This window comes from Triturus cristatus, chromosome 11, assembly GCF_964204655.1.
Source record: "Triturus cristatus chromosome 11, aTriCri1.1, whole genome shotgun sequence".
NCBI classification, from domain to species: Eukaryota; Metazoa; Chordata; class Amphibia; order Caudata; family Salamandridae; genus Triturus; species Triturus cristatus.
The window spans coordinates 1,042,694,710-1,042,766,798 of NC_140594.1; positions in this window are offsets into that span (position 1 = coordinate 1,042,694,710).

Sequence of the window (72,089 nt, forward strand, 5' to 3'; positions counted from 1 at the left end):
TTTGTACTTAGTGACACTGGTGCACAGTGGCTCCTTGACCACTTTAAGACCTTGTTGTGGGCAATCTTGACAATATCATTGTGTCTGTGTCTGCAATGGTTTAAGCCACACTACTAGGAAAATAAATAGCTTCTCTACCACTGGTGTCATCCCCTCTGCTGAGCCTTACAATATCCAGTGGTCAGGTTTACGGTAATGGTCTGCAATGCGCTAAGAGGTCAGGACATAAGATTGTTTTTGGATCAAGATGTTCTCTGGAACTTCTTACCCTGCAGCGTGAATGAGAGCATCAGTGTGGAGAAAGGGCTAAAACGTCCACAGGAGAGTTGGCACTTCCATTAGTAGCCAACCTAAGGGTGCCATCTACCGGTGTGGTCAAATTATTGTACAAGATCCAAAAACTGCCCCTTGCCAGTGCTTGAGGAGAGCTTCAGCTGGCAGAAGCCTTTGTTGGTTGTAGCGCTGGAAATCCTTCTACCTTTCCTGGTCCCACAACATTGACCACCGGAACGATTCAAGCCCCTTCTATGTTTTTAGTACAAACATAGGGCTAAGGTAACCTGGTCACTACAAGGACTTTTAGCACTTGCCTTATGTCACTCTACGTAGTCACTGACGCCTCTGTTGGGTGATAAAGGCAGATGAGCGTCGCCCCACTGCCAGGAAGCAGCAAAAGAAAGAAAAAAATTAAATGATAATAACGCCATGTTATTATCATTTTATTTTGTCCTCCTGCTGCGGCAGTGTGCGTGAGGGGCTGGGGCTGAAGAGCCGGGGAGGAGTGGTAGACCACTACTAAGTGCGCAATGACTGTTTGGTCGACCCTCTCGGGTCGCCAACAGTCATGCAAACTTTCCCGGTTCTCCATGCAGCCTGCATTACAGCCTGAATGGAGAACATTCCCACCCCTCCAGCCCCTGGCTGAGCGCCGTGCAGACCTATCACAACACTGCATTGCAGCGTTGCCATTGGCTGCGGCGATTGTGGGAGCCCTGATGCTTCCTGCTTCCTCACAAGAAGCCAGGAAGAGGACGGGACAGGACACAGGAGAGGCAGTGGCGGTCAGCCAGCCGGCCGGGAGGTAAGTGATTTTTATTTACCCGATTCCCCCCCACCCCTACGCCCCCATCCGCCCCACTGCTCCTTCTAGGCAGCAGCCACGACTGGATAATGGCCTGGTCCACGTCATATACTCTTGTGAAGAGGCCTCTTGCTGCCTCGGCGATATACGCAAACTCTTATAACACAGCCAACTCTTTAACTCCACGATCTATGATGAATGAATGAATGAATAGGAGATGTATAAAGTATCCCAGCACAGCACAACAAAGTACAACCTTTCAGAAGTGCTTAAGGGACTGGTCAGGGGTATGAGGCGCTATTCCTCTTTCCTCATTCTCAACCACTGACTTGATTGGACTCAAATCAGCTGTCTTGATTCTACCTGTGTATATTGTGAACATGCACCGCAGTAAAGCGCTCTGATACCCTCGGGTCTTGCCAGCGCTATATAAAACTCTTAAATAAATAAATAAATAAATATACAAATGCTAGTGTACATAACAATTATTTGTAACTTAAAAATGTGAAGTGACCAAAATATTGCCCTTAAACTTCCATCCACAATTCAGCGACGCTCCCTTTTTTAGAGGACAAGTCAACTTTGGTTTGTGGCATTTAAATGTACAGCACTAGCTTTAAACAGAGAAATTAAAGTTTAAGCTTTGCATGGATGAATGCCAGGGAAGCTCTCTCATAAATAGACAATGCAGCAGTGATAAATGCTCAGTTTATTCACTTCATCATTTTTATCGCGGTGTCCTCCTGCACTGACCTTCGAGGGAAACGATTCTGTCCTGTTTGGTAGGGCTAGGTGATGAGGAGGAAAGTGTGATTTTCCCAAGCTGGTGGCTTGCCCATTTTTGACAAAACAAAAGGTCATGTGAGCTTCATCAGTCGTAATCACGTGACTTAAGAAGCTGGAAGGGAGCAGGGTTAGAATGTTGAGCAGGCAAAGCATTCCAAAAAAGCGTTATCCCATGGATTGAATCAATTAGTTATGGTGACGCCAGGGTTCTCCGGATACTTACTAATGTATTAGGGGACATATTATCAAGGACGGCGTAAAATTATGGCCAGTTTAGCGGCAGAAAACATGTTCACACCAGAACCTGGGCTTCTATTCGAATTGAAAGCAACAGAAAGAGATGATTGGGCTGTTCCTTAGGAAAGGAAAGAGGAAAGGATCACTAGGAAAAAATGGGGTTAGTGCTCAATGGAGGACAACCCCTGGGTATCCAATTTGTTGGATATAATGGCCTCACACACCCTTGCGAGTGTCATGCTTCATCATCGGCAATGCTCCACGTTGGGCAGGCGGTGCAATGCCCAACGGGCTCACCTCTAAGAGGGGCTCTTTATCGGAGATCTTTTATCCAACTGCCTATGGGTGAAGTGGGGGTGAGGGGCCAGGACAGAGTAGATAGTGTGGGTGAGGATAAAATGTGGCCTAAGGTACCGGAAAGCAATTTTTATTCTGGTGGTCCTCTGCCACAAGTAAAATCAAGGATAGCCGGTGCTCATGGGGACTATGGTTTCCCGGAATGGACCAGGGCTAGAGTGCAAATGATGTGGTCAACATGTTTCTCGCTTCTAGTACATTGACTGCGATTCTTCAGGACCTAGTAAAAAACTACAATCTACAAAACATGACCTAATGATTAGTATCAGTTTAAATACAGCACATAAGTTGTACTACCTGTATGACACTGCTCCTACCTAGAAGGTGAAGATAAAGGAGAACATTACCACAGGTAAGTAACAACATGTGACCCTGTAGTGACCGTGAACACACTGTGAAGAAGTGACATACTAGTGCAGATAGTGACTAGTATATGATTAAAACCAAGTTAAAAACTGGTAGCATCAGTATCCATTTGAACTACTTCACGCACCCATGGAATCGGTGATACTGTTACTCACCTAAGCGTTAGAGTTATAGGGTGTCAACAGTACCCGGTGGATCTGACATCAAGGGAGAAGCCATAAAGTTTCAGGCTGGGAAGAAAAGGACAAAAGTGGGATGGTATTGAGATAAGTGGTAAACTCAAATGTTGGGCGCATATGTATCCTGGTGCCTCAGTGCAGACGTTCTGTCTACGGGGTAGAAAGCCAAATGGTGGAATATTGGCTAAGTAGTATGTATTTGAGGCGCTATACGGCACTACGTGGGAGTAAGCTAAATTTCCTCTATCCAGCCAGTAATAACCCGTTAATAGATGGTGGACTGGGCTAGGTTTTTGGACATGTTAGGTAGCTAACAATGGGGAGACGCTCCCATTGTAGTTGTATTATAAAGATATTGCAAAGATAGAGTAAAAATATAGTAAAATTAGACCCGAGTCATGGGACACTAATGTGCCGCAGTGAGTACTGGTCAAAAACGGATATTAATTCCTGGTCGCTGTAAAAGCGCACAATTCAAACTGCTGTTTGTTCCTCCCAGGGCCGCTATAAGAATAACAGGAAAATAGTTAAAAAATAGTCAGGCAATAGGACCCTGCAGCGCGGTAAAGAGGTTTTAGTCATAATGGGTTGGAAATCCCTGCTGGTGTAGAAGGCGGTACACTTACTAAGGCAATTTTGGATGCAGACGCCGTTATGGTGAAGTGGAGGTATTCGTTCAGCGTGTTAAGCCAGCTGAAGAACTCCTTGTATAGGGTTTCAGTGCCTGTCCAGAGTACCAGGATATCATCAATGAACCTCCTCCATAGTTTGATGTTCAGATGGTAGGGGTTCTCTGGTCCATTGATGTGTCTTTCTTCGAAGTCTGACATGTAGAGGCAGGCTACCGAGGGGGCAAAAATACTGCCACCAGCAGGAATTTCCAACCCATTATGACTAAAACCTCTTTACCGCGCTGCAGGTTCCTATTGCCTGACTATTTTTTAACTATTTTCCTGTTATTCTTAAAGCGGCCCTGGGAGGAACAAACAGCAGTTTTGAATTGTGCGCTTTTACAGCGACCAGGAATTAATATCCGTTTTTGACCAGTACTCACTGCGGCACATTAGTGTCCCATGACTCGGGTCTAATTTTACGATATTTTTACTCTATCTTTGCAATATCTTTATAATACAATTACAATGGGAGCGTCTCCCCATTGTTAGCTACCTAACATGTCCAAAAACCTAGCCCAGTCCACCATCTATTAACGGGTTATTACTGGCTGGATAGAGGAAATTTAGCTTACTCCCACGTAGTGCCGTGTAGCGCCTCAAATACATACTACTTAGCCAATATTCCACCATTTGGCTTTCTACCCCGTAGACAGAACGTCTGCACCGAGGCAGCAGGATACATATGCGCCCAACATTTGAGTTTACCACTTATCTCAATACCATCCCACTTTTGTCCTTTTCTTCCCAGCCTGAAACTTTATGGCTTCTCCCTTGATGTCAGATCCACCGGGTACTGTTGACACCCTATAACTCTAACCCTTAGGTGAGTAACAGTATCACCGATTCCATGGGTGCGTGAAGTAGTTCAAATGGATACTGATGCTACCAGTTTTTAACTTGGTTTTAATCATATACTAGTCACTATCTGCACTAGTATGTCACTTCTTCACAGTGTGTTCACGGTCACTACAGGGTCACATGTTGTTACTTACCTGTGGTAATGTTCTCCTTTATCTTCACTTTCTAGGTAGGAGCAGTGTCATACAGGTAGTACAACTTATGTGCTGTATTTAAACTGATACTAATCATTAGGTCATGTTTTGTAGATTGTAGTTTTTTACTAGGTCCTGAAGAATCGCAGTCAATGTACTAGAAGCGAGAAACATGTTGACCACATCATTTGCACTCTAGCCCTGGTCCATTCCGGGAAACCATAGTCCCCATGAGCACCGGCTATCCTTGATTTTACTTGTGGCAGAGGACCACCAGAATAAAAATTGCTTTCCGGTACCTTAGGCCACATTTTATCCTCACCCACACTATCTACTCTGTCCTGGCCCCTCACCCCCACTTCACCCATAGGCAGTTGGATAAAAGATCTCCGATAAAGAGCCCCTCTTAGAGGTGAGCCCGTTGGGCATTGCACCGCCTGCCCAACATGGAGCATTGCCGATGATGAAGCATGACACTCGCAAGGGTGTGTGAGGCCATTATATCCAACAAATTGGATACCCAGGGGTTGTCCTCCATTGAGCACTAACCCCATTTTTTCCTAGTGATCCTTTCCTCTTTCCTTTCCTAAGGAACAGCCCAGTCATCTCTTTCTGTTGCTTTCATATCTGGGGCTACGACTGTGGCCGGACCTTCCATTCCCTTCTCTTGTGAATGGTAATTAATGCCCTACTGGATCACAATTGATCCTTGTCTTCCCCTACCTATTGTTACATTCTCTGCACGGCTAACCACCGTGGGGACTCACTCTCAGGCGGGTAAGATTAGTTCATTCCCCCAACTTTTTATCCTCAGCCAATAACTGAGTGACCTAAGGGCCCGTTTTAAATAAAAAAAATTCGGGGCCCCCCTATTTCTTCTTCTTTAATTTACATCTCCATCTCACCTCTCTATACCTGTATCACCACAAGATGGATGGACAAGGATTGAGTTTCGGTGACGATGATGCGGCAGCTATCCATAGACTACCATCCATTCTTGGCATCGATACAGAAACAGCCACTGGGAGTAACTCAGCGTATTAGAAATCACTCTCCGATATGAAGAGAGAGTGGGTTAGAATTACCCTACATGGAGCACTCATGGCTGAGTATTTTAAGGCAAAAATAGCACCAAATGGCCTTATCGTTAAGAACTTCCCCAGGATATTCTGGGAGGATGGCCATTTTAAGATCAAATGGTCACTAATCTCTTGGAAGTGTACACATGACCTCCTTATTTTACTGGTCAATACAGCCAAACGATTAGCGGATGAGCTGCTCACCAAGATTCAGGCCGCAGAAAGTGCACTAAAGAGTGCCGGACAGAATCCAGGCTTCAAAACCAAGATGGCTGAATTGAACAAAGAAATATCTGAACATAAAGAATTTCTGATGAAGCAGAAGGTAACTAAGTTACAGAAAGATATCCAGCGTTTCTCTAAAGAAAAGGTATATCCGTATCTCAAAGACGACTACGTCCCCCCTGGGACGGGATACCTTTCAGACTCCAGTGCCAATTCCTCCAGGAGAGGATCAAATAGTGACAGCAACTCGAGCGGTGACGATTGGCAATCACAACCCCCGGAGGGGTAAGAGAGGAGGGAGACGTGGACAATAATTTTATCCACACCCTCCTCTCCAGGGCCCACCGTTTTGGCAATACCCCCATTTTCCACCCCCTATGCCACCGTATGCACCCCAATATCCACCTCAATTTGCCCCCATGGCACCAACCAGCAGCCTTTTTTAGACAAAGGTTGGGGCAGAGGGCGCGGGCGCAAGCGAGGAAACGGGCCAGACAAGAGGGTACAATGGGAGGACACTCAAGGTCAAGGGATGGACACCCGGAGCAAGACAGCACGAAAATAAGCTTAGTAGTGAATCTCTCTTCACGCCAACTCACTGCAGGCGAAGAAGAAGTGCTTCAAAAGGGACTCGGGTTCGTCCCCACACCCAAGATTGACCATTTCGGAGGAGCCTAGCGCGCAACCAAGATGGCCGCGTAGGTGCGAGGCTCCCGAGGACCTCCGCGACCTCCTACAACTATCCTGAAATTATCCTGTCCCAGATGAGGGGACTGTGTTGGTGAGCCTGAGCTGAGGTGGCACCCGTTTTCCGCTTCCAAATCGGACCTCGGACACCGGCGTGAGCACCGATCGAGGTTTGCGGCCTTCTCCTCGCCGAACCCCGGATTTGAGCTGTGGGGCGATCCGGAGACAAAGTGAACAACAGCGGCGGGCAGGGCTTGGCGACTCGCGTACCCCGCACTTTCACTTTCGCTTTCGCACCCCCCTTGCTGTCTCTGCGAGGTTGGGTCGCGGGGCTTTGTGTGTTGGTGTGGCCTTGCTGGGAGATCCTGCCTGCCCGCCGGCTGTGATCCACCCCGCAGATCTGAGGTGGCCCCCCCCCCGGAGCCCGTGAACCGGCTTGCCTGCCCTTCACGACGTGGCTGCTGCGACCAGGAGACTGGGACCATGGCCACGAAACAAGATGGTGACCGGGCAAAGATAAAATCGACCCGGCGTGGCGCAGCCCATCAGTCAAACAGCATGGACCGCTATACCCTCCAGAAGGGATCTCCCGAGGTGCCACGCAGATCCCCTGAGGGCCCTACTGATGCTCCTGATCTGCCCACGGATCTGACTCTGCGGGATGTCATGGGCGCCATCGCCGAGATGAAGGCCTCGGTTGGCCAGCGTTTTGATACACTGGCGCGGAAGATCGACTCGGTCCTCGTGGATGTTGGCCTGGTAAGGGCCGATCTTTCCAAAACCAACGACCGAGTCGATTCTTTGGCCCACACCGCATTGGGCCTTACGACAGATGTGGCGGCCCTACAAACGGAGGTGCGCCGGCTTGGTCGGGCGAGTGCGCTGATGGATCGCCGCCTGGAGGACTCCGGGAGTCGGGTCCGGAGGAACAACATCCGCATCATCGGGGTGCCTGAGGGACGGGAGGAGGCGGCGGCGGACCTCTTCGTGGAGGACCTGATTGTTACCCATCTCCAGCCGCGGGGGCTGAGTAAATTTTTCGCGGTGGAGAGGGCCCACAGGGTTCCCGGGGGAAGGCCTAAGGTCGGAGCCCCTCCGAGACCTCTCATTGCCCGGATTTTCAATTTTCGGGACAGAGACGCTATCCTGCAATCCTCCAGACTACAGGGACCGGTTAGACTTGAAAATATGGACGTTAATTTTTATCCTGACTTCACCCCAGCGGTCCAGAAGCAGAGACTGAGCTTCCTCAGGGTCAAACGCCGTCTTCGGGATCTAAACCTCAGATACGCCATGCTTTTCCCAGCTAAGCTGCGAGTGGAGGTGGATGGTCGCACGCACTTTTTTGATCGTCCCGAAGCGGCCGGGGACTTGCTGGACACTCTGTCTGGGGATCGGGGGGGCGGGGGGGAGCGGTGGGGGGAGAGGACTCGCCGGATCAGATCTGAGGGATTAATATTAGGCCTCGCTCGGGACGAACTTGATGCCACTTTTGACCATGCGTCTGTTCGTGTAAGTTCCCCTCCTATGGAGGTTGTGTGGGGTCTCTTGGGGGTTCTCCCTCCTCCTCTGGGGGTCTAGTTAGTGCAACTATCTATGGGGCGACAGGCACACTGCACGTTGGGGGGGCTGTTTGGGCTCATGCAGGGGTGCAGGGAGGGGGGAGTTTTGTTGGGGTGGGTGGGCAGGGATGGGGTGTTGTTCGTTTTTATCACAAGGCAAACTTATTTTTGTGTTGGTTCTAAGGTGCTCTCGGGGGGACGAATGATGGCTTTTGTGTATGATGGGGGGTAGGGAACTAACTTTGTTGTCTTGGAACGTTAATGGGCTGGGGGACAGGATTAAACGAGGTGTGGTCCTGCAGTTTTTGAAGCGACTCTCGCCCGATATAGTTTTTCTGCAGGAGACACACCTTATTGGCAATTCCTTCTGTGCCATGAATCGGCGTGGCTACCGCCTAGTGGCCCACTCGGGCTTCACGTCAGGCTCAAGGGGTGTGGGCATCATGGTAAAGAACTCGCTCCCAGTGGAAATTGATGAGGTGCTCCACGATGATAGGGGACGTTACACTGTCCTGGTGGGGAGATTGGAAGGCAAAGTGATTGTCTTGGTGTCAGTATACGTCCCACCGGGGCTGCAGTCGACCACCTTTGCAGACCTGGGGCGCCTCCTCCTTGGCCTTCCGGGGGGGCTTCTGGTGGTGGGGGGGGATTTCAATGCGGTGGTTTCTGGGACTGTGGACCGTCACCCCCCTAGGGACCTCCCCCGGGCACAGGCGTGGCTATCCGGCCTCTTGGATACCCTGGGATTGGTGGACTGCTGGCGCTTAAAACATCCCACGCAGCTGCAGTACACTTTCCACTCGGGGGCCCATGGTAGTCTCTCACGGCTTGATTATGTCCTTGTCCCGGCGGCCTATGTCGGGAGGGTGGGAGAGGTGCGCCATTTGGCACGGGGTATCTCGGATCACTCCCCGCTCCTGTTACATCTCGCCGTCTTTCCGAGGGGTGAGGGTAGGGTAGTCCCAATCAATTCCTGGTACCTGCGCGACCCCACCATTCGCGCTGACTTGATTAAATCCCTGCAGCGATATTTTGATGAGAATGTGGGGTCCGTGCCTTCGGCTATCTCCCTGTGGGAGGCCTTCAAGACAGTTCTTAGAGGGGAGGCCCTATCCCTTATTTCCCACGCCCGGAGGCGCGAGCGGGAGGAGGTGACCCGGGTGGAGGCTGAAATAGCCGAACTGGAGGGTAATCTAGAAGGTGGGGTGACGGATGCTGCACTACATGTCCTCCAACTCAAGCAGGCGGCCTATAGGGCCCTCGTCGCGGAGGCGGCCAGGGGCCTCAGTAGAGAGCAACAGGGGCGACTGTATGATGTGGGTGATAAGGCTGGTAAACTGATAGCGTGGTTGGACAAAAAGGAGAGAGCGAATCGTGTGGTCCCGCTGATTGCGAAAACGGATGGTGTGTGTGTAACTGAGCCAGAAGAAATTGTCTCCTGTTTCGCGGATTATTTCCGCGAGGTGTATTCCCCGGTCTCTTCCTGCTCTGAAGAGGATTCCCGTGCCCTGCTCAGGGATATCGTGCTGCCTTCCCTTTCGGAGGAGGACAGGGTGTCGCTGGATGCCGCCCCCACCTCCGACGAAATCGCCCTCGCCATACGTTCGGTCGCTTCTGGCAAGGCCATGGGCCCGAATGGTATCCCTATCGAGTTGTACAAGTTGCGACCGGATACCCTGGCGCCCCACCTCCGCGCAATGTTCCTGGCGGCCCACTCGCTGGGCTCCCTCCCGCTGGACCAGCGTCTGGCTACAATCGTGGTGATCCACAAGGAAGGGAGACCTCGGGACCGGGTTACATCCTATCGGCCTATCTCGCTACTGAATGCGGAGCCCAAAATTCTCGCCAAGGTACTGGCCAATCGGCTGGTCGGCGTGGTGGGCGATCTGGTTCATCAGGACCAGTCTGGCTTTATTCCCCATCGCAACACGGCCCTTAATCTGCAGCGTTTGCATGGGGTGCTCGCACGTGTCCCATTCATACGTGAACCGGCCATCTTGGCGTCCTTAGACGCCACCATGGCGTTTGATACGCTTGAGTGGCAATACGTTTGGGCGATGCTTGCGGAGTTTGGATTTGGCCCAGGGTTCATCAGCTGGGTCAAATTGTTGTATTCGGGCCCATTGGCGCAGGTGGTGGTGAACGGAAGGGTATCGGCCCCGTTCGAGCTGGGCCGGGGCACGCGACAGGGCTGCCCCTTGTCGCCGCTCCTGTTTGCGCTTGCCTTGGAGCCCCTGGCGGAGTGGCTGCGGTGGCATCCCTCTATCCGTGGTCTCCGCTGGACCCCTGAGTATGAGGACCGCGTGTCCCTATACGCTGATGACATCCTCTTGTACCTAGCCTCCCCACGTAAATCACTGATAGTACTGGTTGATGTTTTACATTCATTCGGTCGCAACTCCGGCCTTGTCATCAACTGGGCGAAATCCTGTGTGTATGTGCTCTCTGGGGAGGCTCCCATCCTCCCGCGGGGCTGTCCGATCCAGATCGCCTCGCGGGGGTTCAGGTACCTAGGTGTCTTCATTACTCTGGACCCGGAGGCCCGCTACGAACGGAGCTTGCTTCCCCCCCTCCAGCGCCTGAAGGAGGACGTCGTGCGTTGGCGGCGCCTGCCGCTTTCGCCGCTCGGCCGGGCGGCATTGTTCAAGAGGATGTCGTTGCCACGCTTCCTGTACGCTTTGCAGAACACTATGGACTTAGTCCCGGCGCGCTACTTCCGTGAGGTGGAGAGTCTGCAGCGCCGCCTGTTCTGGGACGGGAGGCCGCGTATTGCCCTGGCGAAGTTGACGCTCCCATGGTATGACGGGGGGATTGCCCTCCCTGATATTAAACGGTACTATTGGGCCTCCCAGCTAGCTGCAATTAACCATGGCCTATACGGGCCCGCCTTAAACCCGGCGTTTGAAATGGACAAGATGCTATTGCCAGGTGGCGACTATAATCGAGCGCTCTATTCTAGCGCGCCCGACGCTCGTCTGACGGGCCCCACGCGTGTCATGGTACAAGTGTGGCACACGGCCAATGCAGCTATGGGGTGGAAGGACCGTTTGACCCGGGCGTCACCACTATACGCGTCTGAGCGGTTGGGCTCCCTGTGGACCTCTAAGGGCTTCGAGAAGTGGGACATAATCGGCATTAGTAAAGTGGGGGATCTCTGGACGAGGGGAGGATTTAAAACATTCGAGATGCTGCAGACGGAATTTCAGTTGCAGGGCAGTGAATACTTTCGGTATTTGCAGGTCCGTCATGCGCTGGGCTCCGTCTTTTCGGACGTCGCCTCCATCCCGGAATATTCCCCCCTGGAGGACAGAATGCTGGATGGGCACGTCCCGGACAGCACGATCTCATTGATATACAAAAAGCTGATTAACGACCGCTCGGGCCTGTTAACCGCCCTTCGTGCGGCTTGGGTTGCCGACGGGCTGGAGTTGGACGAAGAGGACTGGACCTTTGCGGTGGCCTCCCCGAAGGAGGTGGCCATACCGGCTCGCCTTCGCTTCGTCCAGCTCAAGATACTCCACCGGGTCTACATGACGGGGCCAAAGCTTCTGCGTATGGGCTATGCTGAAGATGGGTTGTGTAAGCGTGGGTGTGGTGCTTTGGGGACCTTTCTGCATATCTTGTGGGAATGCCCGGAGGTGGAGCGATTCTGGCGTGGTGTGCATGAGGTCTTGCGAGTGGTTACGCATGTGGCGCTGCTGCCTGAAGCGAGGAGATGCCTGTTGAATGTGTGGGAACCAACTGATTACTCGGCGCCGCAGACGTGGTGGGTGACTCTGGGATATATGATAGCCAAGCGTGACATTGCTCAGCTGTGGGGATCCCAGAGGCCCCCGACGGTATCGGCCTGGAAAGAACACATGGACTGGTGCATGTTTCGAGAAAAGGTGGTGTATGTGGCGAGGGGTAAGCCTGGGACATGGGTGAAAGTATGGGGCCCCTGGAACGCCTACCGCGGGGGTATCTGTGCACCACCCTTGCTGCCTGATACCTCTCCAGCCCCGTCCCCTTAGCCGACTCCTTTCCCCGGTACCGGGCATTGGGTTCCCCCAGTCCTCGCTCTGTTCTCTTCCCCCTCTTTAGACTCCTGTGGATAGTTGGGATCCCCCCTCTAGGGGAGCACGTGCTTCTATTTCCGATTGTGGGTTGCCTTGTGGGTGTGGTTTTTCTTGTTGTTTTCAATTTAAAATGAAACCGTATAGTGAGGTCCGGCTGCTGTGGCTTTTGACGTTGTTACCTCCTGAGCATGCTCCTCTGCAACATCAAGTGTATTATAAATGTACGTCTTATGCTCCTATCATTGCTAGCGGCCGGCCGGACGGTTGTAGGCCCATACTTGTATATTCTTGAGACTTGTAATAAACGGTTTCAAAAAAAAAAAAAAAAAAAAAAAGATTGACCATTTCCAACAGAGCTGTGAAATCCAATTTTTTTTTTTCGTAAGATCAGGTTGAGAGCCTTCTTTGATGGGAGACCACAAGAGACCCCCACTGACTCAGGTCTCCACAACCCTTCGAACTTCATCCCACATAGTGGGATGGTCCCCAATGAAATCCTAACGCATGAGCAGGCTGTGCTCAAAGACATTGGGTCTATGAGACCAGGCAAGAAACATCACAACCTCTCTAATTCTGAGAGACAGATGCTAGATCCCTTAGCCAACGATCAGACCATCACCATTAAGCAGGCAGACAAAGTTGGGGCGACAGTCCTAATGGATACCACTGACTATGACACTGAATGTCTTAGACAACTAGGGGATAGGCGATACTACACCCCCATCCCTTCCAACCCCACTGAACGTCTGAAAACAGCTATCACTGGGCTGGTCGAGACTGCTGAATGTCATGAGTGGATCTCCAAAAAGGAGGCTGACTTTCTATCAAAAAAAGAACCCAAGGTCCCCTATTTTTACATCCTTCCGAAAATACATAAGGGGACCACCCCTGTACCAGGACGCCCGATTGTATCAGGCATCGACTCTGTCCTAGAGCCTTAATCACAGTTTTGTGACCACTTTCTACAGCCGCTGGTCAGACGAATACCTTCATATGTTCAGGACACCACTGATGTCCTATGCCTCTTGGATAATCTACAGGAGGATATCCAGATCGATTTTCTCATCACCCTAGACGTGGAGGCCCTCTATACTAACATCCCCCAGAGGGCCACACTAGGGGTGATTGAGAGAATCCTCAGCGCTGAAGAATGGAGCTCCCCCACGCCGCCTTCCTTTATTATGGAATGTGCTACCCTTGCCCTTACGGAGAACTACTTTGAGTTTAAAGGGCAATATTACCACCAGACCCAGGGCACTTCCATGGGCAGTATTTTTGCCCCCTCGGTAGCCTGCCTCTACATGTCAGACTTCGAAGAAAGACACATCAATGGACCAGAGAACCCCTACCATCTGAACATCAAACTATGGAGGAGGTTCATTGATGATATCCTGGTACTCTGGACAGGCACTGAAACCCTATACAAGGAGTTCTTCAGCTGGCTTAACACGCTGAACGAATACCTCCACTTCACCATAACGGCGTCTGCATCCAAAATTGCCTTCTTGGATCTCACCGTTAGACTGGGGGAGGGGGGCAAAATTGATACAACTATGTATCGCAAACCAACAGACCGCAACAGTTTGCTCTACTTTACCAGCCACCACCCTAAGGCCTTGAGACTGAATCTGCCTTTCGGACAATTTCTGCGGGTCAGGCGCAACTGCTCCCACCTGTCAGATTATAAAACCGAGTCTTCCTTACTATCCAGAAACCTGAGGGATAGAGGGTACCCCACTAGAGAGATTTCTAGGGCACGCAAACGTGCACAAAACAACCATAGGGGGGCCCTACTTGAATACAAGACCCGGACGACACAGGAGTCATATCTCCTTACTTGTGTCACCACCTTTTCGCCAGTTTCAAACTAAATCAAAAAGATAATCAAACTACACTGGCAAATTCTGAATACCGGCAATCTCAGTCTTACACCGCCCAGATTTGCCTTCAAAAGGTCAAGAAATATTAAGGATATTCTGGTGCATACCAGACCGAGGAAGGCAGAGCCACCTAAACAAACCACCCTGTGGCAATTACCGCCTGTACGTGGGCACTATCAGTGCGGCTCCTGCAGTGTGTGCCCTTTCACCAGCACATACAAAACTATCCCCCTGACGGACACCTTCCGCTGGGAACTGCGTGGCCATACTAACTGCAACACTTCTAATTGCATCTATTTGTTGAGATGCCCATGCGGTCTGCAGTACGTAGGCATGACCTCCCGCCCTGTGAAAATCTGCATCTCTGAACATAGAAGCAACTTCCGTTGTAAGAAAACAAACGCCAAGATGTGCAGGCACTACATAGAACAGAACCACACGGCTGACTCATTTTCCTGGTTAGTTCTTGAATCCTCCCCAGACAAATCCAAGGACAGTCTTTTTCTTAACCCCTTCGCTGCGGCGGAAATTCCGCCGCAGCGCTGGGGGGTGCGGGGGGGCAGCGCGGTGGCCCGGTGCTCATGACGGAGCCACGCCGTCATGAGCCACGGTTGGGCTGTGCTCATGACGGAGTGGTTCCGTCATGACTCCGCCCACAGCGCTAATCGCCCGCACAGGCAGGGAATTAGCGCCGCATGGGCGGCGCGGCCGCCAACGGCCGCAGCATGACGGAACCACTCCGTCATGAGCACACGGCAACCGTGGCTCATGACGACGTGGTTCCGTCATGAGCACGGAAGGAGTTAAGGAACAGAGGTGGATACATTGTTTGTCCACCGACAGCCAGGGATTGAATGAGGATATACCGTGGAGTGCTCTGTGAACACATCTCTGCCAAAACATCCCTGATCCGCCCAGCGAACTATGCAAAGTTCAGCGTACACCCGCTGGCTTGGTCTTACAACAGTTATCATGGCCAATACACATGCCTTGGCGTACCACACTTAATAAGGCCAATCACTTCCCACTTATCACTGAGCTACACCGCCATTTTAGTGACATAACCCTGAACGTGTTCACTGCCTTTTTGTACACTACCCCCCACTGCATCATGGCCGCCTGATTCGCGAGGGAAACCACATGATCTACGGGCGGGTCCTACTTCCTGTTTGGGATCCTGTGAAACACACCCTGGGTGCTACTTAATGAGGAGGGACACGACCGGCTTTCCACTATCCGGACCCGGTGAGCTGGGTAGGCTTGACTGGCCCTGACACGAGCAGTAGAAAGTAAGTATACCGCCTTCTACACCAGCAGGGATTTCCAACCTATTATGACTAAAACCTCTTTACCGCCCTGCAGGGTCCTATTGCCTGACTATTTTTTAACTATTTTCCTGTTATTCTTATAGCGGCCCTGGGAGGAACAAACAGCAGTTTTGAATTGTGCGCTTTTACAGCGACCAGGAATTAATATCCGTTTTTGACCAGTACTCACTGCGGCACATTAGTGTCCCATGACTCGGGTCTAATTTTATTATATTTTTACTCTATCTTTGCAATATCTTTATAATACAACTACAATGGGAGCGTCTCCCCATTGTTAGCTACCTAACATGTCCAAAAACCTAGCCCAGTCCACCATCTATTAACGGGTTATTACTGGCTGGATAGAGGAAATTTAGCTTACTCCCACGTATTGCCGTGTAGCGCCTCAAATACATACTACTTAGCCAATATTCCACCATTTGGCTTTCTACCCCGTAGACAGAACGTCTGCACTGAGGCAGCAGGATACATATGCGCCCAACATTTGAGTTTACCACTTATCTCAATACCATCCCACTTTTGTCCTTTTCTTCCCAGCCTGAAACTTTATGGCTTCTCCCTTGATGTCAGATCCACCGGGTACTGTTGACACCCTATAACTCTAACCCTTAGGTGAGTAACAGTATCACTGATTCCATGGGTGCGTGAAGTAGTTCAAATGGATACTGATGCTACCAGTTTTTAACTTGGTTTTAATCATATACTAGTCACTATCTGCACTAGTATGTCACTTCTTCACAGTGTGTTCACGGTCACTACAGGGTCACATGTTGTTACTTACCTGTGGTAATGTTCTCCTTTATCTTCACTTTCTAGGTAGGAGCAGTGTCATACAGGTAGTACAACTTATGTGCTGTATTTAAACTGATACTAATCATTAGGTCATGTTTTGTAGATTGTAGTTTTTTACTAGGTCCTGAAGAATCGCAGTCAATGTACTAGAAGCGAGAAACATGTTGACCACATCATTTGCACTCTAGCCCTGGTCCATTCCGGGAAACCATAGTCCCCATGAGCACCGGCTATCCTTGATTTTACTTGTGGCAGAGGACCACCAGAATAAAAATTGCTTTCCGGTACCTTAGGCCACATTTTATCCTCACCCACACTATCTATTCTGTCCTGGCCCCTCACCCCCACTTCACCCATAGGCAGTTGGATAAAAGATCTCCGATAAAGAGCCCCTCTTAGAGGTGAGCCCGTTGGGCATTGAACCGCCTGCCCAACGTGGAGCATTGCCGATGATGAAGCATGACACTCGCAAGGGTGTGTGAGGCCATTATATCCAACAAATTGGATACCCAGGGGTTGTCCTCCATTGAGCACTAACCCCATTTTTTCCTAGTGATCCTTTCCTCTTTCCTTTCCTAAGGAACAGCCCAGTCATCTCTTTCTGTTGCTTTCATATCTGGGGCTACGACTGTGGCCGGACCTTCCATTCCCTTCTCTTGTGAATGGTAATTAATGCCCTACTGGATCACAATTGATCCTTGTCTTCCCCTACCTATTGTTACCTTCTATTGGAATTCTCAAGGGCATATTATCAAGCCCTTTATCGCCGCTTTAGCGGCAGTTTTCTGCCGCTAAAACGGCGATAATTTTTAACGCCGTCCTTGATAATATACCCCTTATTTATTTAGAAGTTTAGTTGAGATACTGGCAAACCTTTGGGTGGTGTTTAGGGTAGTGCAGGTTTTTTGGGTTCAAGGACAGGTTTTGTTTAAAGGTGACAAGGTATTTTAGTGTTCAGAGTAGGCTGGAGTTAAGTGGTGGTGTTTTTTTTTTTTTAGGGTTCACAGATGAGTGAAGTTTAGGGGTAGTGAGTGATTTTAGGGTTCTCGGATAGGCAGAGTTTAGGGCTGGTGAGGGTTTTTAAGGCTCAGTGATGGGTTAAGTTTAAGGGTGGTGAAGAGTTTTTTGGATTCAGGAATGGGTGAGTTGTTTAGAGGTGGCGAGGGACTTTAGAGGACAGAGATTGGTGGACTTTAAAGGCAGAATGAGTTTTAAGGGTCAGTAATCGGTGGACTTTTTGGTGGTGAGGGTTTTTAAGGGTTCATGGATTAGCGGGGTTTAGCTGTAGCAAGGGTGTTTTTTAGTTTCAGGTATGGTGGAGTTTAGGGGTCAAGGATGGGTGGAGGATAGAGTATTGATGGGTTTTAAGGGTTCTGGAATGGGTGGGATAAGGTGTAGAAAATGGTTTTTAGGGTTCAGGACTGATTGGAGTTTAGAGGTAGTGAGGGGTGTTAGGGTTCAGGGATGGGTGGAGTGTAGGGGTAGCAAGGACTTTTAGGATTCAGGGATGGGTGAAGTTCATAGGTCATGGATGGAAGAAGTTTAAGCATGGTGAGGGTATTTTAGGGTGCCGGGATGGATATTGCGTAGGTGTGGTGAGCGGTTTTCAAATTAAAAGTAATTGACATTGTAACAGATATAAATCTGAAACAATATTGCGGGAAGTAAAGCACAGAAATAAATACCTCTGACAAAAATGTTTCTGGAAATAAGACCTGCAGCCATTGCATTTGCACAATAAAAATAAGCATAACAAATCATTCTATGAATTGGTTTATATGAAATGATAAATGGCATTCGTTGTGCAAATTTCCATTACACATTTTAGTTGAAATGGTTTCTCAGTAATAGGACTCCATGAAAAGGCTTTCTGTGGAATCCCATACAACCGAAAATTTCATCTTTGTAGAGATCGTAAGTCTAGAAACATGCCACGAGTCCCAGATTTTCTAACACAATTAAAAAAATATATTATTGTAATAGGCACATTATTACTTTGATGAAAATGTTGTAGGTTTTTCAGGCATCCCTGAAAAGATATGTGTCATTTCTAAAACGCCGCAAAACTTGTGTGCTTATAAGAAAAGATTGTGACATTTCCCCTGAGCTGCAGTTATGGCAGCCTGCCTGAAGATCCCTGAGCTAGTCGAACCTAGATATGAGTCTCAGGTTACCCAGGCATATGTAAACAACCCCTGTGCTAAATAATGGCCATTTCCAACATTGATCACCTACAAATAAAGACTATCCAAATCTGTGGCCCTTAAGTTTTTTTTGCAGACAATGCTGATTTCTTAGACTCCCACAGAGTTCTTAGTTAGTTCTACACATTGTTTTTGACATTTCACTAACTTTCTTCACAGTTTGGAAATAACCTACAGCTTTTGTCTCTTCTTGAATTTCCAAGCAGCGGGGAAGGGAAGAGGAATGAGTGAAACCAAGAAGGCAAATTTGCATTGGTACCCAGTGGCAACTGGCTTGTACTGAGGGTGGTAGGGCGGGCAAAAAAAGAAATTGACTTACTTTTCTAACTTGCCGTTCGACGCTGTCCTCCCGCGGGTGTCTTCTCTCCTCCTGGAAGATCTGCACCAGGACACTGCACTACCCAATCCTGGCGCTGCTCTCACAGCATGAGAGCAGCACCAGGATTGGATAGAGCAGGTTCTCTCAGCGCTCCTGAGAGCCCTGGAGGCCTGTGCTTTCTCTAACCCCGCTGTCTAAGGTAGTTAGGTTAGAGAACTTCAAAATGTGCATGTCTGGCTGGCCGTCCCAAGAGACATGCGTATTTTAAAGCGCACAGTGCCCTGCTGGTGCAACTCGGTGGCACTAGCCCCAACCCGTTCTGACACTTTGGGACTGGTTGCTGAAAAATAAAATGGTAATAAATAAACTTTATTACCATTTTATTTTTCAGGGGCGACACTCTGCCACTCCAATAGGGGAGTTGCCCCTGTAGGCACCTAATAACACAGAGTTGCACAGACTTGAGTACTCCTTTTCATGGCAGCTCACCTGAGATGCAGGCTGGGTTAAGCTGTGAATAACCGTATAGTGACTTTACCAGGCAGCCACCAAACCCATGTCAGTATTAACAAGTGAGGGACTCATCTTTTAAAAGTGTTGCATCGCTGGGTGAAAACAGCGATGCAGCACTTCTCAGTGCGCCCTCCTTGCGACACCTTGGATGCGCCGTATTTACTGTACGGCACTCCATGTCGCAAGGATTTACAAATACGTCATTATTCCTGACGTATCTGTAGGTGCAAAAGTGGCGCATTGCTGGGGTGTGGCTGAAAACAGACGCAACTCCAGCAATGTGTCCTTTCACATGCGGCAAGCTCCATGTGACAGGGCCTGGACAGTCTTCTGGCTGCTGTGTGGCAGGCGTAAGCATTTGACGCAGTGGCGTCCTAGAAGTGTTGCAGTGAAATCTCATAGTCACTTCTACAAGCCTTTTTTGGCGGTGAAACGCCCACCCTGCATACATTATACCTGATGCAGGTATAATGTAGCGCAGGGGTTTGCAAATATATCGCATTGTAGCGCATATTTTACACCGCCATGCATCACAAAAAGTAATGCACCGGCGGCGCAAGGGGCTCCTAAATAAGCCCTTGAGTCCTAACTGAATGCACCAAACGAGTGTGCGCTCTTAGATGTACAAACATGCACAGTGGGCACGGAGAAAAGTGTGTGAGGGTGCAGATACCCAGTGAATAATTTGTAAAAGAATAAGTGCCGATGCTCATAGCTCTGCTCAGATGTCCTGGCCCGGAGTTATTACACAAACATGTGCTGTATACCAAGGTGGCGTAGTCTTCAATCTACCTCAGGCCTCTTTAATCCACTACAGGCGCTGTATGTCTCTTTATCTCACTCATGCCATCCCTACTTTCCCCCTTTGTGCCCATTTTTCCGTCCTTCTCTTCCTCCTTTCCCGTTAGTGTGTTTTTTCTCTCTTGCTCCTGGTCAATCACTGATGCGGGTAAAATAAGTGCCAGTAGGCGGCACCGGTAAGGGCAGGCTCAAATTAAGCACTGCAGTTATCCCAGCATCAGAAAGCACAGGCTGCCGATAGATGTGTGAGAGGGAGATGTGGGAGGGAAACAGACTGACATCAGGGTACATTGTAACTGTGTAAAGAGGGGCACTGGGGAGACCTATTTTGTTTCAATTAACTTCTATTCAGATCATTTAGGAATGCAGAAAAGACATACCAATGCAGTTTGATGTACTTTTCCCATTTGTGGCATTCATTTCAGAAACGTTAAGGTGATTTTCTCCATGCCGTTTTCACAAATTTGACATCCTCTTCCAACGTAACCTTTAAAATATTTGCGTAGATTTTCACATTTATTTTGCGAATTTAGGCTTCGGAGACCTATGGGAACCTAAAAAGTAAAGAAGCATCAAGTACTGAAAGGTTTAAAAAAACAAGACAGGCTAACTATCTATCACTCCTGTAAAGGAGCAAATTGGTCAAGATTTGCATCCCCAGAGACACCTCAGTGGTTGACCTTTACCAGCGCCGAAGGTCATCTCAGGTGCAGGCCCACGCTGGTCTGCACGCCTGGTCTCAAAGCCAACAAGAGGCCCCTCATCTGGTCCAGATGTCAGACATATGAATGGAGAAATATGCAAGCACACTGAGAAAAACAGCATTTAGCACCTTGATAATAAGGTTACACGGCTTGGCGAAAAGTTACAGTGCAACAAAATGGAGCCACAGATATAAATGTAAACTCATTGGGGCAGGTTTACAATAAACTAACACAATGTGGTGCAGCAAGTCATTTTGCGGCGCCGCGCTGCGTTAGTTTCGAAGCACAGGGATAGACATATTTATAACATATTGTTGCATCTCTGTGCTTCCCCTGCGCTGGTGCACAAACAGCTGTCATGCGCCAGCTCAGGCACCCTTAGATGAATGGTAAAACTCACTGGAGTTTAGGCCTGGGCAGAGTTCGCAAAGTTCTGCTAAGCCGAACTCCGCACAGTGCCGAAAACACTTCTCTGCACTCTGCAGAGCTCCGCAAGCGGCGAAGTGTGGTAAGATGCACTGCTTGCACTGATTTGAATGGCTGGGATTTTGTCCCACACTGTAAAATCAGCGTGAACAGCACCATATGCAGCACAAGAGGGCGCTGCTTCTTTCTGCCGCTCAAGTAGATGTTATACTCGAGCGGCAGCTTCCTCAATGCAAGCGGTAGGTTTCTCAAAGTGAGGAGTAGCGGCCTGCCGCTACCACCTGCGTTGAGAAATCTCACTGGGGGTTGTCTAGCGTGAGATTTTCCTTGCTCGCGCTCACCAACTTAATATTGGCGAGCCGTGCGAGAGGAAAAACAGAGTTTTTTGAAGCTCCGCACTCTACGCGTAGCACGGAGTGGGCAAAACTCTGTGAACTCTGCCCACAGAGCGGAATACATCACCCACCCCTACTGGAAGTATCTTAGCTGGGTATAAACATAGTTTAATCTGATCAGGGGGTAGAGGGCCGAACCCCAGGCATTTGATCTCCCAAGAACCACTTGAGTGGTGCAGGTGCACTCAGGCACCATAAAATGAAATTAACTTGCTGAAAAATAGAACTTCACTTCACAACCAAAACCTAGAGTGCAAGTTATTCCTAGAATGTTATGATCCTACCGAAATGGTCTTGTGTGAACATAATAAGCATTTCAGATTTAGATTAAATAAACTTTAGTCAGACAAGGGAAAAATATTATTATTTCATTGTGCAGAATCGGGGCTTGCATTAGGAAACATACATTTACATCCCAAGACCTACATGAGCCTCCTCATTGCAGACATTTACAACTTTTTCACTCTTTGTGAACATCCCAGGCTCGCTCCGCTGAAATCTGTGTTTTTTTCTAGATGTCCAGGCCTCCGCTTGTTTCCCCAAGGTCTTTTGCTGCAGGGAGCCCGCGCAGTAGGTGTAAAGTTAGGGAAAATGTGCATTAGTAACTTTTTTTGTTACTTCCAGTCTTAGTTTCTCCCTTTTTTTTAATGATTCTTTTTTATTAACAATAGGAATCAACATCACCAGGCACATCGCAGTACATCCTCTTTTCTCATCATAACATAATTCTTTTCCAAGTATAAGTGCACAATATCGTAACAGTAGGTAACTAACATAATGTCTACAATTATTCATCTTGAGCTGGTACCAATGGCGGGGCACAGATGTTCCCTCTATATTCACTTCAGGCCTTCCAGATGCGGGACCATTTTTTGGGACATCCCCTAGCCACATATACATACTTTTCACGGAACATGCACGAATCCATATCTCTCTTCCATATGGAGATTGTAGGAGCCTGTGCTGCCCCCCATGTCTGAGCAATGCTGCGTTTCGCTATCATCAATCCCAGTGTAACCCTGGTGATACGTGTATCATTCAGGTCAGTGGGCTCCCATACGTTCATGAGACATATTTTGGCCTCTAGGGGGACCTCATGTGTTAACACCTCACCCATTACCTCATGTATCTTCTTCCACTACCTCTGTACATGCGAGCATTCCCATAATATATGGAGGAACGTTCCTTCACTTCCACATCCCCTTCTACATTTACCATCTTCTGCTCTTCCCATTTGCACCAAACATGGCCCAGTGACGTAGATCCGGTGCAGGATTTTAAGTTGCATCAGCCTCAGCCTTGTTGCAATGGCCACCTCCCGTGGTGAAGTTACTGCTATTGCCCAGTCTTCATCGTCAAGTATTATGCCATCCCTTTCCCACTTTTCCCGTAGTTTCAGAAGGGGTTCACCAGAGTGGTTCACTAACTTTTTATAGGTGAGGGAAATGACCTTCGTTGGTAAGTAGCCATCCAGGAGTCTGTCCTCAAGGGGTGAGGAATCGGGGGGGGGGGGTCTCTCCTTTCCGGAGACATGATTGCAGAGCGTGCCGAACCTGCATATATCTAAAATATTCTGTGGAAGCCAAATCATATTCCTGTTGCAGGGCTGGAAATGACTTGACCTCACCCTTCACCTATAGGTCACCAATTTTTGAAATACCTATGAGGTCCCACTTGTCAAAGCCTTTAGATGACCACAGATTCCCAGCAACTCCGAATCCCATAGCGGAGTAGCCAGAGTTACCCTACTGTCCCACCCCAGACTTCTGTTAGCTGCCTGCCAAACTTGCACTGAGTGTTTGGTTGGTCTCGTCAGGTAGCGTTTTCCGGCCCTTGAATAGAGCGCTTGGTTGTAATTCCTTCCAGGCAGTAACCAGCGATCCATCGCGTAGCCAGGATCGTCTGCCCGTCTATACATGCCGTGATTAATGGGCGCCAGATGAGCTGCCGAGTAATATTTTTTAAGGTCAGGGAGGGCAATACCCCCATCGTACCAGGAGAGATTCAATTTAGGGAGTGCTATACGTGGCTTCCCAATCCAGAGCAAGCTTCGTTGTAGGCTCTCGATTTCTTTGAAGTAACTCGCAGGGACCAAATCTAGCGAATTTTGCAGGGCGTAGAGGAACCGGGGTAAGGACATCATTATGAATAAGGATGCTCTGCCCAGCAAAGAGAGCGGAAGTGTCTTCCAACGCTCCGAATCACTCTTCAATCTCTGCAGGGGAGAGAGTAAATTATGAGCGAACCTATCTGCGGGGTCAGCTGTGATATAAATGCCTAGGTATTTGAAGCCCAGTGTAGTGATCTGTATCGGGCAGTTTCTGGGAAGGCCAGTGAGGGTCCCTTTAGGACGTATAATACTGATTTGACCCAGTTAATTGAATACCCTGAGTACCTGCCAAAGATGGCGAAGATGTCTAGTACAGCTGTGAGTGAGGCCTTTGGAGACGTTAGGAACAATAGTATGTCATCTGCATACAGTGAGATGCGGTCTTCCCACGAATCGTCCCATTCAAAACCTCTTATCACCGGGTCCCTCCTCACCCAGGAGGCCCACGGTTCCAGGGCCAAGGCAAACAGGAGGGGAGAAAGAGGGCAGCCCTGCCTGGTTTCTCTGCTGAGACTGAACACCTCCCACTTTTTGTTGTTTACGACTCTCTGGGCTAGTGGTTTTCGAGTAGAGGAGCTGCACCCACTGGATGAATTGGGGCCCAAATCCCATTTTCTCGAGAACCGCCAATAGATACGGCCATTCGAGCATATCGAATGCCATGGAAGCATCCAGAGATACCAATATCGCCTCCTCCTGTATAGCTGTCGCCCTCCCCATTACCCCGTGTACTCTGCATAAATTCAACGCGGTGTTACGCTGGGACATAAAGCCGGATTGGTCCGGGTGTCCTAGATTATTAATTACCTTAACCAGTCTATTGGCGAGGAGTTTAGCCAAGATCTTAGGCTCAGCATTCAGTAGGGAGATCGGCCTGTAGGAGAAACAATCTGTCTGAATCTTACCTTCTTTGTGAATTGTCACTAAAGTCGCTATCCTTTGATCACGAGGCAGCTCCCCTTGTTCTTTACACTCCTCAAACATTTTACACAAGTAGGGGGCAAGAATGTCTGGTCTAAGTTTAGATAGTTCGATCGGCAAGCCATTAGGTCCCGATGCCTTCCCAGAGTTAAGCCCCCTGATTGCCTGTGCCACCTCATCCGTTGTGAGTGCCCATTCCAGGTATTCCAATTCCGACGCTGAGAGTCTTGGTAGTGTTAAATCACGTAGGAGGTCCAGAGAGTCATGTAATGTATAAGAGTTTCGTGAGAAATATACCTGTTCAAAGTGGGCCGCAAATGTATTTGCAATTTCTTGGGCATCCGTGATCATGCGTTCTGCCTTGTCTTTTAATTCAGGCACCAATCTGCTTGCCAGCTTTCGTTTGTCTAACCATGCTATCAATTTCCTGGCTTTTTCCCCTTGATCATATATTCTACCTAGCGTCTCTCTTCCCAATACCTTGGCCCTGTTTGTCACTAAGGCTTTGTAGCTCTCCCTCTTCAACTGTAGGACATGTGGGGTCTCTGGGTTGGGTCCCTCTGCTATTTCCTCTTCCAAGCGGAGGATCTGTACCTTCAATGCTTCCTCATCCCTAACCTTTTCTTTCCTCACACCCGCTATTTGGGAGAGGGCTTTGCCCCTGACTACTGTCTTGAATGCTTCCCACAGTGTCCGATGAGAGCTCACCGATCCCACATTGTCTTGGAAGTATTGTTCAATCACAGTTTGCAGTGCTTCGCGAACTACTGGATTGCTGAGATGCCAAGGGTTGATGGGCGCTACCCTTCCCCCTCTGTGTTGGCCCACCACCAATTGGGCCCACAACTGGGAGCGATCAGATATACCCCTTGCCATGTGCCTAACTTCTCGTATGTGTGCCAGTTGGTCTGGGGGAACCAGTAAGTAGTCTATTCTTGATTGGCTGTTGTGGGCGCCCGAATAGTAGGTGTATTGGGTGGTGTCAGGGTGAAATGACCACCATGTATCCTGCAACCCCAGAGCCCCCCGAAAGTCCGGTAGCCAGCGGTTAGAAGTGCGGAGATCTCGTGGAGGGTTTCTATCTTGGGTGCCGTTGACCACAGCATTCAGGTCTCCTCCCACTACTAGGATTCCCTCTGGTACCGTCCGCAGAAGGAACCCAGGTCTTTAAAGGCGGGTCCCTGGAGGCCCGGCGGTACATATACCGACATGAGGGTCAACATATTCCCTTCCCATTGTCCCGTAATGCCCGCGTATTCCCCCCCCCGTGTCCACCCATGTGGACTTGACCGTCATAAGTAGTATACCTGTTCCTCTCGACCCCGAGGTGAAGCCTGAATGTGCCACAAGGTTGTCCCCACCTGTTGAGGGCTTTACAAGTGTTTCCCACCAGGTGTGTCTCCTGCAAGGGCATGTCTCCTGATATACTGCAGCAATACTGTTCTCTTCACTTTGTCTCCCAGTCCATTTATGTTCCAGCTCATCAATTTAAATCCTTTGTCCCATTGCGTACTCATAGACAATTACGTGAAGGTGATTTCCGCGTTAGTTTCTCCCTTTTTAACCTCCCTTTCTTTTATTTTTTACTCACCTTTTATTTCCCCCTCTTTAAAGGGAAAACATGATATCGCCATCAACCACAACACACGGACAAGTAGGGTTTTGTTAAGAATGCCACATAAATGCTGATGTGGCCTGTCGGTGTTATAAATCCTTCCAGAACACCACAAATCTGGTGTTTTTCACCCAAACACTTTGTCTGCTAAAAGCAGGCAAAGGGGTATATTTACAAGAATTGGCGCTGAGTAGTTTTGACGTTGCTTAGTGGCAATTTATTTGCCACTGTCTATCACTGAAATCCATTGATGTGTTTGCAACGTATTTACAATACGTTCAACAGGATCAGCTTGCGGTGGCGAAAATTCCCGCTAACTCTAGCGTCACGGCGATAAAATTCTTGACGCTAGCGTGAAAAAAGTGACGTCCGGTCAGTTAGCAGCAAAAAAGTTCATGTTAGTCAGCCCAACATCACTTTTCAGCCTCTAGAGGCAAAAAGAGCTGACAAATACAGCTATTTTTAAGAAAAAATAAATAAAAACACCAGAATTCAGCATGGAGCAGCTAGGACCAAGTTCAGCACAAGTCAACAACTCCCCCAAATGCCCAACAGACAGGATGACCAGCCAGAGGAAATGCGGAATCAGGGCCTCATTTATGAAAAGTGGTGCATCGCTGGGGAAAAACAATGATGCAGCTGATACCTGGAAGCGCGGATAGTCCCCGGGGCATGGAGGCCTTGCTGGGCCTATGTCTGAGACCCGGAGTGGGAGGCGCCGGTGCTGTGGAGTTACTGCGGCCTGACCGTAGAGGTGGGCTGCATCAGGCTCGAGCCTGTGTGCCACGGCGGTATACATTGAGGCGTCGGCAATCGCCCTTACCTGGTGGCGAAGTTTGGCAGGTTGCATGGAGACACATTGCAGTCCTGTGTGAAAAGACCGCCTGGTGCCCCTTGGAGCTGTTATCGGTAGGGGCGCTCCTGCGCACCAGCGTGGGAAGGTCTGCATTGCATAACACGCGCCACCACTACACTGGGGTGCACGGAGGAAATTGCCAATGGTGGGCCGCATCTCCCAGCATCACAGGCCAGAGGAGGTGGTGCTGTCCAGAAGCTGTGAAGGGCGAGGCCCCTGAGCTGTGCCGAACTTGTGTGGCAGGAGCACCGCGACTTTGCGCCTAAGAAGGCCCTGTTGCATCACCTGCATCGGGAGCTTCCCCAGAGGACTCAGCGGCAACTGCTGTACCCAGGCTTGTGAAATATGGCCTGGCTGAGGCTCCTGCTGTCTAAGTCAGAGTTTCGGAGACACCATGGCGGATTAAGCCCCGGTGTCGATGTCCAGGTGAGGAGAAGGTGGTATGGGGAGCGGAGGAGGCCTGGGTGTCGTGTCGGGCCCAGGCCTAGTGCCTGTGGGTGGCGCACACTGTGCCCTGAGCAATCCCTGTGCTGAAGAGGACCCACATCACCGAGCATACCACACAAGACTGGCTTAAGTCACTGATATCGGCCGTTGGTGGCAGCGGGTGCCAGGGGCACGAGGTTGATACGCTGTTACTCACTGGGGCACTGGGGAACACGGAATGTGGTTGCCACTGTTAGATTGGAGGAGGCGACCGGGTGGTGCTGCCTTTATTCTCCCCCTGTTAGTGCTCTTTTGGGTGTACTATCCCTTAGTGGACTTGCTATTTCCACAGCGCAGCGCCGTCTGCTAGCTGCTGCTTTTCCCATCTGCTGCTGCTGGTTCCTCTGACCCAGAGGTTAAGAGTTCGAGGCCCTCCTCCACCCACAGGCTCCTGTCTGCGGCTCATCCCTGGTGGTCCAGTGGTAGAGCATCACTGCTCTGCTGCTTGACTGCCCTCCTGTCCCTCTTTTCTGCAGTTTCTGTCCCTCTTTCTACTCTTCTCTGTTGCTTTTGTGCCTCTGCCTCTGGATTTGTTTCTTTGCTATGTTTGGCTTTGTTTTTTCTGCACTTTTTTCAGTTCTTTTTTCCCTGTCCTCTCCCTCGTTGTCACTGCGATCCCCCACGGCCCACCATCTCCAGTGTCCTTTCCCACTCCGCATTTCCCACCTCCCAGCTGTCCAGCCCGCCCTGCAGCACCACTTAATGGTGGCCGCTGTGCAGCCACGTACAGCAGGTGTACCAAAGGTAAGCCCAGCGCTAGGGCCCGTTTGCATCTGTCCGCACCTGACCCGCGCCCAGCACTATGGACTGTGCCTCTCAAACACTCCACCGCTATGACGGCTGTCCTGGCTGAAGAGGGGTGAAACCCCGAGACAGGTCCTAGGATGCTTGTTTCCGGTTCAGGGAGGAACTATCTTCGCAGCTCGGGCTGGACTGTTCCCATGAGGCACAGGGTCAAGACTGATTTGCATATGGCCAGGTCTAAACTGGGGTGGCATGCTGAGCAAAAGAATGATGGATTTAACCCAGATCTCTTGACTGGGGGTGAATGTTTTGATTTGTTCTGCATTCCGTCCATCAATTGTGTGTCTTTTGCTTTCTCGCCCTAAGTATGCCATGTATACCCAGACGTGGGTCCTGGGCTCACTGTGTCACTGGAATCAAGCTATCCTGGCTGAAGAGGGGTGAAACCCCGAAACCAGTCCTAGGAGGCTTGTTTACGGTCAAGGGAGGACCTGGCTTGGAAGTTTGGGCTGGACTGTTCCCATGAGGCACAAGGTCAAGACTGATTTGCATATGGCCAGGTCCACACTGGGGTGGCATGGTGAGCAAAAGAATTATGGATTTAACCCAGATCTCTTGACTGGGGGTGAATGTGTTGATTTGTTCTGCATTCCGTCCATCAATTGTGTGTCTTTTGTTTTCTCACCGCTATGACGCCAGCACCCTCCTCGCCCTCACCCCTGGAAGCCACGCTGCCTGCTATCTAGCATCACCGAAGAATACCCTTGGACCCTTGGACTGCCGAAAAAGGCGACTGCACCTTCTGCCATGCCATCATACCAGCTCCTCTTTCCGCCCAGCTGACCAACAGCGCACCTGACCGGCACAACTGCATTCTCCTCAACATGCGGTCCCTCCAAAAACAAGCCAAAGAAATCTGGGACCTCTTAGATACCACCTCTCAAGACATCGCCTTTTTCACTGAAATCTGGACCAACACCTGCTCCGGACCACACATCACCATCGCCGTCTCCGACGGCTACAAAATCACCTGCAAGGACAGCTCGACTGCCCAGGAGGAGGTATCTCCATCGTCCACAAATGCACACTCCGACTGACCACGCACTTTAATGACCCAACAGCAACTATGGAACACCTCCACTTCCAGATCTGGACCAACCCAACACCACCCTCCCCGGTCCCTGACCTCCTTCACCGATGCCATGTATACCTCATCGCACCCCAGGCTCTCTCATCCACCAACTACATCCTACTCGAAGATCGCAACTTCCACTTGGGCAACCCCAGTGACTAGAACACCACCTCCCTCCTGTAGAACCTCGCCAACATCGGATTCAAGCAGCTACACTCGTCCTCGTCTTCTCCGCACAGAAGGAACTTCAGCTACATCCGCACCACATAACTTTCCTGGACCGACCATCATTGCGTACATCTCGCCTTCACCACGCCTACCTTACACCATTGCCATCATCACTCCATGTCTGGATCAAGGTCACCGAAGTACTTCTTGACAACTTCCTCAGCACCACCACTGAGCCAACGCAATGGAGGACAGCACTGCAGCATGCAACCTCCACCGATGGATCTCCAACTGTGCCAACACCTTGGCACGCCTCAAGAAAAGACCAGGCAAACAAAACTCCATGAAAACCAGCTGGTTCACTCCCACCCTCCAAAGTCCAAAGGCACCTGCAGACATCTCGAGAAGAAATGGAGGCACAACAAAACCACGGAAACTCATGCAACCTTCAAATACGCTGTCAACGCACACCACCTCCTCCTGAAAACCACTAAGAAAACGTCCCTCCAAGTCAGAATCAATGAAACACACACAATAGCAAGGAACTCTTCCCCATCATCAAGGAGATCACCAGGAACAACAGCGAGACCACAGACGTGCCCCCTCCCAAGACCTTTGCAATAAACTCGGCACCTTCTTCCACCACAAGATTAGGAAGATCTACGACAGCTTTGACACCCCAGATCCGGCCACCATGCCCGCCACCATTTTACACAACCAATTTGCACCCTAACAGACGGTGCTCTGCTGGACCCCACTCACACCAGAGGACACGCTCAAGACCATGAAGAGAATCCACTCGGTGCCCCGACAGATCCCTGCCTGTAACACATCTTCCCTTAACAGCAGCCAGCATCATCCCCCAGCTTTGCTGCACAATCAACCGCTCCATCGAAACAGCCACCTTCCCTGATGACTGGAAACACGCCTAGATGAACCCTCTGCTGAAGAAGCCATCCTCAGACCCGATAGACCTCAAGAACGCCAAATCGATCTCACTACTCCCCTTCCCAGCCAATGTCATAGAGAAGGCCATCAAAGCCCAACTCTCCGAGTTCATCGAAGTGAACCACGTCCTGGACACCTCCCAATCCCGCTTCCGAAGCAACCACAGCACAGAGACTGCACTCCTCGCCGCCATAGATGACATCTGCTTCCTCCTCGACTGGGGTGAGACCGCAGTCCTCATCCTACTAGACCTCTGGGCCTCCTTCGACACCATCTCCCACGCTTTTCAACATCTACATGGGCCCCTCGCAGCAATCGTCAGACGCTACAGACTCAACATCGTCCCCTATGCTGACGACACCCAGCTGATCCTCTCCCTCATCAATTAACCCACCACTCGCCAGAACCAACTTCCACAGTGGAATGAAGGCCATTGCTACCTGGATAAAAGACAGCTGCTTCAAGTTCAACTCTGACAAGACCGAAGTACTCATCCTCTGACCCACCCATTCAGCCTGGGACAGCTGCTGGTGGCCAGCCGCTTTGGGATCTACCCCCACCCCAACGAACCACACATGCACCCTCGGCATCATACCGGACTCATCACTCACTATGAACTGCCAAATCAGCGCAGTTTCATCAGCCTGCTTCCAAACGCTCCGCGTGCTTCGAAAGAGATTCAGATGGATCCCCACAGAATCCAGTGAGACGGTCACCCACGCACACACTACCAGCAGACTCGACTATAGCAACGCTTTCAACGCCGGCGTTACCCAGAAACAGCTCAAGAAACTAAAGAACGTCCAAAATGCTCCAGCCAGACTGGTCGTCGACATCTTCCGCAGCAGCCATATCATGTAACACGTCTGACAACTCCACTGGCTCCAATCAACAAGAGAGTCATTTTCAAACTCATCATTCATACCTACAAAGCGCTACACGACGAAGGACCCACATACCTGAACCACCTCCTCACATTCCACGTACCTGCTAGACAACTCCCATCCACCTAACTCGCCCTTTCGTCCATCTCCAGGATCCACAAGACCAGAACAGGAGGAAGGTCACTCTCCTACCTCGCCACCAAGACCTGGAACATCCTGCCCCTGCACCTCAGGCAATCCACGTCGCTGAGCCAATGCAGGAAGGACCTCAAAACCTGGCTCTTCGAATGATCCTCCAAACAGTCTGACCAGCAGCTTCCCTTCCCCAGCGCCTTGAGACCCTCACGGGTGAGTAGCCTCGCTATATAAGTCCCTGATTGATTGATTGATTGATTTCCCTCGATGCCGCCCAAAAGAAGATTCCTAGTTAGTATACTGGAGGAGAGGGGCGGGCTGGCCACACTGCACTGCACCGCATGTCATACATAGTGCCTGGGCATCTGGTGCAATGATGGGCCACCTGCTCACGTTGGGGTTGGGGTCAGCAGATCACCATGTCTGTGGTTTCTTAAAGCAATCTTTTTTTGAAAAAGTGATTCGTATAAAAATAAAAATGATACGTTTCATTTTTATTTTTTAGGAGTAGGCAGTGGTCCGTGGGACCACTGCCTCCTTTTAAATATTATTTAAAAAAATCTATTTTACACATTCTCAAAGGGGAAGGGGTCCCAAGGGAACCCCTTCCCATTTGCAAATGGGTTAGTGCAAATGTTTACGACCGCATTCAAGCACATTCATATATCCCATTCTGGTTTGGGCCCTAAACACACCCCTTCCAAATACTGAATACCGGATCGGTAAGCATTCACAATTCCAAATAGCGATTTTGTAACATGCTACCGTGTCGCAATTTGGGATTAATACATACCAAAATGCATTTTTGTGGTTGGATACGGCCTGATTCTATGGATCGGGTCGTATGCAACTGCAAAAATGCTTCACACAGCTCGCCCTAGGTCTCTAAAAAGATAAACTTTAGACACAGCTTATCTTGTTTAGGTTTAGAGCTTGGGTGTACAAAAAGGGAGGGCCTACCCTTGTTAACAAAACATTTAACATAAAATAACCATGGAATTTTCATCCCGTAGTCACAACTAGGGCATTCCCTCATAACATGCTGATTGAAAGGGGAAACAGCCTTTACAGCTCAGCTCGAACCACACTGTGCCATAACACCGCGGTCTGAACCACGGATCTGTCTTTACAATGCATTCCTTTACCACGCAAGTCGTTACAACGCCTTGCCTTAAGGAAAGCATTGTTGGATTGATGTTGGGCTTTAAGTCCAACACTTTCCCTACTGTAGCACAAACTGGAGGTGGAATAGTAAATTATACTTTTCCAACTTCAGCGCTTTCCCTAAAGCAAGTCGTCGTAACGACTTGCTTGGTAACGGAATGCGTTGTAAAGATGCATTCGTTGTTCGGACCACGTTATTAAGGCAGGTGTAATTAACACCTGCCTGGTACAGACCGACAACCATTGAAAGAGCCACAAGGATTAGACCAGATGGACAGCCATAGCATCACCAGGGAGAGTTGAAATGTGTCCTCTATGGCCATTTACCCAAGTTCTTCACAACAGAAACAGTAGGGCCAACTGGGGGAGCTGAGATAATAGTCGCCAGGAAACACAGTGCTCTTCAGTTTGGATCCACGGAGCTTGGGCACAACACCACACATCAGACCTATAGGTGGCTACAGGCACACATTGAGTTTTATAGATCTCCAAAAATGCCCCAAAAGGTTTGCCTCCTACTAAAGGGGTCAAGTTGAGAAGAGCTCCTATAGATTACGTAAATGTCTGGTATCTGAGGCATCAAATCAATTTCCTAAATAATATGTCCATATCTAAGCTAGTCATAAAATTAGCAAAACCCAAAAACACATTTTTCAAGTCCTGAGGGGTACGCGCTAGCAACACAGCGTCTCCCGAGTATAGTAAGGAATGAATTAGAACTTGGTCAAGCAAGTGGACATCCGGCCCATATTCAGGCAGGCAGTTGTTCAAATTCTTAATGTGAAGAATAAAAAGTAGTGGCACTAAGATGCAGCCCTGTAGCCCCCCCTGTTCTAGCAGAACTATTGTCCCATGTTCTTTATTTGAATTAGCTCCAGCTTGTGCACTGTTTGCACAACACTATCTGTAAATATTCACCCACCCTCCATCTGTGCAGTGTGGCATTAGTATTACACTGGATTATATGGGCAGAACAACAATCTACAATGTAATATATATAGATGTGGAATATCTAATATATGATGATAAATGCATTTTGTTGTCCTCCCAGGATACCTAGTCAGATGTTTAAATTGTTGTATGTAACAGATTACTCTGAAAGAGACATGCTACCTCTTCAATGGATGGGGTACATTGGACACTAAGTACAATGGGCCTTATTTATGAGAAGTGTTGCATCTCTGCGACAAAGCAGCAATCCAACACTTCTCAGAGAGCCCTCCTTGCAACACCATCGCTGCATCATATTTACTGTATGACGCATCATGTCGCAAGGAATGACAGATAAAACTGACACATTGCTGGAGTTGTGTCGGGAGCGTGACGCAACTCCAGCAATGCAGTGGGGAGGGCTATGATTATAGCACTGCGTCACCCTTACGCCTGCTATGAGGCAGGCGTAAGGATTTGACACAGTGAAGTCCTAGAATAGGCGCACTGAAATCTTATAGATTTCAATGCGCCACCTCTAAGAGGCTTTGATGTGGGGGAACGCCCACCCTGCATACATTATATCTGATGCAGGTATAGGGTAGCGTAGAGCTTTACGTAAATGTAACGCAAGGGCTCATAAATACGCCCCAATGTACTGAGTAGCTACAGAAACTATGATCATGCAAAATGAATCCTTGAAATAGTGGTTTCTGTTCTATAACTAACCCAGGATTCCAGCCAAAATAAGTGTGAATCCTGTTGCGTTTACTGTCCTCACTCCAACTTTCACACCAGGCTCCATCGGCAGTAGTAGAACCTCTGGGGGGTTGAACCACAGCTCCATATTTCACTGCTGTGCTGTCTCCTGCACATGCACAGGAAAAAGCACATTTTAAAATCTGGCTTCACAGCGCAGTTATCCGCAGACCTATTGTTACCAATCCTTTAAAATAACCACAGAGTAGGTTTTACATACTCTCTGAAGAGAATTCCTCTCTCACCTCATTCTATCGGCTGTTTACTCTTCTATGAAGAGTGCATATTACACTGAATTGTTTCACATTAAATTATTTCTCTCACAGACGTTTTGCGTACAGAGAGCAATCGTTTTTAGCTGTGCTTTTTCGCTATAACATATGTGAATGGAACCTCCCATTCAGAGCGAGACACAGCGAATTAATATGGGAAAAAGTGACGTACCGGCGGCGCAAAGGGCTTGTAAATAACCTCACAGTGTGGAATCCTTCTCGCGGCCTCTTGTCCTGGCCCTGATTGTTTAGCGGGCAGCCTAATAATTATAATTGTTACCGTGTACTGCAGTGAAGCTAGACAGTATGGTTCATTCCAGGAACTATCAATTGACGGAACAGTGCAATCCAGTTATTTGTTCAGAGTTGGACTTAAGAGATTGTGGTGGTGCCAGCCAGATGACAAGGTCCTGCTGAGACAAGGCAGATTACCAGCCGCGGCCCGCGGAGGGAGTTCCGTGGGGCGGAAAGGCGGGGCGGGGGAGGGGCAGGGTGGGGGGTACTAAAAACTGGAATATGGATAATTGGAGGTAAGTAAACAATTAAATAAATAAAACAAATTTTGTAGTGCGCGCTGCATTGCATTTTGCGATGCAACGCGTGCTACGAAATTCGTTTTATTTATTTAATTGTTTACTTACCTCCAATTATCCATATTCTGGTTTTTAGTACCCCCCACCCTGCCCCTCCCCCGCCCTGCCTCTCTGCCCCACAGTACTCCCTCCACGGGCCGCGGCTGCAGATTACATCGGTTGGCAGTGACGTTGCAACACGCCCCCACAGCAACCACCACGCTTGATAGATGATTTGTTCTCATTCGACAAACTTACATAACTGTGTATAGTGTTCAAAAGACTTGCTTTGTGCAATACCAACCTTGGGGCTTTTTCAGTGTTTCTTCCCATTTCTGTCTACATGTAAGTTCCCTTTTATGAGCGCCGTGTCATGGGCACTCCCTTCACTATACATATTCCACCTTTATTTGTATCAGAATAATTATGACCCGCGGACGGGGGTAAGTTGCACTGTTTTGATTTATTCGCATTGTATTGAGTGATTGAATGTAAGTAATTGATTTTACGAAATGATTCAGACCCATAGGGCCTCATTTATGAAAACAGCGATGCAACAGTTTTCACTGCACCCTCCTTGTGACATGTTGGATGCTCCGTATTTATTCTACGGCGCTCCGTGTCGCAAGGAATGTCAGATACGTCAGAAATTCTGACGTATCTGTTGGCGCGAATGTCACGCATTGCTGGAGTTGTGTCGCAAGCAAGACGCAACTTCAGCAATGCATGGGGTAAGCCTTTGCCTATGGCATTGCGTCACCTTTATGCCTGCCATGAGGCAGAAGTAAGGTTTTGACGCAGTGACGTCATAGAAGTGTCGCAGTGAAATCTCATAGATTTCACTGCAACACTTCTGCGACCCTTTTCTACGTGGGAGTGCCCACCATACCTACATTATACATGAAGCAGGTATAATGTTGCGCAGGGCTTTACAAGGTGACGCATCTGCCTAGATGCGTCACCTTGTAAATATGGTGCAATGTGGCGCATTGTTTACGCCACCACTGCGTCAGGAAAAGTGACGCAACGATGGTGCAAAAGTGTTGCAAGGCCTCCATAAATAAGGCCCTCTATTTCTCTAATTACCTTTGAATAAGATATTAGGTTAGATTTCCAACGAGTTCCACAGGCTCGTTCTTCTCTGTAGATTTCACTACAACCGGCTTTTGTAAATTATTTAGTTAGTACTCAAAATGCAAGGGATACTAATTGGCTTTGCCAATGCTGGTTTGCGTAAGTACCCCGACAGTCTCGTACGCGCTAAGTGCACTCAGTGAGTTTGCGCACCGGCATGGAGTGGGATCGTGAGTTCTGGTGCAGAATCCTGGCCCTGAAGTTCTCTAAACAAAGGTTGAAGGCATGAACCCAGGATATGAAAATCTGTTCTCCAAACCCTCCATCTAGGAGACTTTTCTCTAATTCGTTGGTAGTAAAGCACAATTTAATACAGCAGTTCCAAATGCTCCATATGTGTTCATAAAAAACTGCTTAAAATCATTCATTGCTCTAACTCCATGACTTAACTCAATGTCTTAAATAAAATCAAAAACAGCCATATATGTAGCATGGAGCTAAATTGATGACATGTTGATAAGCTACCTTTTTATAGACGAATGTTTAAAAAGAGGACAATAACCTTGCACATCATATCTGTAGTGTTTAAAAACTCTGGTGCCCCAAAATCTCACCACCTCGTTCAGTCTTAAAACAGGTTCTCCTCTAATCAAAGAAGAATGAATATATGTATCAGCAGCTAGATATCCGACAAGGGAGACAACGTATCAAGCACAGTTATAAAGAAAAAACTCAGGGCCTTATTTATGAAGGCCTTGCGACACTTTTGCACCGTTGTTGCGTCACTTTTCGTGATGCCGCGGTGGCGTAAACAATGCTCCACATTACAAGGTGATGCATCTAGGCAGATACGTCACCTTGCAAAGCCCTGCGCCATATTATACCTGCGCCAGGTATAATGTAAAAAAGGGTCGTAGAAGTGTCGCAGTGAAATCTTTGACATTTAACTGGACAGTTCTAGGACGCCACTGCATCAAAACCTTACACCTGCCTTTTGGCAGGCATACGGGTGATGCCGTGCCATAGTCACAGGCCTACCCCATGTATTGCTGGAGTTGCGTCATGCTTGCGACACAACTCCCGCAATGCGTAACTTTTGCACCGACAGATACGTCAGGATTCCTGACGTATCTGTCATTCCTTGCGACATGGAGCGCCGTACCTTAAATACGGGGCATCCAGCGTGTCGTAAGGAGGGCGCAATGAAAACTGTTGCAGCACTGTTTCATCGCAGCGATACGACAGTTTTCATAAATGAGGCCTTCAGTTTCTGAATTTGCTATTTTATAAATCATATCGAAGGGTCTCTAAAAAAACTAACTGTCTGATAGTGAATCAGGTGTACTTGCAGCAGGCATCTTTCTAACAATTGGGCTCACTTTATCACTGTGCCAGGGTGTCCCTCCGCCCACCCTGGCACAGTGCTTCTCAGCGCATCAAAGCTAGCTCACTGCCTCTCTCACTACACGAAGGCAGTCTCTGTTTACTGCTATTGTGACAGCGTTTGACATCTCTCTTTCTTCTCCCTATGCTCAGTACAAATTGTTCCATTCATCGGAGGTTGTGTTGAATAGAATTCTTTCATTTAGATGAATAAAGGCTTCAGCATTTTCAAAGAGCCTGTCCCAGCATTGTCTGATGAGAATGCCACGTCTTCATGTTCGAACCCAGCTCCCAGGATGTCACATAAGAATGACTGCACAAGGCACGCGTACTGCGGGAAAGTACCACAGTGCAAGGTCACAATATCACAATATTGGGGCAGATTTGCAAGCCCCTTGCGTCACTTTTGCACCGTCGTTACGTCACTTTTGTGACGCAGCGTAAAAGTTGCGGCCCATTTACAACGTGACACATCTAGGGAGATGCGTCACGTTGTGAAGCCCTGCGCCACATTTAACCTGCGTCAGGTTTAATGTATGCAGGGTGGGCGTTCCGTCGCAGGATGCCCCGTAAAAGTGACGCAGTGAAATCTACAAGATTTCACTGAGTCACTTTTACGTTCATGCTGCGTCAAAACCCTGCGCCTGCTTGAAGCAGGCGTAAGGAGTGACGCAGCATGTTAGGCATAGGGTGCCCCTGAGCACTGCTGGAGTTGCGCCGTGCTTGCGACACAACTCCAGCAATGCGTGACTTTTCCGTCAACAGATGCGTCAGTCAATCCTTGCGCCATGGTGTGCCGTATTCTAAATACGGCGCATCCACGGTGACGCAAGGATTTAGCATGTTGGCGCAGGGAAAGTGACGCATCACTACAGATGCGTCACTTTCTTGTAAAACTGCTCCAAAGTGCATGGAGTTAAGAACAGTAAGTCCATCTTTGCCTTTGGATCAGTGCTTAATTTGTGCCGGTGGTTGCAGTTTTTGGCACAAGCACTCATTTTTGGGGACTGGGACTCATTTTTCATCCCAGGACTTTGACCCAGAGCAAAAGAAAGAATGGGAGGCATGGGAGATGGAGGAAGGATGGAAATATGGGAAAATAGTGGCAAAGAGCGAAAACAAGGATAAAAAGGACCACACAAGAGTGAAATAAAGAGAAAGGGAGAGAAGAGTGGTGGAAGAAAGCGGTAGTAGGTGGAACCATGTCCAGGCAGCCATGGTATTAGGCAACCCTGGCATTTGGCAGGGCTGGCAGCGTGTTTCTGAAAACTAATTTGGCACCCTGGCACCTACACTCATTTATTTACTTATATTTACAAATTAAGCATTACGTACCGGGAAATAAATACAACACTTAATAAACCACTATTTTTCATAAGAAATATCTGTCTTGTATCACAATATCAAGTCAATAATATCGGCCTACCCCAATTTCGACTCAAAACTAACAACTACTACTATATCCAGAGCTTTACTTGAGCAGGGGATTTCAGGTGCTCAGCACCAGCACTTAATTGTCAACACCAAGACTCATGACAGCCAGCCACATGCTAAAACAACAGTTGATGGACAGAATGCAGAACAATGTCATACATTCACCCCAGTACAGAGATCTGGGCCTAAATCCATCGTTTTTTTGCTCACCATGCCATTCCAGTTTGAACCCAGCCATATGCAAATCAGTCTTGACCCTGTGCCTCATGGGAACAGTCCAGCCCGAACTGCCAAGCCAGGTCCTCCCTGGACTGGAAACAAGCGCAGTGTTCCAATTTTGTGATGAACACACAACAACAGTTTTTAAATAATTCTATATACATTAAAATGACTAATATCTGCCACCCAAAGCAAGAATAATAACTTGGGTGGCACGTATTACTCATTTTTAATTTATAAAAAGTCTAAATTGTCAGTAGTAGCGCAACAGGTGGTGCAAACTGCTGTGGTTTCCCACAAGGGCCCTGGAACGTAATTGATTTACAAATTAAGTGCCGACTATATCATCAAGGTAGGTATATAAAGCAGTGCTTAATTTGAGACAGCGGTTTCCAGTGCTGGGCATCTGCACTTAATTGTCAACACAGGCGCTTGTGACAGCCTGCCACAAGGTGGCACTCTCTGGCTAATTTAGCGATGACCACAACAATAGTCAAGTATTAATTCAATATTCATTAAAATGACTATTACCTGTCGTCCAAGTCATTCTTATAGCTTTGGGTGGCTGAAATAGTTATAATTGTCACACTTGTAGGAGTGTGATGGCTAGTAGTTGTGTTGTTACTATCCTTAGCAGCGTGGCAAGGGCAATTTTTGGTGCAAGCTGCAGCAGCCTCCTGCTGAGAGCTGCACTTTTTTTGTTTTACAAATTAAGCAATGCATACAAGCCATGTCTTGGAATCTTCTAAGAAACAGGGTGATGGTTACATCTCTGCTGAGGGATGTCATGGTAAATGGTGGGGCAATCACTAGAAATATTGCCTAAATTGATGATATGCGCCCGCTGCATTGGGCATTTCTACAGCTGGTTGCTACAGGGGCAGAGTTTGCGGGTCTGTCGTGGAATTGTTTTTGAAGAGCAAGGCTTAGAGATAAAAGCTTCTACCTCAAAGGTTTGCTCCGCAGCCATTTGATAGGTTTTTCATTACCTAACAAAAGAACAGCCCTTTATTTCGAAGACAATGAGCACCTTTTTAATCTGGAGCAGCAAAGTAAACAAGCTGGCAGGTCGCCTTGGGGCTCACCTTCTCATGGATGTGTTTTTCTGCAACAGCCATATGTTTCTATTTCATTAGATGCAAAAAAGAAATCAGGCTGGGAAAATTTCCACAACACCTGACAGTTGGATTCCCAAGGCCTGCACTGTCCCCAAGCCATCTATTGGTTTTTCACATCTGTACCAGGTTTACTAAGGTTCACCCTATAGAGAAAATGTGAGGGCGTGAATTATCCAGGCGACTGTCTAGGAGGAGGGAGAGCTTACTCCTGGCTGTTGTGTGCACAGTATCTACCTGGCCTTGATCAGGGACACTGAACCTAAAACATGGCTCACAGCTCAATGCACTTTTGTTTCCATTGGCTGGTTTATTGACCTTTTGCTCATGAGCAACTGTGCCTACTCTGTCCACCTGGAGCCAGTCCTCACCTATTTATTTATGAGTTAAAAAATGTTCTACATGTAGCCTTTTGGTGACTTTGGAGTGCTGAAAGGGACTGGAACCCTTTCCAATCTAAAGGAAGTGAGATGAAGTGGGAGAGGGCGTCCAATCAGGTAGGGTGGAGACCATGGGGATGTTCTATGATCACGGTGCCTTAGCCCCTATAAGTGGGGGTGGCACCTCCATTTGAGCCCACGAGTGTCGCCCCACAAGTCCCAGAGCTGAAAAGTAAAATGGTAATAAAGTTTATTAAGTACCATTTTATTTTTCAGCAAGGAGGCCCGAACTAAGTGTCAGGATGGGGCAGGCCAGTGCTTCCGAGTGGCAGCGACAGGGAGCTATGCGTTTTAAAATGTGTACGTCTCTTTGGTCGGCCATCTTGGGCCGGCCAGTCAGACATGTGCATTTTAAAGTTCTCTAACCTGGCTGTTTTAGACAGTGCAGGCCTCTAGTGCTCTTAGGAGCGCCGGAGAGCCTGCTCTAGCCAATCCTGGTGCTGCTTTCATGCTGTGAGAGCAGCACCAGGATTGGGTAGTGCAGTATCCTGCATCAGGAGATTCCTGGAAGACACCCGAGGGAGGAAGACGTCACGTTGTGACGGTCAGTGAATTATTTTCGTGCCTCACCACTCTCGGTATAAGCCAGCCGTCAATGCCTACAAGGTCCATTTAGAGAGAAAGTCTGAATCGTTACGTTTTGAGGAGCTTCCTGAAGTGCTGGTGTTTGAGTTCTGAACTCTGGGAAGGGATGCGTGTACTCCATAGCCTTGGTTCTTGCATGGATGTAAATTCACCAAAATGCCTGGGGTAGCGGAATTGACTTCAGATGTCCTTGACGTTCGCTTTCACTCCCACATACACATACACACGCTTACACATACACACGTATTCACACAAACACACACATTCACACATACACACACTCTCTTACGGAAACACACTCAAAACTGCAAGCACACACACAACATACATACATTTAAGATAATTTTTTTAACTTACATCAGCTGTTATTAAACTAATAGTGAATACTGTGATAATATTCACTATCAGTATAATAAAACAATTACCAAAAATTAGGAGAGTGAAGCCCCCACTGATCTCCATAAGGACGAGCTGCTTCTGTTCCTGGCACTGATTCTGCCACTGCTGCCGAAGTGACGTCCATGGGTTCTTGTACTCTAGAACATCTGCTTCTGTGCTTTAACCCCTGGAGTGATTGTTGCGGGACTGGCCTTACCAGGTATCGGGCATTTCCCTGGGGGGGCTGGAAGGGTGGGGCCAGTTTTGTTAGTGAGGGCCGGTGTTGTAGCAGTAGTTTTAAAAGCACAGCAAAGTTCTTGTACATCCAGCAGTTTTCTGGCAACAATAAATGTGTCAAGAAAACTCTGGTGATTAATGTACCTTCTGGAGAGAGATTGGAGTTTTGTCTAGTGGCAGTTTTATTAATCTACGGCAGCGCAGAGGGTTAACATGCCTGCTGCAAAGAAAGTGTACCATGCATACCAAAGAACAGTATTTTATGAGCATAGCTCAGTGGGTTACTGCTTTTGTCACAGAGATTCTTTTGTTACTGTGCAGTTCATAAGTTACAGTCCTGATTGAGCACAGTGACCTATGAACTGCCATCAAAGAGCTGCATGCAAACTGCATCTTACAGGTTAGAAAGTTATGTTTTTTCCCAGCCTTTCATTATCCTGATGTTGAAAAAAAAAGTTTAGTTTGGGTAGAAATAAATTCTTGTTATTAAAGTCAACCCTAAACACTGTGTTATGTTCTGAATCCTGAGTTTGTGCATCTCCAGACCAAGCACTCTTACAAATGCCGCCTACCAGTATGGATTACGTGAATCCTACACCTTGTAGTCCCCTTTGCCTTATGTAACATTTCCTATACACTGATTTACGCACCTATGGTTCATTGTCTCTGCATGTGTGTGATGTAAAGTGCTCCAACACCCTATACTGGTATGAGAGGTGCTATAAAACAAATACAATTCATGTGAGAGAGGGGCTATGGAGAGATGAGAGGCGCTGTTGGAGGGTGATAGTGAGGAGCCCCAAGAAAGGTTGCCATATCCTGGTGCACAGCAAGGTCATCATTTACTATGCTTGAAAAGCTAACACTATTGAATATACAATGACAAATGTGTTGTAGAATGCACCATTTTCTTTGGGGGAGAACCCCCCAAAAACCCTCTTTGTAGTGGTCTGGCTCGCTTGTTGCACTCCCTATGCACCGTATGGGGGCTAGTCTGAAAAGATTTGCTAGGGCTGCTTTGGGTTTTCATTGGGGCCCTGGTTGCCGGATCAAGTTACAAGGATGAGAGGAGGTTTGTAGCTGGGTGTACGGTAGGGCTTGTTTTCACAAATATTTTGGCCTTTTTCCCCAGTAGGCTTTAAGGAAGGTGCAGACAACCTTGAGTCTGATCTTGTCTTTGACTGGTAGCCCTTGAGATTTTTCAGGGCGGGCTTGATATGGTCCCATCATGTGGTCCCACCAAAGTTGTTTAACGCACATTCTGGCTGTTTAATTTTGGGGCCTTCGTAGCCAAACAACAAGCTTTTTTGGGAGGTCAGTGTAAATGATGTCACAATAGTTCAGGCGGGACACACTGCAGCCTCTGATTAGTTCCACCCATTGGTCATTTCGGAGTAATAGGAGCATTTTCCACACTAATGCTCACAAACCTATATGTTTCTGGTTGTTCACCAACTTGGACCCACTCAGAAACCCCCACAAACCCAACCCGAAAATTACACCACACTGGCTGAAATTCCACATTTCCAAAGTCTGCTAATTCTGATTCTGTGAATCTGTATTGGGACCTTCTGGGGGCAAAGTGATCTATGAAAAGCTGTAAGAATGGGTTCAATCGTGCTGCACATAGCACACTGTAAGCACTTTGGTTGAAAGCAGTTTGAAAAAATGTGGGGGCCAGATTTACCACTTATTCATGCAGCGCAGTGCAGCAGCTGCCAATGCTGCACTCTGTGAAAAGGAGAGAGGAGGAGAGCGCCATATTTACAGATATATGGTACGCTCGTCCCCTTTCCCTACCGCCAGCGCTGTAATCAACTGCAGTGCGCCTGGGGAGCAGCTTAGCTCAATAGTCCAAGGGTGTCTCCATGAGTCTAGCATAGGTTTGTACTGGAAGGATAGCCTTCAAGTAGAAAATACCATGCTTAGACTAACTTTAACCCTTTCCCCTCTTTGTATGTGTGCTGTAAAGTGCAGCACACGTACAAAGTTGGAAAAGGAGGGAGAAATGAAAGCATTTATCCTTCTTTGCACCTACTTCAAAAGGGCACAGTTTTCTGACGTTAAACCCTGTTTACTTTACTTAGTAAATAGGGTTTAGCATCAGAAACCTTGTGTGGTTGCATGGGAACGCTCATGCTCCCCCCATGGTACGCCCCCTCGGCGCCAAGTAATGCAAAGCAGCACAATGCGCTGCTTACTGGGAAAAAAAGATTTTGTTCTGATTTGCGTCACTTTTGTCATGCAAACACGGCATAAAATCTTAGTAAATCCCCCCCTGGATGTGATGGGAACATGCAACTGGAATAATACAGCACAGCACATTTGGGGCCTTAGTCACAAAGAATGGTGTATGGGAGTAATTTATTCTTTATGTACTCCTGGATTACTGCATCTTACTCCTAGAATCCAGTGGTACTACGAGAGTAAGACTCTAAGGGCCAGATGTACGACGGTTTCTGCATGCACAAACGGGTTTGCGAACCCATCTGCGCATGCAAAAACCAATAGGGGTTTGTCCCATTCCAAAATAGCGAGTCGCAATTTATTTGCAACTCTCTATTTTGGAATTGCGAGTTGCTATTAGGAAGGGGCGTTCCCTTCCTAATAGCGAGCGCAACCCCATGAACAAATGTTTTGCGACCGCAATTGGGGTTGCAAAACACTTGCTAATTATGTTCAAGAGGATGGTAATGGGGTCGCAAATGGGAAGGGGTCCCCAGGGGACCCCTTCCCCTTTGCAAATGCAGGGGAAAATATTTTTTAAGGGCAGGCAGTGCTTTTTCAAATGCATCCCATTTTCCTATAAGGGAAACGGGCTGCATTTAAAAAAAACTACTTTATTTAAAAGCAGTCCCAGACATGGTGGTCTGCTGAACCCAGCAGGCCACCATACCTGGGAGGACCTGTCTTTCCCAATGGGGTTGCATATTGCAAAAGGCTCATTAATATTCATGAGCCTCTCTATTTGCGACCCCATTGGGAATCGCTAACAATGTGTTACACACTGTTGTACATCCAATAGCGCCTCGCAAACTGCGATTTGCAAAAAAACCTCGCAATTTGCGAGGCGCTATTTTGGGCTTCGTACATCTGGCCCTAAAATCGTTGAGACTCGTGCGGTGGTACTTAATTTACAGAGTAACTCACATTTACTAAATAAGACACTAAGAAAAATATTGTCATCCCAATTCACACCAAACAATGAGGAAATCTGGACCCATAGGCTCGACAGTTGAGTCCAGATTTCTGAATTTGATAAATTTACGAACGTTTTCTAGGCTATGCCTGGAAACTGGCTGAAGTTATATATAACCTGTCATGCATACTCATGTTTATCTTTTTAGCTTTTGGAAAGTTGTACATTTGTAGGTAAATAGGTAAGTTAGTTTATGTCAGGTCCAGCAGATCACAGGTAACTTCGCAGGTAACACCTGGGACTTGTCCCTCCAGAAGCATGATGACTCCGGTTCAGCCCATCCTAGATTGAGCTGCACAACTGAGGACCATATGTGCGAGCACATTTTCCCATTGACACAGAATGGATAAAACCCTTTTATACACATGTCCCTGAGAGATATGGAACACAGACACCATTCATCCAACACCCATTACATCTACTCTACACTGTAACATCACTCATGGAGGCAGATACAAAGGACAAGGGAGACAAAACTTAAGACATGATATATCCCTTCCTTTAAGGGCAGAAGAGAAGCATCCTAAAATTTAAGTGGCTTTTAAGAATTGAGCCATTTCAGAAAGCGTCCTGCTAGAGTCATTTTGTCGTGCTTTGAAGCGACCATTAACCACAATCCTCTGATGTGTGACAAGTCATCAGGTCTTTTTGGTCCTACGTGTTTTGAAGCCAGATAAAGAAAAAACTCTTCTCCTTCAGAAACCCTGTGTTGTTATGTTTTGTTATGTTACCGGGATTTATAAAGCACCAACTCATTCCAGAAGGGATATCCTTGTACTGTAAAACTGCTTGTTCTGATCATGCTACTTGCTCAATATGTTGTAAGTCGCTGAGATGCCTATAGCACGGCCTTACTAATGAACCAAAAGCAGCGTTGGCAGAAATGCTCAAACCAGCCCGCTCCGTTCCTCTGCTCACTCTATCTCTTTCTTTCCATTCATTCTGCCCCCGCTTCCTCCTCTCTAATCTCTTTCTCTTCATCCCATCCTTATTTCTCTCCTTTGTTCTGTGTATTTGTATAGCGTGCCTATCATCCATGATGGTATTCAGGCGCTTTGCAGGTGGGTTAGGCACTGTCTCCTTGGGGAGATGAATCGAAAAGCCAGGTCTTCATGCTTTTTTTGGAACTCGAGAGGCGATAAGGAGGCTCTGGTGTGGTGAGGGAGGTCGTTCCATGCTTTGGGAGATACATAGACACGAGAGGCGATAAGGAGGCTCTGGTGTGGTGAGGGAGGTCGTTCCATGCTTTGGGAGATACATAGACACGAGAGGCGATAAGGAGGCTCTGGTGTGGTGAGGGAGGTCGTTCCATGCTTTGGGAGATACATAGACACGAGAGGCGATAAGGAGGCTCTGGTGTGGTGAGGGAGGTCGTTCCATGCTTTGGGAGATACATAGACACGAGAGGCGATAAGGAGGCTCTGGTGTGGTGAGGGAGGTCGTTCCATGCTTTGGGAGATACATAGACACGAGAGGCGATAAGGAGGCTCTGGTGTGGTGAGGGAGGTCGTTCCATGCTTTGGGAGATACATAGACACGAGAGGCGATAAGGAGGCTCTGGTGTGGTGAGGGAGGTCGTTCCATGCTTTGGGAGATACATAGACACGAGAGGCGATAAGGAGGCTCTGGTGTGGTGAGGGAGGTCGTTCCATGCTTTGGGAGATACATAGACTCGAGAGGCGATAAGGAGGCTCTGGTGTGGTGAGGGAGGTCGTTCCATGCTTTGGGAGATACATAGACTCGAGAGGCGATAAGGAGGCTCTGGTGTGGTGAGGGAGGTCGTTCCATGCTTTGGGAGATACGTAGACACGAGAGGCGATAAGGAGGCTCTGGTGTGGTGAGGGAGGTCGTTCCATGCTTTGGGAGATACATAGACACGAGAGGCGATAAGGAGGCTCTGGTGTGGTGAGGGAGGTCGTTCCATGCTTTGGGAGATACATAGACACGAGAGGCGATAAGGAGGCTCTGGTGTGGTGAGGGAGGTCGTTCCATGCTTTGGGAGATACATAGACACGAGAGGCGATAAGGAGGCTCTGGTGTGGTGAGGGAGGTCGTTCCATGCTTTGGGAGATACATAGACACGAGAGGCGATAAGGAGGCTCTGGTGTGGTGAGGGAGGTCGTTCCATGCTTTGGGAGATACATAGACTCGAGAGGCGATAAGGAGGCTCTGGTGTGGTGAGGGAGGTCGTTCCATGCTTTGGGAGATACATAGACTCGAGAGGCGATAAGGAGGCTCTGGTGTGGTGAGGGAGGTCGTTCCATGCTTTGGGAGATACATAGACACGAGAGGCGATAAGGAGGCTCTGGTGTGGTGAGGGAGGTCGTTCCATGCTTTGGGAGATACATAGACACGAGAGGCGATAAGGAGGCTCTGGTGTGGTGAGGGAGGTCGTTCCATGCTTTGGGAGATACATAGACACGAGAGGCGATAAGGAGGCTCTGGTGTGGTGAGGGAGGTCGTTCCATGCTTTGGGAGATACATAGACACGAGAGGCGATAAGGAGGCTCTGGTGTGGTGAGGGAGGTCGTTCCATGCTTTGGGAGATACATAGACTCGAGAGGCGATAAGGAGGCTCTGGTGTGGTGAGGGAGGTCGTTCCATGCTTTGGGAGATACATAGACACGAGAGGCGATAAGGAGGCTCTGGTGTGGTGAGGGAGGTCGTTCCATGCTTTGGGAGATACATAGACACGAGAGGCGATAAGGAGGCTCTGGTGTGGTGAGGGAGGTCGTTCCATGCTTTGGGAGATACATAGACACGAGAGGCGATAAGGAGGCTCTGGTGTGGTGAGGGAGGTCGTTCCATGCTTTGGGAGATACATAGACACGAGAGGCGATAAGGAGGCTCTGGTGTGGTGAGGGAGGTCGTTCCATGCTTTGGGAGATACATAGAAGTCGCTGCCTCCCGCTGTGGCTTTGTGGATATGGAATATGTGTGCCAGTTGGTGTAGTGGAAACGAAGGTGTGTGGACGTGTATGCGGCTGTTAAGGTAGGTAGGCCCAGTGTTGTGTAGTGCCTTGTATGTGTGTGAGCAGTTTGAACTGGGTGTGTTTCTAGATTGGGAGCAAGTGAAGTTCTCTAAGATGATGGGTGATGATAGCGTATGTGTGCAACGAGGTAGGTTCAGGATGAGTCTTGCCTCGGCGATTTGAATTATCGGGAGCCTTTTCACGACCTCTTAGTGATTCCTGCATCGAGTGTGTTGCCGTAGTCGAGTCTGCTGGTGATCACGGCCTGTAGAATAATTTTCCTGGTGCTCTCTGGTAGCCGTTTGACAATGTTTCGCTGCATCCTAAGGATGCAGAAGCAAGTGGAGGTCTACTTTGAAGTTGAAATTAACCTGAGGAAGGTGGGGAACATGCCAGAGGCACCAGCAGTGGCCCTGGGCTTTCTCAACCGGACACAAAAAACTCCAGCCCACAGGGGAAATGCCTGGGAGATAAAAGGCATGTTCAGGCCTGCCTATTGGTTGAAATGCTGTATGAGGCAGGTGCAGTGAAGACATTATAACTCACAATTAAAATGCACATTACCTGCAGTAGGAACAAATAATCCTTGCAGAATAGTCTGGCTCATGTACAGTTCCTTCCTGACATTTTCCAGCTATTGGTGACCTTTCTTTCTCTTAAAGGAGGCAGGAAGTTTAAAGGTCAGTTGTCAACCAGCTGTCTCAGATCAGATCTACCACAGAATTCCTTAATCTTGTTAAGTTAATACCATGTTATTAGCACTTGTGAACATGAGGGTCTAGGGATCTGCTGTAGCACATCCGAAGAACAGGATAGGTCAAAGGGCGGGGTGAAGAGATGAGCCTCACTGGCACCACCCCCTGTATTTTTATTCTCTTGTATCTTCCTTTCCCTAAGACTGAGAGGGTTTTAAGTGTAAATAAACATTTTGGCTTTCTTTTGGTTACATTTTTTTTAAAAGGTCCAAGGAGATTAAAGTTAGGGGTGTGAGACGTTGCAGTAATTTGTTAAGTAGTTTCATAAACTTTTGGGAAAAGTACTTGAAATTATGTGAAATGCAAAACCAGCATATGCCATTATATTTTAGAGCAAAATGTATGCTCGCAACCATTTTGGATGTGAGGATGTGTTTGACGATAAAAAAATAATACCATCTGCTCGGTTTCTGCTCTTTTGTGTTGTTCCTGTGCGTCCCTGTCATATTTTTCTTGCCAATGGCTCGTAATCAAGCGACGTGGTATTATAGTGTAACCTCTTGTAACAAGCATAATGTGAATATATCGAAATTATGGGCCAGATTTACCACTTAATCACGCAGCGCAGTGCAGCAGCCGCAAATGCTTCGCTGCGCTGCATGAAAAGAAGAGAGGAGATCAGAAATATGGCACTCTCCTCCCCTTTCCCTAGCGCCGGTGCTGAAATCAGCTGTCGTGCACCACAGACACACCTCTGCACCATGGCTCAAAGGTGTCTCCGTGAGTCTAGCATAGGTTTTGGACTGGAAGGGTACCCTTCCAAAACAAAATACTATGCGTAGACTGACTTTAACCCTTTTCCCTCTGTATGTGTGCTGTACAGTGCAGCACACGTACAAAGGAAAACATTTCTCCTTCATTGCGCCTACTTCAAAAGGGCGCCATTTTCTGACGCTAAACCCTGTCTACTTTATTTAGTAAATATTCATTAGCCAGGGGCGGCTCCACCACTAGGGCAGCGGTGCGTCGCCCCACTGCTTTCTCGCAGTGCGAGAAGCAGAAACATAAAATGGTAATAACAACCATTTTATGTTTCTCCTTCTCGCACTGCGAGAAAGCAGAAGGGTTTGGTTGCGGGCAGGCGGGGCTGCTCGGCGAGCAGGGCTGGGGAGGAGTGGTGTGCCCACTCCTGAGTGCACATGACTGGTTTGGCTATGCACTGCTTTCACGTTATTTCCAGCACTAAACAAGTTTAGCACTGTAAAGTAAATGGGAAAAAAAGATCACTTTTGGGACGCAAACACGGCGTAAAATCTTAGTTAATCTTCCCCTATGTGAGATCACACCAGCATAATTGAAATGTGTTCTGGTTTGCTTCACTCTGCATGGGCATAGCTGCCAATGGTGCAGCAGGTACAGTAGCACCGGGGTGATGGTTTGGAAGAGCCCGCGGCTCCCCAGTTATGGCTGTATTTCATTAGAAGCGCAGTTGAGTCCCTTTCCCTTGCCTGCATTAGAAGCCATGGCACCCTTGCTAGGCGTCTGTTACCGTGCAGAAATGCACCTTGCACTTCCGGCTGCATTGGGCCATTTTTCTGCTGACATCCATTTATGCTTTTGGCATTTTAATGCGGCACCACAGAGGAAAAAAAATGTTTTTCAAAGCAGCTCTTAAACGAAAATCATTGAATTTCCCTTCCTCGAAAGAGCGAAGGGGTTCTTCGTGCATATAGATTACTCCAGAGCATCAGCTATCAAAGCCAGGAATCTCTTCCTTGGAGTTTTCACTTGATCTTTGTTTGATATAATGGTGCTGGCTCCCTTTAGCTTGAATAACACAAATATCTCCTTGCTCAGCCAGTGGCGTAGCAAGGTCAGGTGGTACCCGGCGCGGAAAATTTCTTGTCACCCCCCCACACACATTGAAATTATTAAAAGAAGGAAAAATAAGATACTTAAAGTTGCAAGTGTTATTTCTGCCATTTTGTCACGCCCCTCAGTGATGACACCCGGGGTGGCCCGCACCCACTGCACCCCCCTTCCTACGCCGCTGTGCTCAGCTCCAATGGCTGCATCCTGCAGAATGCTGCTGCACAGCTAATGTCTAACAATCACACAGTACCCTCTCTGTGCTCACCAGGAATGCTGCAAACAGTGTGGAGTATCCAATTCAAAGTCCGAACAGTGGCCTTTTGTGCTCACAACAATCATCCCAGGTCCCATTAAAATAACCTTTCTTGTTAGTTTGTAAACACAATCTGCACTCCCCACACAAAGCAAGGTGTTACATACCATTCTTCATAGAACTCGTTCAGCTGGTACAATACCTTCTGTGATGAAAGGCCAGATATATTTGTTGGTCTCTATCCAGCAGGCACAATTGCCTACACCCTTTCTATTCCAGCAAATGTGCCTCTTTTAATACACACCGGGGCATATTTACAATAAAATGTCGGAGCGCAGAGCTGCACCAAATTTGGCAGGGCCGCGCTTTGAAATTTTCAAAATGCAGGGATGCACTGTATTCACACGAATACGGCGCACCCCTGTGTTTCCCCTAGAGCTGGCACAAAAAAAGATGCCTAGCGCGAGCGCAGGCACCCTGCCACCATGTTGCAAGGGTGCCTGCTCTGCAGAGACGATTGTTTATGTGCAGGAAGGGACACCTTCCTCCACATAAACAAACAATAATGGTGATTTGCACCTTTTATGTGTGCTGCAGAATGTTGCACATATGGAAAGAGCAAATAACAAGGAGAAGTTATTAATTTCTCCTTGTTGCGCCATTCTAATGCCTGGTATTCCAATGAGTTAGTTTTTGGCACTGCCACAGCCTTGTAAATCTGGGATAGCATCAAAAAGCAATGGGTGTTGCGGTAGACCACCCACAGCAAACCCCATTGCCCGCCCCTTTGCTGCTGCAGGCTGCTGCGGAAAGGGGCATATTTACAAGGTGGCATTAAGCCACGCAAAGTGGCTTAGCGCCACCTTGTAATTATGGAAAATTGCGCTGCGCCACCTAGGCATAAAAAAAAGTGATGCTCCGGTGGCGGTGAGGGCTTGTAAATATGCCCCACTCTTCGGTGTTTCCAGGGATTCATTCTAGCCTTGGTTCTACAGTGCTTTGAAACTGGCTATTCCCTGGCGTAAAGCATAATGATGAGGCACACCTGTACATTTATTTATATCACTTGCATAGTGCTGTTTACATGAAAAGGGTTTCTTAAACTACAAAATAACGGAATCAATAAACTGAACTGAACTGAGGCCCAGATTTTGCATCGGGATTGCGTCTGTTATTTAGCACAGGCCCTATGCAAAATCCATTTTGAGATTTAAAAAGCAACGCAAATCCAGATTTGAGCGGCTTTGCAGGGCTTTGTTAAAAAAAACAAAAAGTAACTTGCAGGGCATGGCACTGCTTCCCATTACCATGAATCAGGTATGTGTTACATGAGGGGAGCACTGGCATTCCTATGCATCCACCCATGTTTTTTGACGCAAACCCATATATATATAAGCAAAGGCATATATTCATGGGTTTGCACAAACATGGTGCACCTACTTGAGGCTGGCGTAACAAGAAGAAATAACATTATTACTCCCTTTTATTTCCTCTTTGCGTGTGTGCTGCCCATGCAAAGAGAAAAGGGCTCAAAGGATAGAGTTTGTTCAGCCTCCCTGCACAAAAATTATCTTGACCAGAACACAGGCCCCCTCGTGCCATGAAGCAAGGGTGCCTGCATTGGCACTAGGCAGCCACAAAAGCAAAATCACTAGGAGTGAGCAGTACTGCATCATATCTTGGAAAATTGGCACTGTTCTGTTCTTGCTCTTTCACTCAATGCAGCGCAGTGACTTCACTCACTGCGCTGCGCTGCATGGAATGTTACTGAATATGCCCCTCGGTGCCTCGTCGAAGCAGTTGAACAACCAGTCTAACCTGAAGTAGGTCAGGGATTGATCGCAATGCAAGGCGTAGGGCATTCGATTGTCTTGAAGCTTGAATAGAGAGTGCCCGGTCTGTGCAACTGACCATGCAAAACAGAGGAACTGAGAGAAGAACATGACCTGCCACCCAAACATATAGGAGCTTATTTATGAGAAAGTAACGCAGCGCGGTGCCGCAAGTTAATTTGTTCCACCATGCTGCTTTAGTTTCGAGGCACATGGATGCAACATATTTACAGCAACATGACGCACCTCTGTGCCTTTCCCTGCGCTGGCGCACAAACTGCTGCCATGCCATGCGCCGGTGCAGGCATCCTTGCACCATGGTGTAATTGTTTTTGCGCAGGAAGGGGCACAAAAAAATCACTTCCTCTTCCAATGCATGCTGTAGAAAGCAGTACGCATTGAAAGAGGAAAGAATGAGGAGAAATAAAAACATTTGTCCTCGTTGTGCATCGCTACGCCACCCCTGAGGGTGGCATAGCATTCTGACACATTTCCAGGTTTGTGATTGCTCGTAAATCTGGAAATGCATCAGTTAACATGAGTGTTGCGTGAGAACACCCACAGCAACACCCATGTCACGCACCTAACACGCAACGTGTTGCGTGAAATGGGGTGATATTTACGAGCACGCGTAAAGCCACGCAGGGTGGCTTCACCCGTGCTCGTAAATTTCACGTAGCAGGTTGCGCCGTCGGTGTGTCACGCAACGTGACGCACCAACAGCGCAAGGGGCTCATAAATAAGCCCCATAATTGCTAAAGACCATACTATGGCACCTCCCTGGTTATCAAAGGTCCTGGCCGGGGCATGAGTTATCTTTGCGGGTGTGGGGCAGCATGCTGTGCAAAGGCTTCAGGGGTTAAGGTACATCCCGAGGTTCAGCGCTTGGTAACAGCATTCTGTCAACATTTAGTAATGTAATGTATTTTATCCGGGCTGGCCTCCTATAGGATGCAACATCTGTATTTCTGACTCCAAAATCATTTCCAAGAACACAAGGCTGGTCCAAATGACAGAATTGACAGCACAGTAAGTTTAAATCCTATCAAATCGTTATATATAGGGTTTATCGCTCTTCTCCAGAGCCATCAGAAGCAAATTGAGAGACTGGAGGGAGAATTAAAAAAGAACAAGCCCGTTTCCCCAATTTATTTCCACAATAGAACTTGTTCACATAGCTCAACTGGAACAAATAAAGAAATTCCCAGTGAATTTTGCACCAATAATTGAAAATGTAGTGCAACGGTACCACCTATTCATCCATCTCCAAACTCAACACCAAGTTCAGACCCAACTGTGCGAAAGGTCTTGCTCCTTAAACGCAAATTACAGAGGTTAAAGACAATAAGATGAGCAACCTTTTAAAAGACAAGAGTAGCATCGTTATTTTCAATGCACACCAAGTGGAAAGGCAACAAGCATCGGCATAGCAAATAGGTCTCGCCTTTGGGACCTTATAACTGTTTAGTTATCCAGCACAATAACCTTGGTGCAACAACATCAACTGTTGCATGGCTAAACACTTATAAAGTCCCAAAGGCAAGACCTATTGGCTATGCCAATGCTTGTTTTCTGTTTGTGTGGAAGAGGCGTATGTTAATACACGGAGGCAGGGCTGTTTGTCCTTCAGCCAACTACTAAAATAACTTGCATTGATGGATGCTCCTCTTCCTCTCCAAAGGTGATTAAGTTATGAACACATTTTTTGCGAACATATCCATTCCGAAGCAAAGGAACATTATTTATATAGACTTAAACTAAGATTAATACAAAATAACAAATATAAAAATCTAAGTGAAATAAAAAAAAAGATTACGTTTGGAATTACAAAGAGTGAAGTCTCCAGTCTCACTTTGGATTTACAAAATATGCCCGTACATAAAACATTTTATGAATCTGGCCACTGTTTGCTGTTATCGTTTGGGCTTTTAAAAAAACAGACCTTTGAAACTGTTTTATTGTGCAGGGAATTCGAGATTTTTGAACTCCTTCAGTACCAGTTTGAACCACATAGCAACCCTTTACTCTTGATCAGGTAGCGGTACGGTGTAAAGCCACGGGGCCCTGCCCTATTTGGTGACTGGCCCTTTAATTTTCAATCAATCTAGCTGTTTCATAGGCTTGTGATTGAGCAGGGCATAGGTGCCCCCTGCACACAATCAAAGGGGCTGCAGGAGCCTCGTTCCAAGCTGTGTCCAGGCAGGCTGTTGAACCCCGCCATACCCCGTGCATAAATATCGATTTGTCGCGTTGCTTTTTACAACCTGCGCAGGAAGGCGAGGAGAAGCGCAATCGCTTCCATGTGCATGTGACGTCACTGCGGTGGTGTTTATTCTGCAGCTACACTGCACCCCGCATGTGGAGAGATAAGAACGACCGTTTCATGGGGGAAAGAAAATAGAAAATATATTAGTCTAAAATTCCGTTTCAAGAGCTGTGGGAAATAAAAATGCAATCACACTAAAACAGACACATGGTTCGTCCCTGCGAAAAACAAGGGCGCGCGCCTCGTGCTCACAAGTGGGGGGAGTGTGGCCGAGAGCAGGGACGCACAGCGTTTCCCTGGTGGGAGTGAGCGTGATAATTGCTACCAGATGATGCCGCTCGCTCCCGCAAGGGAATCGCCAAACGTGCACGCGTTGCCATTCAAAGCAATGAAACGCGTGCACATTTTTGCCTGAAAAAGGGAAACGCTGGCTAAAGGTCTTTTTCCTACGCAGCACATGTGCGCTGCATAGGTAAGACCTAAAAAGCAGAAGAAGCCCAACACAACAAAACGTAGCCTGACCAAATGACAGGTTTGAAACAGATGCATTCAGACTTGATGCCTCAAAAACATTGAATCACACATGCATTAAAGAATTTGGCTGAGCCTAAGATTTGCTGCAGAGCTGGCTATCAACCAGAATATCTAAGAAGGGGCAAATCCCTTGCCAAAAACTCCTCTTCTAAAAATTGTTCTTGACATTCAATAGTTCTGTTCAGACACCTTTTTGCTCCCAGGCTTGGCAAAGACAAAAAAGTAATTTTATAATTTATGTCGGTGAAGGTCTACAACCCAAAATAAGTACCTTGTTCCCTGGCCACAGGTGCCCTTGGACGTTAAAGGAGCAGTAGCTCAATTTTAAAAAGAAAAGCGCTCTTCCTTCCAGACTTGTGCTCTATACCCCCGCCTACCAATTTCACATTGCTTTTTCCTCAATTGTTTAAATTCTTTGCTGTTTGTCATTGGTTCTGATGTACCTGAAGTGTATTTTGGTAAAAATAATTCCCTAAGCCGAAATTTGGCCCTGACCTCATATGGCGCCTGCCGCCACTGAGTGTGGCGGTAGTGTTCCATGAATGGGAAAAAAGCCATAGAGACCTTTCAAACACAAATGTCTCATTTGTCAGTGGCGAGCGCAGGCACCCTGCCACCATGTTGCAAGGGTGCCTGCTCTGCAGAGACGATTGTTTATGTGCAGGAAGGGACACCTTCCTCCACATAAACAAACAATAATGGTGATTTGCACCTTTTATGTGTGCTGCAGAATGTTGCACATATGGAAAGAGCAAATAACAAGGAGAAGTTATTAATTTCTCCTTGTTGCGCCATTCTAATGCCTGGTATTCCAATGAGTTAGTTTTTGGCACTGCCACAGCCTTGTAAATCTGGGATAGCATCAAAAAGCAATGGGTGTTGCGGTAGACCACCCACAGCAAACCCCATTGCCCGCCCCTTTGCTGCTGCAGGCTGCTGCGGAAAGGGGCATATTTACAAGGTGGCATTAAGCCACGCAAAGTGGCTTAGCGCCACCTTGTAATTATGGAAAATTGCGCTGCGCCACCTAGGCATAAAAAAAAGTGATGCTCCGGTGGCGGTGAGGGCTTGTAAATATGCCCCACTCTTCGGTGTTTCCAGGGATTCATTCTAGCCTTGGTTCTACAGTGCTTTGAAACTGGCTATTCCCTGGCGTAAAGCATAATGATGAGGCACACCTGTACATTTATTTATATCACTTGCATAGTGCTGTTTACATGAAAAGGGTTTCTTAAACTACAAAATAACGGAATCAATAAACTGAACTGAACTGAGGCCCAGATTTTGCATCGGGATTGCGTCTGTTATTTAGCACAGGCCCTATGCAAAATCCATTTTGAGATTTAAAAAGCAACGCAAATCCAGATTTGAGCGGCTTTGCAGGGCTTTGTTAAAAAAAACAAAAAGTAACTTGCAGGGCATGGCACTGCTTCCCATTACCATGAATCAGGTATGTGTTACATGAGGGGAGCACTGGCATTCCTATGCATCCACCCATGTTTTTTGACGCAAACCCATATATATATAAGCAAAGGCATATATTCATGGGTTTGCACAAACATGGTGCACCTACTTGAGGCTGGCGTAACAAGAAGAAATAACATTATTACTCCCTTTTATTTCCTCTTTGCGTGTGTGCTGCCCATGCAAAGAGAAAAGGGCTCAAAGGATAGAGTTTGTTCAGCCTCCCTGCACAAAAATTATCTTGACCAGAACACAGGCCCCCTCGTGCCATGAAGCAAGGGTGCCTGCATTGGCACTAGGCAGCCACAAAAGCAAAATCACTAGGAGTGAGCAGTACTGCATCATATCTTGGAAAATTGGCACTGTTCTGTTCTTGCTCTTTCACTCAATGCAGCGCAGTGACTTCACTCACTGCGCTGCGCTGCATGGAATGTTACTGAATATGCCCCTCGGTGCCTCGTCGAAGCAGTTGAACAACCAGTCTAACCTGAAGTAGGTCAGGGATTGATCGCAATGCAAGGCGTAGGGCATTCGATTGTCTTGAAGCTTGAATAGAGAGTGCCCGGTCTGTGCAACTGACCATGCAAAACAGAGGAACTGAGAGAAGAACATGACCTGCCACCCAAACATATAGGAGCTTATTTATGAGAAAGTAACGCAGCGCGGTGCCGCAAGTTAATTTGTTCCACCATGCTGCTTTAGTTTCGAGGCACATGGATGCAACATATTTACAGCAACATGACGCACCTCTGTGCCTTTCCCTGCGCTGGCGCACAAACTGCTGCCATGCCATGCGCCGGTGCAGGCATCCTTGCACCATGGTGTAATTGTTTTTGCGCAGGAAGGGGCACAAAAAAATCACTTCCTCTTCCAATGCATGCTGTAGAAAGCAGTACGCATTGAAAGAGGAAAGAATGAGGAGAAATAAAAACATTTGTCCTCGTTGTGCATCGCTACGCCACCCCTGAGGGTGGCATAGCATTCTGACACATTTCCAGGTTTGTGATTGCTCGTAAATCTGGAAATGCATCAGTTAACATGAGTGTTGCGTGAGAACACCCACAGCAACACCCATGTCACGCACCTAACACGCAACGTGTTGCGTGAAATGGGGTGATATTTACGAGCACGCGTAAAGCCACGCAGGGTGGCTTCACCCGTGCTCGTAAATTTCACGTAGCAGGTTGCGCCGTCGGTGTGTCACGCAACGTGACGCACCAACAGCGCAAGGGGCTCATAAATAAGCCCCATAATTGCTAAAGACCATACTATGGCACCTCCCTGGTTATCAAAGGTCCTGGCCGGGGCATGAGTTATCTTTGCGGGTGTGGGGCAGCATGCTGTGCAAAGGCTTCAGGGGTTAAGGTACATCCCGAGGTTCAGCGCTTGGTAACAGCATTCTGTCAACATTTAGTAATGTAATGTATTTTATCCGGGCTGGCCTCCTATAGGATGCAACATCTGTATTTCTGACTCCAAAATCATTTCCAAGAACACAAGGCTGGTCCAAATGACAGAATTGACAGCACAGTAAGTTTAAATCCTATCAAATCGTTATATATAGGGTTTATCGCTCTTCTCCAGAGCCATCAGAAGCAAATTGAGAGACTGGAGGGAGAATTAAAAAAGAACAAGCCCGTTTCCCCAATTTATTTCCACAATAGAACTTGTTCACATAGCTCAACTGGAACAAATAAAGAAATTCCCAGTGAATTTTGCACCAATAATTGAAAATGTAGTGCAACGGTACCACCTATTCATCCATCTCCAAACTCAACACCAAGTTCAGACCCAACTGTGCGAAAGGTCTTGCTCCTTAAACGCAAATTACAGAGGTTAAAGACAATAAGATGAGCAACCTTTTAAAAGACAAGAGTAGCATCGTTATTTTCAATGCACACCAAGTGGAAAGGCAACAAGCATCGGCATAGCAAATAGGTCTCGCCTTTGGGACCTTATAACTGTTTAGTTATCCAGCACAATAACCTTGGTGCAACAACATCAACTGTTGCATGGCTAAACACTTATAAAGTCCCAAAGGCAAGACCTATTGGCTATGCCAATGCTTGTTTTCTGTTTGTGTGGAAGAGGCGTATGTTAATACACGGAGGCAGGGCTGTTTGTCCTTCAGCCAACTACTAAAATAACTTGCATTGATGGATGCTCCTCTTCCTCTCCAAAGGTGATTAAGTTATGAACACATTTTTTGCGAACATATCCATTCCGAAGCAAAGGAACATTATTTATATAGACTTAAACTAAGATTAATACAAAATAACAAATATAAAAATCTAAGTGAAATAAAAAAAAAGATTACGTTTGGAATTACAAAGAGTGAAGTCTCCAGTCTCACTTTGGATTTACAAAATATGCCCGTACATAAAACATTTTATGAATCTGGCCACTGTTTGCTGTTATCGTTTGGGCTTTTAAAAAAACAGACCTTTGAAACTGTTTTATTGTGCAGGGAATTCGAGATTTTTGAACTCCTTCAGTACCAGTTTGAACCACATAGCAACCCTTTACTCTTGATCAGGTAGCGGTACGGTGTAAAGCCACGGGGCCCTGCCCTATTTGGTGACTGGCCCTTTAATTTTCAATCAATCTAGCTGTTTCATAGGCTTGTGATTGAGCAGGGCATAGGTGCCCCCTGCACACAATCAAAGGGGCTGCAGGAGCCTCGTTCCAAGCTGTGTCCAGGCAGGCTGTTGAACCCCGCCATACCCCGTGCATAAATATCGATTTGTCGCGTTGCTTTTTACAACCTGCGCAGGAAGGCGAGGAGAAGCGCAATCGCTTCCATGTGCATGTGACGTCACTGCGGTGGTGTTTATTCTGCAGCTACACTGCACCCCGCATGTGGAGAGATAAGAACGACCGTTTCATGGGGGAAAGAAAATAGAAAATATATTAGTCTAAAATTCCGTTTCAAGAGCTGTGGGAAATAAAAATGCAATCACACTAAAACAGACACATGGTTCGTCCCTGCGAAAAACAAGGGCGCGCGCCTCGTGCTCACAAGTGGGGGGAGTGTGGCCGAGAGCAGGGACGCACAGCGTTTCCCTTGTGGGAGTGAGCGTGATAATTGCTACCAGATGATGCCGCTCGCTCCCGCAAGGGAATCGCCAAACGTGCACGCGTTGCCATTCAAAGCAATGAAACGCGTGCACATTTTTGCCTGAAAAAGGGAAACGCTGGCTAAAGGTCTTTTTCCTACGCAGCACATGTGCGCTGCATAGGTAAGACCTAAAAAGCAGAAGAAGCCCAACACAACAAAACGTAGCCTGACCAAATGACAGGTTTGAAACAGATGCATTCAGACTTGATGCCTCAAAAACATTGAATCACACATGCATTAAAGAATTTGGCTGAGCCTAAGATTTGCTGCAGAGCTGGCTATCAACCAGAATATCTAAGAAGGGGCAAATCCCTTGCCAAAAACTCCTCTTCTAAAAATTGTTCTTGACATTCAATAGTTCTGTTCAGACACCTTTTTGCTCCCAGGCTTGGCAAAGACAAAAAAGTAATTTTATAATTTATGTCGGTGAAGGTCTACAACCCAAAATAAGTACCTTGTTCCCTGGCCACAGGTGCCCTTGGACGTTAAAGGAGCAGTAGCTCAATTTTAAAAAGAAAAGCGCTCTTCCTTCCAGACTTGTGCTCTATACCCCCGCCTACCAATTTCACATTGCTTTTTCCTCAATTGTTTAAATTCTTTGCTGTTTGTCATTGGTTCTGATGTACCTGAAGTGTATTTTGGTAAAAATAATTCCCTAAGCCGAAATTTGGCCCTGACCTCATATGGCGCCTGCCGCCACTGAGTGTGGCGGTAGTGTTCCATGAATGGGAAAAAAGCCATAGAGACCTTTCAAACACAAATGTCTCATTTGTCAGTGGCAAGTGGTTCACTTCGGCTCATCCTAGGCATTTTGTGCTCAGCCATTTAATATAACAGACAGATTATATGTAAACCTTTTGGGATACACTTCAGCAGAGCTATGACAGAATAGATTTAATAATCTCAAACCTGTACTGTGACAAGTAGTATGAATTTAACGCCCCACCAAGACTTTTTAGTCCATAATATTTATATGCTGCAAATTTGGTACTGAAAGAACTTTCTAACAAACGCTTTATATTGAAGGTTTCAACATATTCTACACTGTAATAATTTATCCTGTCCTGATTATGAAAAAACCTGATCTAAAATCATGTTTTGTTTTGAGATTTAATGGGAAATTTCTTCATCACATATCTATTCTCTGTGTACCTGTGCAGGAGCCTGTGTGGACAAATACCAAATTAGAGTGACTGATGTAGCCATTTGTTAATGTAAAGGGCTGCGCATTTAAACAATTATATGAAATGTGGCCCAGTGATCGCCAGCGAATTACATTAATTCAAGCATTCCTTCGATCAATTTTTTTTCCTAGCACATGAAGCTGCCCTGTTAAAATAGCGGCTACCAGTGAAGATGGGAATACACCAGATGGCCTGAGCAGTGGATCTTAACCTTTCCTTTAATAAGTGCTACTGCTGATCAATGAAAGTCATCCTGAGCCATAAATAGTATCACAGCTACTATAATAACACATTGCAGAAGATTCCTATCGAGACCATTCAGCAGTACCAGTAAAACCTTTGTAATTATGAAATGCCTCCCACTAGCCAGTACCATCTGCCACCAAGAAAATATCATTAGCAAAAATGTCCCTAATTCAGAATGAATATTGTTTTTTAGATTTTTTAAATATCTTTGATAAAAGTATTGCTGTGTTAAATACTGTTGTAATGTATGTTGGTGTTTTATGTGCATTTAGTGTATGTTACATTGATTTCAATTTTTTTATTTATGTAATTTATTATCTATTTATTTTGTGATATACTCTAAAAGACCAGGAAGTTGGGTTTGTAGGGGAATATGTTGTGAAGTAATATTTTGTTTAATTTGTCATATTTTGTGGAAGAAATAAATTAAGGCCCTAATTTGAATGTCGGTCGAAGTTTTCTTTGACTGACATCAATGCGGTTTTGATACCGATCGACCTTGGGTCAGTGGTCTGAAACCACAATTACAATGCGACCGCACATGGTGCGGTCGCAGATTCCCATTTCCCAATGGGAGCTTGTGAGGCCGTCGAAAACCAGCCACAGCACACGCTCCCATAGGGAAATGGGAGTCACTGTAAATCCAAGCACCGTGTGGCAGGCAACTCACAGTCCCTGCCACACAGTGCAGGGATTTACAGGGGGCACCTTGGTGCATCCTCAGCCCCTAACCAGAAGCCGACGAAGAAGGAGGGGCCCTGATAGGAGTCCCCTAAGTTAATTTCCATGCCGTAAAGCCCGATATGGAAAGCCTGTCGGAAACCAACATCATAATCCTGACGTCCATATGGGATTATGTTGGCAGTTCCGACTGGCTGGTTTAAATTTCGACTGCCGTAATCCTAATACGGCAGTCGGAATTCAAACCAGAGATGTTGGTTAGTACGCCTCTGACGAGCAGTCGGAGGCTTATCGACCGACATCCTAATTAGGGCCTACATGTAGTCATAATTTAATTAATGGAATACAAATGTTAAATTGTTCACATTTTTAAAAATTGATTTTTGGGAGTTTATTTGAAAATACTTAAAACATCTTAATAAAGGGTGTATATTTTTATGTTGTACTTTGTTTTTTTAGGTAATTGTGTGTATTGTTTTATTTTATTCCAGTAATTATTTTAGGTTTCTTTATTGTTGTAATTAATGCCAAGTAATTAATGATTTGGGGTAGATAATATAATTTTATTTATGTTGTCATTTATATCTATTAGTATATATTTTTTTTAATTGTTTTATGTAGTTTTAAACATTTGAAAATTATTTAATATTTTAAAATATTTGGAAATTGGATTTTTAATGACTAAATACATTTTCTAAATTTGCTTCATTTTAAGTTTGAATTTGTTTGTAGGTGGTTATTTTTGTTAAGTTAAATATAAGTTTAATTATTTAATTAATTTTCATTTGTATTTTATATATGTTTTATTTCACTTTGTTTTCTTTTGTATTAGTGTCAGTTTTATTTGTTTAAGTTTTTTATTTTGTTTTTGGTTATTTAATTTAGACTGAGAATAGTAAATTTGAAGCCTCCAAATTCCAATACTTTACATACTGTAGCAACATCTGTAGTAGGAATAGTGAATATGGTGGCGCCAAAGTCCAACAATTTTTCCAATGTGTTTTAATTTTGGAGTGGGATCAGTAAATCTGATCCTCCGCCATCCCTCCAAAGTCCATCACTTTTCCCAATGTGGTATGTTTGAAGAGAGAATGGTAAATATGACCTCTGTAATGTGCTACCATAATTTTTATATACTTATCGCAATTTTTGGACTACTGTATTTTTAAATTTACTAATATATTATTTATTAATTATAATTGTTAAAATTATTTAGTTATACATATTTTGTAAGTACGTAAGTGTAAGTGTTACATTACACTTTCTTACTGAGTGCCTTAGGAGCTGACGGGGTATTTTTCCCGCACTCACACACGCCATTTGACACCCAGGGTGTGTCTCATTACTATGAGAACTCTCCTGTTTTCGGTCACTCGTCATGACCTTCGCATTATTACCTTTTATATTGAGCATGGTGCGATGCTGATGTAGTTTCTTGACTGTTTATGGTATTCCTTTTTTACTTGTAACATGGATTATAGTTTTATATATGTATGGCTTCATTAATATGTTTTGAGCCTTTGTGCCACTAATGAGGCTAGTCACTGTGACATGAACGCGTTCTCTCTCTCCGATTATAGCTTATACCTTACATATTATAAGCGTTTACGGTTGGTCACCGTATGACTCCATTTTATATTCTACTTTTTTCCTCTTTTGTTGAATTTATTTCACTGTTTTATGGGTGCATACCTCATAATACCTTCCTTTGTATAGCATTTCTTTCTCTAGTCCCCTGTTTGACTTATTTGGTCCGTTTGTTAGTATTAAGGCTCATCGTCAGGTGATATGTTGCCTACGCTGTATGTGACTTTAGGCCATAGAGGTGTTTGATAAACATAGCTGGTGGTCTTTTACTGAACTTAGTGTGGTCACCGAACGTAACAACAAGTTCCCTTTGACGCAATGGTACATGTAGTGCTGTTTATAACACTCACCCATCTTGTTTTACAGAACACACAACAGGACCCTCTGGTAAACAAATGGTGACGTGGACCTTGCCCTTTTTCCCAAACTATTATTTAGGAGATTTGAAATAACTCTGCAACCACTGGGTGCGAGGTGAGTCTACCTTTTCAGCCATAGGTTTCTCATTGTTATCACTGGTTGTCACACAAATTATAAGGCTATGTGCACTAAAGCTCGTTATCTAGGTTGCCGTTCCTCATGTTCTTCTAATGCTACTAGTGCCATTTCCAGCTTAGGAGCCTCATTTTTTCCTTGCATCTTTGCGTGGACCTTGATATATATGATAACTTTGAAGTAAAGTATACCGCCAGCCTTTTAATTTGAGCTTTTTCTTGTTTTAGACTTTGTTATATATACCACGTTTCAGGCTGAATGTGCCTCCTGAGGATTCTATTCATCATCCACACTGCCTAGTACCAGCAATTAGTTGGATATATAAGAGGTGAGAAACAGCTCAATCATTTTTGTTAACCCGCCCGCGGCTTGTGCTTTTTATAATTTAAATTCATAGTAATAGCATCAGTTACGTTGCTTTCCTGAGTCTTGGGTAAATAATATTTCTGATACATATGTTGTTCCCTTTTGATCAATCCGAAGGGTCATTGTAATGTATAGGCCTGACAGCCCTAAACTTTTTTAAACCCTTTTAGATCTGGTCATGTTATATTTTTTGGTATAGTTCTTCTCTTTCCTTTGCACACATGAATATGTGTTTCTATGTTTAGGAAATGCATATATGTATTTAATGTGTAATTGTGTAGTTCTCATTGTCATGTAATTATTTTGTCTTCTGAATTGTGACTTTTGTCAATGGTTTATACTTGGTGTGTTTATTTATGTAGTATTTATGTGAAGTTTTGGGTATATGAGTTTGTGGATCATTGTGTAATTTGTGATTCTTAAATTTTTTATTTTGCTGCATGTTACGTGCTGGTGATGTTATGTTTTGTCTACAATTGTTACAGCCCTGACGAAGTTCCCTTTGGCACAATCGGGAACAAAACGCGTTGGCTGTGTGCCGGTTTTAAAGATTGACTGAATAAAAGAAGTAATTTTGGAACACAAAACAATTTCTGCTTGTGTGTGTGACTCTGCCACGAGTGCACCTTCAATTTCTCTTGAAAATTTGGCTGTCTCTTGCACCTTTGGGTGACGGGTGCAGGAAGTGTTTGCACCACTCTTTAATACATTGTACATGTGGATTGGATGAGCTGTACCTTGGTCTGTCGTTTATTCTTTTTCTGTTAACATATTTTGTAAGTGCACTTTTAATATGGCCATATTATTATTTTAGGATATTTTAAGTGATCACATCAAATTTATTAGAATATAATTTTATCAACATGAATATAATAGTTTGCAATTAGTGCAAAAAATCATTTTCACATGTGATTAAACAATTCATTTCAACATGGCTGACAGTTTTTTTTACATGAAAGCAATCTGTCACATTTTTGTTTTTTATATTTTTTATTTATTAAAAAGTACTGTAAAAAAGTATTAGTAATTCAGTATTTTAATATACATGTTTATTTTACATTTAGCTCATTGTAAATGTGTTACCATGTGTTTTACTAATTTACAAATATAAATAATAAATATGTATTTTTTGTTTCCCTGTTTCCTCTTTTTTAAGTCAAATTTCCCATCATTTTGTTTACAGTTTGCTTGATTATGTAGTCTGTCTTTGTTATTTTGGGCTGTTCATGGACTTTGAAGTTGCAGTGTCATGTTCCTTTTCAGGTAAGGGTAATTTACAAAGGGTTCAGTCTTTGGAGGGAGGTTTTAAGAAAGAGTTTAGGGCCGATTACAAGTTTGGCGGTCTTACCGCCATATTGCTGTGGTGGCAGTCCCAGAAAGACTGTGGAATCGGCGGTCTTCCCACCCTACCCACCCTATTACGATGCATGTAGCTTGAACTGCCATCCGAGTCAACGGAGTGTGTCTCGCCTGTGATGCTACGGACTACAATTTTGGCGATGCATACTCCGTCACCGTCAGGGCCACAGGTTTCTGCCGAGCCGATTCCAAAAATACAGTTGTACTGGTGGTCCCTTTGCGGCGGTTCCCCGACTGCAGTAGTCCATTGCGGTATGCTGTTAGCAAAGCACCATAACAGTGGCCAATGGATGACTACTAATACAACACACCTGATGTCCATTGGCCAAGTGGATACACCTGCAAATCATACAATAAAATGCCCCCCATTTCAGACCATGGTCCTGTGCCACTACAGTGCAGCACAGACTCTGAGTCCAATTTTGGACAAGGCAGACCTTTTTCCCCATCCCTTTTTATCGGTCTCCAGACACTTTTGTTGCACATTTGTCTTACATCCCTTGGTGTATTTCTTTTCATTGTCATTTACTTTCATTTGGAGTTATGTTACACAAAGAAATCCATGTTTTTCAGAGACAGAGTTATCAGTTATGGCAAATGAAATTATGAGAATAGAGCCATAATTGTTTGGAACCCAAGTCAAACACACTGCTCTCAGTAAGAAAAGGGAAATGTGGACCAGAATAGTAGACAGAGTGAATGCTGTAGGTACCGCCCTGCGCACACAGGAGGAAATTAGGAAGAGGTAGAACAACCTGAGGGGGCAGGTACATTCCCAGCCTCCAAGAAACATCTGGACACCCAGAGGACTGGTGGTGGTCCTCTCAGGAACCCAATACATCTGTTTCCCTGGGTGAAGCTCTTGGCCATCCTAAATTCTGAAGGCTTGACAGGAATACCTGGGGGGGTGGAGTCTTGCAAGTTACACCTCACTATCACAATACCTCAATGTCCTGTTTGCTCTCAAACCAGCTTTTGCCATTTTGTTGTGTACCTAGTTTTCTAACATCCAATCCTTAAAGTATCAGAGAATTTGGTTTGTCTGTGTTAATGTGTATTGTTGCATATAAGATCACATGTATCAATGTCCATTACATGCCACATGTTGGAATGGTGTCTGTAAGTGTCTTACTATACAAATATCATTCCAGGACCATGATATGTGTTAATATGTAAATGTATGGTCCATTCCAACTGCTATTTGGCAACAGGTATGTTACACTAACCACTTTGCAAATGATGGCAAGTAGAGTTTGAAATGACTACAACTACCATGAGGCACTGTTTCTGTAACTCAAAACAAGATAAAATTGTGATTTTGCCCATTCTCACTTGTCTTACATGTTACAACTGATGTTCAATTCTCATGGCTTGAGTGATCTACATACAATAATCTACTCGGAGACATTTCTGCCTACGTAGCGTTATGTTGTCCTGGTCTCCTCAACTGAAACTATGGATGGCATGAGTGACACCATACCAAGTGTGAAGGTCAAATATTTGTAAGGCATGGCGGCTCAGCTGATTAGAAGTGGCAGGTGACCCATTGACTCTGGTAGGCTCATGTGATGACTAATGCTAAACTAAGTTGTGCGGTCGCCTGTTTGGTACGCTACTAGGCCTTGGAATTGCAAATACACATGTTACCTCTCCACTGTGTCGGCTTAAATATTTGGGAGATGACATGTTTATTCCTTAATACGAAATGCACCATCTCAGGACATATAATGAGCTGCTTAATTCAAGTATATGTCTTTGCTGTCTCTAAATGTCTTGTTAACAAGGTCAATACCACTGAAAGATATCACCATAGTAATCTACACCTATTTTATTTTTCCTAGGCTTCTACTTACTGTGTCACAAAACATTTGGATGTAGAAACTACACTTCCACCAATAACAATGTTCTCAATTTCACAACAGGTCGCTCTGCAGAGTACCTGCCCAGAGGGCCACCAAAGAGACACCCACTTGACCCCAGGATCATGCCCTCAGTGATGACAACACTCCTGGTGAGGTGGACTTGGATGACTGTGTTGGTCCATCTGGTCAGCCTGGGCAGACAGCAACAGTGAGTCTCACTGGGACCACAACAACACCTTCCACCCCAACTGCAACACCTCAGCAAACCTTAGTCCCCACAACCTGTGCACCTGGCACAGTTTCAACCATTGTGTGCCCCCCAGTCCAGTGGGAGAGGGTACCTTGAGCCAAGGGCACGGGCTCATGGGGATAGGGGTCTTGAGACTGTGTGCCAGCAGAGTGAGGCCACTGAGGCCACTCACACCCAGGCACCATTGACCAAGTCTTGGGAGCTTATCAGGAGTGACAAGGCATGATGGGCCAGGTACTCACTGAAATCCGGGAGATGAAGCAGCTGCAGAGGGACATACACTGTGAGATGCAGGCCCATAACACCAACTTGGGCTGCCTAATTGGGTGCTGCATGGCATTCGTGCACACATATGCAGGGCTTTTCCAGCACCATCTACCTCTTCCTGTGGTCCAATAACATCAGGCCCATCCACATCTGTGGCAGCCACAGGAAGGGAGGCCCTGCCAGAGAAAGACACAGCTGTAAATACCCCTCTCCCTGGAGATGTGGATGCTCCCCCGCACTGCCCAGCGCTGAAGTCCTCACAAATTTACAGGAGGTGCGGATGGCCAGACCTCCACCAGCAAGAAACTTCAAACCTAATTTCCTCCAGTGTGTGTAACACATTCCCTCTGTGGACTATTTCTAGACACATTTACCTTTCTGATGGCAGTAGTATTAGAGATTGGACTTTTTCGCTTTTCTGTTTTCCTGTTTGGTTTTGTACATTGTTTATTTGCTCCTTGTTCACTTCAATAAATCCACTAGTCTGAAACCCCTTGCCTGCTGTAGTATATCTCACATCTAGCAATGTTATATGTACTCCCATATGAACTTTACAGTGCCAAAAATATCAACTTGTATATGCATGGATATGTTGCATGTACACAATGTTTAACTCAGGATAACAACCATGCCTCACCAACACATACAAACAAGTGTATTCTCATATATCATTGTTATTCCAGGGTACTAACAATAGGCTGGTATTATGTAAGAAACATAGCAAATCATACATGACTCAAATATTCTGTAACAGTGATCACATTTTCAGTTGCCGAAATTGACAAGCTGGAAGGAGGGGATACACCAGACAATTTACTATTGAATAGAAAAATAAAATTGGTCAATGTCATCAGCTGGAGCCAGATCACCTTGCTCACAAAAGGAATCCGACATCAATAACTCCAATAGACAAACACATGGAAGCACTACATTTTCTGATCACACGATCATTCCAATCCATTGTTGCAGTATCTGGTGGAATGTCACAACCAAATTTAAGTGGTGTGCCACAAGCACTTTGGCATACAATGAGGAGACACATCAATAGCTACATACACTTTATGCACAATGAGGATTTGGCCAATGTAAAGGTAGAATAGCATGATTTGGCCCCACAAAAACATTTTGGTGGGGCACCTGATGGCACACATATTGCATTAGGACTGCCACATGACAAGTAACAAGTCAAGTGGATTCTTCATAACTTTCATCTTATCACTGTGCAAGTGGTCTTGGTACAGGATTTGTACACCCATGACAGTCATTCACGAAACAACCTGTGTTCCCTTTGTCCTTCCAAACAGCATCATATACCCGCAAATGTCACAACTCTGAAATGTCCAAAGGAAGATGCCATGGTGAAGCTACCAATGGCAGCCGGCATGGTTCGTGGGTGGCGGAGCGGGTGAGCGGGGGGGGGGCCCGATGGAGAGAAACGGTGCACAATGTTAAAAAAAACAATATTTAATAAACGCTTACCTTGCCATACCGGGTCCTGAGTCTCTGCTCCTGCTCTCCTTGTAGGACTGAGGCACAGGAAACACAGCCAGGGTCCCCTGACCAATCACAACGCTGCAATGCAGCATTGTGATTGATAAGCCACCAGGCTCCCCTGACCAATCACAATGCTGTAATGCAGCATTGTGATTGGTTTTGAGCGGCCTTGTTCGACTCTCAACCAGGAAATGGGGGCCTGGGGTTGTTCTCCATGCAGGCTGTAACGCAGCCTGCATGGAGAACGGGGAAAGTTTGCATGACTGGTTTGGGTGGCCCGAGAGGGCTGACCAAACAGTCATTGCGCAGTGAGGAGTGGGCAAACCACTCCTTCCCTGCCCTGCTCCGAGAGCAGAGCAGCCCCACCCACTCGCCCGCCCCCAAAGCAGCAGGAAACATTAAATGATAAGAACTCAAAGTTATTATCATTTTATGTTTCCTTTACTTTGCAGTGCACTGCTTAAAAGCAGTGGGACGACGCTCCTCCGCCATAGCACATGAGTCGCCTCTGAAAGCTACCTAAAACATCCCAAAACATAGAAATTAGCAATCAAAACATACACATAAGACAATTCACATTGTCAGCATCTGGAGAAAACAGTCAATGGCAAAAATCAAATTAAAACAAAGCAACACAAATAAAATGAACATGTTTCATAACTAAGGGTGGGTGGAGTTTGCGGAGTAGCACTACGTGGAATTCCGCAGAGTTGATTAAAAACTCTGTGAAATTCCGCAGAGTTCCGCTCCGCCCTACTGTAAGAACAGTGGTCAACCCTGCTCAATGCACTCACCTCTCAGCACTGCCTCCTCTCTCCAGTGATGTTTGTTGAAAGAGCGCTGCGCTGCTGCAACCATTATGTCTTTTTTTTTAAGCAGCAAAGTAAATTTTCAGCCCAGGGCATGAGATAAAGCAACCCCAGATGGAGTGAGACGTGGCTGCCTGCTCTGTGATCTCCTGGCAGGGACCCTACGCCTGACCTTATCCCAACGGCATCACTGACCATTGCGGGCTACTAACGCCTGATATCCTGAAAACCTGGTGGGTGCAGTCTGTTGCTGCCGGAGGCGACCGCCGGCATTGGCCATGTTGGGCATCTTTAAGATGGTGGCTGCCCACCCACTAACTGCAGCAACCGCAGCCTGTTCCTCCTATTGCGGCTGGAGCTGCCACGAGGCACCATTGACTTGGTCCCGATGTATACTATAGAGGCCTCACAGGACCCCTCACAAGACTGCGGGCCAAGGGATGACAAATCGGGGCCGCCGTACCTCGCTGACCACTTTCAGAAGTCCAGCCTCGCCCTGCCGATTTTTACCTCTTTGGGTGTGTTGAAGCACGACGGTTGGTCTCAGTGTGCCGGTGAGGGAACCATGCAACCGTCGCCATAGCTACAGCGAATTGGGGCCATTGAACACCACTGCTAGCTACTGTGCCCAGCCTGGACCTGACCGCGCCAGCAGGGGGCCTCTTGCTTTAGCGCACCGGTGAGAGAGTCACTCAGCCGCTGCTGTACTCACAGCCCCCAGATACAGGTCAGTGCAGGGACTATTGGTAAGGGGTGCCAATTGATTGGCTGCAGGGCCCCCGACCTCTACACCTTTGCGTTGTTTGGCATTGCCGCCTCAGTGGCCTACCTCATGCTCTCTCTGGCTTTTCCTGTGTCATTATTGCCTGCTGAGCAGGCGTTATTACTATTGACCTTGGCCAGCATTACTTCGTGATGAGTCCCCTTTCTTCCCCGCCCACATTTAGTGTGTGCTGAACTACTGGAGATGACATTGCGGATCATGTTTCCACTGTGGGGGTGGGCAGCGGGGGCAAACTCTGAGTTGGTGAAAACTCCGCTGGAGGAGCGGTGTTCACCGCCCACACTTAGTCAAAAC